This window comes from Diadema antillarum, unplaced genomic scaffold, assembly GCF_040938485.1.
Source record: "Diadema antillarum isolate AM-2024a unplaced genomic scaffold, OU_Dant_1.0 scf00000006, whole genome shotgun sequence".
NCBI classification, from domain to species: domain Eukaryota; kingdom Metazoa; phylum Echinodermata; class Echinoidea; order Diadematoida; family Diadematidae; genus Diadema; species Diadema antillarum.
In genome coordinates this window covers 2,142,890-2,214,978 of record NW_027270895.1, presented here as the reverse complement: position 1 = coordinate 2,214,978, position 72,089 = coordinate 2,142,890, and the positions used below count along the sequence as shown (strand labels likewise).

At 36.6% G+C, this 72,089-nt stretch overlaps 5 protein-coding genes and 1 pseudogene across 5 annotated transcripts in view; all 6 read left to right on the top strand.

The window, feature by feature from the left end:
- Positions 1-1,822: 1,822 nt before the first annotated feature.
- Positions 1,823-4,396, top strand: LOC139715790 (ileal sodium/bile acid cotransporter-like). The gene is made up of 4 exons (XM_071627333.1): positions 1,823-2,050; positions 2,507-2,700; positions 3,085-3,289; positions 3,866-4,396. Exons 1-4 carry the CDS (start codon positions 1,823-1,825, stop codon positions 4,394-4,396), a joined length of 1,158 nt encoding a protein of 385 aa, XP_071483434.1.
- Positions 4,397-10,760: 6,364 nt separating this feature from the next.
- LOC139715780 (ileal sodium/bile acid cotransporter-like) lies at positions 10,761-13,414 on the top strand. The gene is made up of 4 exons (XM_071627322.1): positions 10,761-10,985; positions 11,376-11,569; positions 11,914-12,118; positions 12,896-13,414. Exons 1-4 carry the CDS (start codon positions 10,761-10,763, stop codon positions 13,412-13,414), a joined length of 1,143 nt encoding a protein of 380 aa, XP_071483423.1.
- A 12,988-nt stretch (positions 13,415-26,402) lies between these two features.
- Positions 26,403-28,856, top strand: LOC139715769 (ileal sodium/bile acid cotransporter-like; annotated as a pseudogene).
- Positions 28,857-34,411: 5,555 nt separating this feature from the next.
- On the top strand, positions 34,412-37,031 carry LOC139715755 (ileal sodium/bile acid cotransporter-like). Its single transcript, XM_071627306.1, has 4 exons — positions 34,412-34,531; positions 34,931-35,124; positions 35,747-35,951; positions 36,657-37,031. The coding sequence occupies exons 1-4, from the start codon at positions 34,412-34,414 to the stop codon at positions 37,029-37,031; spliced, it is 894 nt and encodes a 297-aa protein (XP_071483407.1).
- Positions 37,032-43,354: 6,323 nt separating this feature from the next.
- LOC139715744 (ileal sodium/bile acid cotransporter-like) lies at positions 43,355-52,261 on the top strand. The gene is made up of 4 exons (XM_071627297.1): positions 43,355-43,543; positions 47,472-47,665; positions 48,276-48,480; positions 51,737-52,261. The coding sequence occupies exons 1-4, from the start codon at positions 43,355-43,357 to the stop codon at positions 52,259-52,261; spliced, it is 1,113 nt and encodes a 370-aa protein (XP_071483398.1).
- A 19,599-nt stretch (positions 52,262-71,860) lies between these two features.
- The window catches only part of LOC139715734 (ileal sodium/bile acid cotransporter-like), a 2,853-nt gene continuing 2,624 nt past the window's right edge, over positions 71,861-72,089 (top strand). The window contains exon 1 of the mRNA XM_071627286.1: positions 71,861-72,076. Within this exon, the coding sequence (XP_071483387.1) occupies positions 71,861-72,076 (216 nt within the window). The remainder of the gene's footprint in view (positions 72,077-72,089) is intronic.

The following is a 72,089-nucleotide window of genomic DNA, read 5'->3' as shown; positions in this document are numbered from 1 at the left end:
CAAGTATATAATCAATTATTGCTCTTCATAAAACAGGGGCCTGAATCATGCGGGTACCTGCTCTATCCACGAGCCGCATTGGAAAGCATTGTGTGGACAAGATAAACGAACTCGAAGTAAGCGTGACCTCTCCGTGATTGCCCAGTCCCTTTAGCTTTCGGGTCATCTTTCTGAATGTAAATACAGTGCCCCTCGTGCTGGTGGTCATCGTGAAAACATCACGTTCCGTGGTTTAATTATCAAGTTAGATTCTTGTTCGTAGTTTAGGGGGCAAGAACTTATCATTGAAGTTAGCTTAGAAGTTAAAAAAACATTCATTGTATGAACATAGACCTAACTTTTAACATGACTTGAATTATGTGTGTGCGCTCCAGAGGCAACTTATAATGTTAGCTGCCAGTTAATACGATAAAGGAGAAAGTTCTAATACCGTCAGGTCCCACGTTTTCTCAACAAAGATAAAGATGAGATTGATTTCGTACAGCTAGCTCTTGGGCACCATTTTATAAAGCTCTTCAAAGACAACTGCAAGTCACAACATCCAACCGAACGAATCAGATGCAAATTGCAAATTGCAATCATGGCAAACTACTTTTTGTAAAGGTCACCTGGTATAATCAGCTGCCGTTCGTCCTCTCCTAGCCCCCTTACAACGTTATGAAACAAAGGAGTATTAGGTAGCTGTTAATCTTTTGGGAGCCTACGGCAATCCAATGACACTATGAGAACTGGTGAAAGGTTCCGTTTATTTCATTCCCAAAATATACAATTACAACTTTTGATTACACTTTACAAATGATACAACAATGCGATAAAAAATGATACATTATACAATTTTATACAAATATCAAGACAAGTAGGCTACATGGAAATGGATGACACTGTTAAAAGCAGAGCTTGTATAGTTACGAAACTGGTAAAACGAGTCAAAGGAAATGAAACTTTATACATACATACAGTTTAGGTTAGCGTTAGGGAGGAAAGTGTTCACAAAAGATGGATGTTATGGAATGTGACATAGCGAGAAATGAAACCTCGTAGTTACAATTATTGCCAAAATATGGGGAACATGGGAATATTTGTATTATAGTCCTGTTGGTTGATGGGGTACTTTCAGGTGCCCTGATTCATGAAACGAACGGCATCCCTTTAAGAAGGCGATTTTTTTTTGTTACGACTAGATTGAAATACAGTCTCACGAATTATTACTTTTTTATTATTCTATCTTATCAGCTTATCTTGTTAGCATTGTCTGACATCTGACATTGAGCGGATACCTCATAAAAAAAATGCTCAGCGATGAATAGCTACTGAAACAAAAACACAAAATAACTCAATCCAGAGTGTGTAAGACAGGGGGAAAAATGCTAATAGCGTTGAAAATAAGGCAGGCAGCAGTCTCATCTGTTTTGTCACGATTCTTGAACTCCATCCAACAAAGCAGATGTGATGTGTCCAAAGTAACACCTTCATTATTTGTTTTGAAATTCCGTAAGTTTCCAATGTGTGTATGAAAGTCTTTTATGAGCCTTGCCTTTCCCGGTTATGAGAAAAAATAACATATATAATATTAAGTAAAGAAAATAATCTCAGCTAGTATGGTTTATTAGTGTGATGACTTTGAATGGTGACCTTTTTTATTTGTGCAGTTCATTGTAATCCTGCCCCTTTACGCTGATGGATTCTTGACAATTTCCATTTCGTTTGTTAGAAAATGATGAGGCTGCTATGATCCTGTGCGCTGTGTCTTTTAGATACTCTTCCTATTTAGGCAATCAGAGCTTGGGAAATTCTCACTGCTGCGTCTTTCCTCCTGCACAATATGGAATACGGGCAGTATGCTACGGACGTGACTGTTATCTGGATCACCGGGTCGACTGTGCCGTCTACGACAATGCCAAATATTACTGGAAATGACACCACTGCTAACCCTCCAAATGATGGTGGAGTGAATCTAACATTGGCGTCACAGATTTTGGCCACTTCAGCATTGGTGCTGATGATGCTGTCAATGGGCGTGACCATTGACTTTAAGCACCTTAAAGAAACGGTTTGTGGACATTATGTAACATTCGTTTGCCTTTTTTTTTAAATTGATATCTTCTATTCACTTCTAAATAATTCATGAAGGGAACAAAACCTACATGCAGGATGATGAACAAAAGACTGTGGAAGTTTTAAAGGGAGGCATACCATTATGAATTCAAAATATAATTTATCAGTTTAAGATGAAAAACACACAAAAAGCAAATCAATTCCATATTTTCAACTTTCGACATTAACAGAAATTTAGAAACTTTGAAAGTATGTGGAATAATGGGACGGCTGACATTTTAAAGATGATCATGACATCTATTTTCATGGTCGAAGGAAAGATATGTATCAGACAAGTCAAAGACAATTATGAAAAATTTAATTGCCCTATAAGGGCTGAACTGAAAGCCTGACATGAGGGCTGCGGTCTCGCTTTATTAACACCTTTTTCTCTTTTTCTTTTCGTGCACAGTTTCGTCATCCCGCCGGATTTTTCATCGGCATGGCGTCACAGTTTATACTGATGCCTCTCATCGGGTTCTGCCTCAGCCTGGCCTTGAAACTTGAAGTGGCCGGCGCCCTATCGGTCCTCATACTGGCATGCTGCCCAGGTGGTACCCTTTCTAATGTTTTTACGTACTGGACGAATGGGGACGTGTGTCTTAGGTAACATTTTTTTTTCCTTCCCCTTTCCTCTAATATGTTGCTGCACATGTTTTCTAAAATGTCTTTCTGAAGACACCTGTTGTAGTTAAATCCCTGTCTGATATAATATTTGTTTTCTTTCTCTATCGCTGTTTAATTTCCAGGCTGCAATTTTAAGTTCAACTTTCATTATCATTGATACCTTCTTCAGCACCCCTTTTGCAACAGATAAATCAATCATCACTGAAACAAACGTAAAGAAAAGAAAATGATCTTAACCACTTATTATGGACACAATTTTAACTCTTGCGGCATGCTCTCACGCGTAAAGTACGACACACTATTATCATTTAAAACTGAATGAACGAATAACAGTTGCATTTGTTCCTCTCCTTCTCATTTCAGTGTTTCCATGACAACGGTTTCCACAGCTGCCGCTATAGGGATGATGCCTCTTAATCTCTTTATCTACTCTCGTGTGTGGACCAGTGAGTCAGCGGTTGTTCCTTACCTTGATATTTTTACAACCCTCATCACTATCTTGATCCCAGTTTCCTTTGGAATGTTCCTGCACTGGTGGAAAGAGGCCTGGACGACTTGGATTTCACGAGTGAGTGAGAGTGTATAGGTCCAATTTTCTTTTTTAGTATTTGCTTAATAGAAAACTACATCCTATACAAAATTTAATTACAAAAACTCTCGGGCAAAATGATTTCCAGTCTTCATTTGTTTTATCTATCTTTACTTTAATCATAAGAAAATTATCACATTTTGTACATTTTTAAATCAGGCATCAAATATTGGACATTGTTAGAATTCAGTGGAAATATCCCATGTTAGGTTAACGACAGAAATGTCAGGGGTATATAAACATGCCAGAGGTGAAAATCCAAATATAAAAATGTCAGAAGCGCCAGGTCCTACAGCATAAATGCTTGGGATTGATTTATGACCGTGATGATCATGTGAACGTTCGATTGCGACTCGTTGATAATGGTAGGCCAAAATATCAAAGAAAATGGGAAAAATCAATTTGCAGTATCATCTTGACGAATGCATAATCATTAAATGGTTATTGATAATTCTGCTATCTAATTGGCAGCAACGATTGCCCGGGCTCGACTGGCTAAAAAAGATATCAATATCAATTGATCTGTTTGTTCATACGTTTTCTCACTTACATCAGATATCCTTGACTCTAGCGGTTATTGCAACTATCGGATCCGTTGCCGTCAGCATACTTCTGAATCCTTCTTTCCACAAAGCCGGGTGGGGACTGTGGTTGTGCTCCATCGTTCTTCCAGCCCTGGGCTTCGCCATAGGCTACGGGTTCGCCCTCTTGCTCCGACAGCCTCATGCCAAGTGCCGTGCTATCGCCTTCGAGACTGGCTCGCAGAACGTGGGACTTGCCTGGACCTTGACACTACTCTCCTTTGTCGATTCACCACTCTTCCTAGATATGCTCTTCTACCCAATTCTCTACACATTTTTTATCCATCTCGAACCCCTTGTACTGGTCGGGTTGTACAGATGCGTTGTATATATGCGGAGAGGCAAAGAAGAGGATACTGGAGACAACATTGAAATAGTTCGAGTCCAGTCCAAGGGCTTGGAGGCCAATGGCAGTGAAATAAAGGGCGACATTAGTGACTCAGCTTACAGTCAGGAGGTGGACACAGAAGTTGGAAACACGCCAAATAAATCAGTTGAAAAATAAGATACACTTCAAAAATAGGAATATGTTTGATCGTGATACTTAGTAATGAACACCCGACAATAATTCTTTGGATGAAATATTCCTGTCAGTATACAAGAATAATTATATCTTATACATATACAACATTATACCTGTCTTGGTTTGTTTGATTTGAAAATCAATCTTCAATGATCGTTCTAACATAATATTATTTCGATTGAGATCATTCCTCTTCTACTCGAAGTTAAAAAAATTGAATTTACACCATATGGTTATTTTAGCCCATGCCCTGATAGATTTTATATGACGCTTAGTCAGATATAAGAATAATTTTGATCACCATCAACCTTATTGATCTTTATCACTGTTTCAAAGCAAACATATTTTTTCATATGCGTGTATATTGTCAGCTTTCACGCCTTCATGCAGAGTCAACATGTTTCACATTCTTGTGAGTTTGAGTTTCATTGAAGTCAAATCTTGGAAATGATTATGACAAGACGAAGGGTCGCTAGTAAGACTATTGCTACACTATTGAAGAAAGAATAATTCAAACGTACTTTGGAGGATTGATTGTATTCGTAATGGGCAGATTTATGAAGTGTACATAGAGTTAACTTTGTGCAGTTGGTAATTCTATTACAAATTAAAATGTACTTTTTGTTGCTGGTAACTTCTGTCTTTTAAAATATCATTCTGGCATGTCGGTGTGCCATGCAGTGTAATGTTGACTTGTTTTCCCCACTTTTGTATTGGTAGACCATATTGCTGTATTTACCAGTGATATTTGTTATTCCGAAGGTTCATTAACGCGAAAATGGACTGAGGTGCTTTATTCCGTAGATTCTTAGCAGCTGTGACCTCTTTTCCCTGTTTCGTTATTGGCAACATAGATTTGGGTTGAAATTTCATCATTCTACGATTATAAAGAACTTCTAAATGTATGTGACCGTGCACCTCAAAACGAACATAAAGTCGCACACACTGATTTTGCGTGAGGACTGAAAATAAGTGAAATGGGTCAACCTAACCGAACTTGACTTTTTCATATTTTCTGAAAGAGCGGGTCTTCTTTTACATTATGCAAAAATTTGGTATCATAAAACGGGCAGGAAAGTGTGTTTTTTACCAGTTTATCTCGAACATTTTTGGTAGAATAGTGTGATTAGGTGTGTCTTTAGAATCCCTTTTTCATTTCTGAAAAACCTGGTCCACACTCTTCACTTTCAACTCTAATAACTTTTGAAAGGATAGTGCTACTGCTTCGAAAATTGGCATTAATTATGGACAGAATGTGTTAATGAGGCATGCTTAATTTCAGTTTAATCTAATAATCCCTTCATTGTTGTTACTCTGGTGGTTTACTTCCTGTTCTTTGTCCCATTCATCGCACAGCCAGCACGGTTTGGTAAAGATTAAGCGCTTGAATAGACACTGTACTTCAGAGCCTCTTTTCTCAGTTCACACTTTTCCTGAGTTTGTGCTTTCTTTCCAATATTCAAATAGATTAGGAGAGTCCATTTGATTTGAGTTATACATCATTTTAAAGCTTAAAGTCTGTTCTTTCAGAATATGGTCTTCACTAAAAATTCATGTCTGGCGACTTTTTGTTTGTTTTGAGGTGCAGGGTCACATATATGCGTATTCATTTTCTTGTGTTGAACTTGTGTAGACACTTCTACAGACAGGTGTATTTTGCGACTGGCATGCAACAACATCTAGTGAATGATTACAAATTTTGAGTAAAATGAATCTGTTTTACATGCCATGTAACATGTTACGGATATTAATTTTGAATACGGCTGTGCATTTAATTTGCTAGGTGTGATTTTATGACACTTGAAAGGATAATAACTTATTATCTTTGTCGTTATCAATGTCAGGCAGAAGTTTGTTTGGTATGCAAACAACCACAATGGAAGGCATACACGAAAAAAAAAAGAGAGGAAACATTACGATTTCTCGTCCTGCATCGTAACAAACATCAAACAAATCAAATGGCGGTTACAGATTTTTTTTTAATGACAATATGGTCAATATCGGCAAGAGAAATACTTAAACCTTCGTTTGCTTTGAGTTGGAATTGGCACAGACAAAACTTTTGGCGGTGTACAGACTGTCCAAAGTCCATGGCACAGAAAGATTTAAAGAAGAATATAATCCAATACGTATATAAACTGAATGCAGTAATATTTGGAGAGTACGACAGTTAAATTTCAAAAGATATGGACTTTTATCACTTCGGTATGCAGCCATCGCTTGGTGTTAAAAGGATTACAACAGTCCATTGTGATATCTCACAATAGACAACAATATTGAGAAGATGTATAGAGGAATTCACCATAGATAACTATCCAGCAACGAAAGAGCACTTGGCTTCTGTAAGAAGTGAGATGAATGCCATGTTTTGTAGAACATTAGACCTTGTACACTCTAAAAAATTCCGGGGCAGAACTGACCCGGAACTGGTTCCGTTGGGGTCACACACCGTTCCGGGTAAAAAATGACTTGGAATTTGGTCATGAAGACCCGGAATGGGGTCACCCTGACCCAACTCATGACTCTGGATGGGGTCTTATCTGACCCCATTCCTTGTCATTTCTGACCCGGAACGGTGTGTGACCCCAACGGACCCAGTTCCGGGTCAGTTCTAACCCAGATCTTTTTTTTTTTTTTTTTTTTTTTTTTTAGAGTATAGAATTTCCTTTGTAAATTGTCTTGTCCTGCTGTGATGCAACAAATTATAGTCTTCTCGATCGGTATTGAAACTTGTGATTCTCCTCGACCTTCCATGATGTTTATATTCCTGCATTGAATCAGTCCACACAGAATTCCCTTCTTAATAAATTCCAAGTGTAACTCTTACCATAGTCAGTGTCACAGACATTATTTGTACCCATCCTTGCATATTCTGAAAGCAGTGATAGAACGGAAACTCTGAGGAATACAATTAAGGTTAGAAATGTATATCATTTTGTTTGATGTTTGACCATCCACGACACTTCTGACTAAGATTTATAAGTGAATGCATGCCGATAGGCTTGTAGAAATCATATTAGGAGGGCCCTCTGAGATTTGCCCAATAAAAAAAAAGAATAGAAATAAATAGAAGTTCATTAATTAGACACATTCATAAGTGAGATTTTAATCATTGTTATGAAGGCGTGTTGTCGAGTTTTCCTAACCGAACTGTAGCTGATTTTGACGATGGTGTTCTAAAAGGATGATGACACACTGAACCATCGAACAAACAAATTTCCCCATAAATACGTTGTCACTATCATGATTCGTATGGACAACCAGCATCACGCTATTAAGACGTTTACAATGTGTTTTTTCGACACAATGGAGAGATTTTCCATATTCCTCAAGGAATTGCAATAGGCAAGAGACGTTATTAAAAAGACAAAATTGGTCAAGCTACCACGGATCATGTAGCTAAAACGACTTCGTATGGGGAAGAAACAAGATGTTGGCTGGAAATTGTATTGTAATCTGTTTTTTTTTTTCAGATGAATAAACTGCCTAGAATTACCGGCTGCATGTCACGAGTTCGACACCCACGACCCATGCATAAAGCCCATATACAGCCCATGATTTATACAGACTATAAGTTATACAGCCCACGAGTAATACAGCCTATGGGCCCATGAGACTGACACACTAAGGGTGGTATTCTGAAAATCTTCCTAAGTTTCTTCTTAGAGTCACAAAGTTAGATAGTGCCTATATAGGAGAGACAGAATTGGTATTCTGAAATTTTTTTCCAAGGAACTTCTTAATGCAAATTAAGCCATCCTTATCACCGCCCACGTCCTTTCTCAAGCCAATAAGAAATGCCGTATCATAAGGAACCAACCAATGACAATTGCGTATTATTATGACGTAGTGTGTTATATACACGTGTGCGCGGCATGACCCCTTTCTCATGCCCATTTCGCGCATCAAAGTACATGGTGCGCGCAGTGAATGACAAGCCCCTATCACGATGTGATGCACCTTGCTATATCTTAACAACGTAATTAGGACAGGGGCGGGGCTTTCGTAAATACCTTCATGAAATTCTTTCCTAAATGCATTCTAGAATACCAATTTCTTCCTAAGTCAGAAATGTGTATATCTCATCCTCATTTGCATATCTTCCTAAGTTTCTTACTAAGTTTAGGAAAAAAAAAAGTTAGGAAGACACATAGAAAGAATTTAGGAAGAAGATTTTCAGAATAATACTTATATATGGGAAAAAGTCCTGACTTTGGATAGAAAGAAATTTCTTCCTGGGAAGGATTTCGGAATACCACCCTATAAGCCCCCATGTTGTAATGTCGACCTCATGGGTTGTTTTTACCTAGTGTCCAACTAATAGGTTGTACGACTCGTGGGCTGAATAACTCATGGACTTTTCTTCAATGCCGAACTTATGGGCTGTATGACTCGTGGTTGTCGGTCTCGTGGTAATGGCTCCGAATTAACATTTGTAACACTGTACGTCAAAAGTGGAAAGATTTTTTTTTTCATTGAAATGGCTGTATCAGACATCGAAGCTGTGGTTCTACAAAGTTGTATTCCCCTCGTTTTTACGTACCAGCAGGGAAAGAGGGGCGTCTTTTCTCATATCTCCTTCTTTGGCATACGCCTATAGGATTTGCGTGTTAAAAACGCGGGGAATATATATATATATATATATATATATATATATATATATATTATATCTAAGAAGTCCATAGGAAAGGTATGGTTATATTTGTTAATTTTGTCCCAAATATGTGGATTATTTTGGTACCAGTTAAAAATATTGCATGCATTAATAATGGTACACACCAATAAAACCGATGACAAAAAAGTGTGTGTATAAAATGTGTGTCAGTGTTTTGTCGTTTCTTGCAGAAATTATATATTTACTTACACTTTGAACTCTATACACTCCCACCCAATTCTGTGCTGAATAGATCCATATAATAGCCCGCAGTATGAAGATAAAACAATATAATTTTGCCCTGGGATTTCATACGATTAGCTGTATCCACCCAGTGGCCCGAACTGAAATACAGGGTGTGTACATCGCGTAAGAGGAAACCTGCTTCACTTGCTCTGATGAGGTAAGGTACTTACTACAAAATTTTGAATAAAATTCATTAAAGATTGATAAATGACCATCTCTTCTTCGAAATTAGCAAGCATGCCAAAATAACATGATTTTTGTGCGTGAAACAAGAGAGAAATGATGGGATGAATAATGATCTAAAAAAAAATCGAAAGGAGTCCTGGGGTGTTTGTCATGATAAAAATTCGTATAGACGACAGACAACGCTGTCATGCTTTACCTTTGGAAAACGTCGCTGAGCTGTAAAATGTGGCAATACAGATTCGGGTTACTATACACTTTAAATTAATCTTGCCAATCATGTCAGACGTTGTACGATGGCAGAGAAACAGTTTCCTTCCCTTTGTATTTATTTCTTTCAATATATTCAGTGACAATTTTGCCTTTAATCTTTTTTGTCTCATTTCAATCATTCGTATTTGCTTTGAAACATCGCAGATGCGTATTGCTGTGATATTTCAATACCCTGGAAGTTACACATCAAGTTACTTAAATGCCCGTCATAAAGGAAAAACAGAGAAAAATCGATGTTCCTATAATGTGTCTAATGAAAACAAAAATCATATTCCAAAATCATTAGGCACAATTGTGCATGGTTTGAGGGTAAATGGCTCGCTTAAAACACAGAGTACTTACCCTGAAATAACATGTGACGAATTGACTGCGTGCCTTCTATAAAGATGCTGAGTGGATTAAAAAAAACGCTTAAGAGACAACAGGCAAGTTTGATACATGCACTGTACCAAAAAAAAAAAAAAACCAACAAACTGATTATGATATACCTATGAGGTATTAAAGTAGACAATTAATATGCAAACTTGTCTTGCTATGTATAGAATTAAAGGATTAAAGTCTTTAGGGATATTTTCAGGGAGAAAATGAACAGTGACTGTGGTCGTACATTTTGTAAACTCTTGAAACAATTGCAAGTTTTGATAGTCGTTTCTACGACAGCTATCTTAGCGAATCAGATATGAGTACTCAGGTGATTAACATGATGAGTGCAATAACAACAACTTTCCATCATTGCGAACTCCTTTTTGAAATATGGTTTCCATACCTGACGTCACAATCGGATTAATTTATTTATTTAATTTTATTTATTTATGCAGTTAAAAAAAAATTGTACGTTGATGGCTTCTTGATAATTATCATTTACTTCATGAGGCTGATAATGGCACTAGTATGATATCAGTTACCATCATGTGTATGTGTGTCTATCCTTTCTATATAGGTTAACAGTGCTTGAGATATATCATTTTCTCGTCTTCTATGGTATGCAGTATGGATATCAGAGGACATGCCACGGCTGTGACAGAGATCTTGGTCACCGAGTCGACTCTGCCGTCTACAGCAACGCCAAATATTACTAGCAATGGTACCACTATGGGTCCTCCAAACGGTGGCGTGAGTCTAACTCTGGTGTCACAGATCTTGGCCACTTCCTCTGTGGTGTTGTCGATGCTGTCCATGGGCGTGACCATTGATGTTAAGGACATTAAGGAAACGGTTTGTCGACATATCATTCTGTCTTTTCTTTAGATTCGACATCGCATTTTCATTTTTCACTTCTATAGCTTACACTTTCTATAGAAAGAAAGATCAAAGCATTAAGATGCTTTAAAGACAGCCATGCCCATATAAACCTAAATGAATATTAAAACAAATCCGTATTTAACCTTAGGATGATCCAAGAACATTAATACTGCCGAAATTTCGGAGCACGTTTGCTTTTCTGACTTTTAGAAAGTGATAATAACATCTGCATTTTACAGTCGAAGCAACGATGATTGCCCTGGCGGTAAATCTGAAAGCCTGGCAAAAAGGCTGCTGTCACGTTTTTATCATCACAATCAAGACTTTTCCAGTCCTATCGGTCGACCTTCTTTTCCTGCCCAGTTTCGTCATCCCGCCGGATTTTTCATCGGCATGGCGTCACAGTTTATATTGATGCCTCTCATCGGGTTCTGCCTCGGCCTGGCCTTGAAACTTGAAGCGGCCGGCGCCATATCGGTCCTCATACTTGCATGCTGCCCTGGTGGAACTCTTTCTAATATCTTTACATATTGGACGAATGGGGACGTGTGTCTGAGGTAATATTTCTATCTAAGATGGGCTTTCCTCTCCTCTCTTATCTTGATGCACGTGTTCTCCTTGAATTCTTCTGTTCAGCACCACCTTGTCCTAATCTCTTAATCATCATTGAAGAAGCGTAAGAAATTATCCCAGTCACTGATCATGAAAGAATAAATCTCTTGCAGAAAGTTCTGATATATAGTATGAGAAGCTTACGATCATTTCATATTTTCTTGCATGTAAAAAAGAAAAACAAGAACCAGAAAAAAGGAGGAGTATAAAAGGGCACAGAATGAGGCCACTATACATGAAATAGTGACGCATACAGTTGAATTATTTTGTTTGTTCCCTTCCATTTCAGTGTTGCCATGACAACAGTTTCCACAGCCGCCGCCATAGGGATGATGCCTTTAAACCTGTTTATCTACACTCGGGTGTGGACCAGTGAGTCTACGGTGATTCCTTACCTTGATATTTTTACAACCCTCATCACTATTTTGATCCCGGTGTCCTTCGGAATGTTCCTGCACTGGTGGAAAGAGGCCTGGACGACTTGGATTTCACGTGTAAGTTAAGAGGGCATAGATTTAGGCTTCTTTTTACACACACTAGGCCGTGTACCGAGCAACGAAAAGACGCTTACTTTTTGTTTTTTGTTTTCGTAGCACTTTCACGTGATATTTTGTTTCCATACATTGAAAAATAGCGAAGAAATATATCAATTAAAATATCACTTGTTCCCACGCTCAAGTCTTGCACGTAAAGAAAATACGTATGTAATTAAAAGTTATTTCTCCGCGTATTCGAGTATTCATACGAGCCACATCGTAATCGTGCATCCACACACACACACACACACACACACACACACACACACACACACACACAAACACACACATAATACACGCAATATATGAATATCATCACGCTTTGTCAGGTTTTCTGTTATTTGAACATCAGAATATTTAGCGGAGTTAGAATTCTATAAAATTTTCCTAAAATTGTTAATGGTGAAAATGACAGGGGTATACACATAGGCCTACAATAAATGAAAACACCAATCATTAAAAAAATATCGGAAGTATGTCCAAAAACATTAATGTTGGAAATAAAGCTATGACCATTGTAATTTGAACATCTTTATTGTGACTCATATAATTGCAATAAAAAAAAATGAATCAGATGGGGAAACAGACGCAATCGCAGAGTCACTATTGGCGAATGCATAATCATCAAAATATAGTTAACAAATCCGCTTTCGAGATAGAGGTATACAAATAGAGTGTTGGAAGAAACGATCTGTTGATCTATGAGCTCATACGTTTCTCACTTTAATACAACAGATATCCTTGACTCTAGCTGTCATTTCAACCATCGGGTCCGTTGCCGTGAGCATAATCCTGAATTCCTCTTTCTACAAAGCCGGATGGGGACTGTGGCTGTGTTCCATCCTTCTTCCTGCCCTGGGCTTCGCTATAGGCTACGGGTTCGCCCTCTTGCTCCGACAGCCTCACGCCAAATGCCGTGCTATCGCCTTCGAGACCGGCTCCCAGAACGTGGGACTTGCCTGGACCGTGACACTTCTCTCCTTCGCCGATTCGCCTCTCTTCCTAGATATGCTCTTCTACCCAGTTCTCTACCTATTTTTCGTCACTTTCGAGCCAATTTTGCTGGTCGGGTTATACAGGTGGGTTATACATAAGCCGGGAGCCAAAGGAGAGGATGCCGGAGACAACATCGAAATAGTTCGAGTCGAGTCCAATTGTGTGGAGGCCAGTGACACTGAAATAAAGAGCAACATTGATGACTCAGTTTACAGTCAAGAAGTGGATACAGAAGTTGGAACCACGCCGAATGACTGAAGTGAAAATAACATGCACTTAACATCAACAATGTTTACGGTTGACATTCAATAAAAAAGACACAGCAACAATCAATAGAATAAAATATCTCTTTTTAATAGCATCCAAAAATATATTGCGTAGATATACAATATGTATTGGGTCTTGGCTGGCTCTGATTTGAAAAAATGGTCGTCATTTAAAATTGTTACATATATTTTGGAATAACATTCATCCATCAGTTTTTCGAAGTCAAGAAAATGTTATTCACATCATTGTTGTCGTTTGGCCATTGCCCTGATATAGCTTTTACCTGTAATGCTTTTATAGTTAGATACATGAAGAATTGGGTTAATGTTAACCATACAAATATATATATATTATCTTAATTATTGTTTCCAGAGACACATGTTTGTAGTTAGCGTCTTATATCGTATCTTGTCTAGAGAGTTACCTCTTTTGTAAATATTGGTCAATTTTCACGTTTTGAGTTTGACTGTATAGTTCAACGCTTGACTGCTTGAAAAAAAAAAATGTTTATTTTAACAAGACTGATGGCCCTGGGAAGACTGTTATTGCATTTCTCAGAAAAACAAATCATTGATATGTATTGTTTATCCTCTTAATTGGCAGATATTAGGAAGGTACATAAAGTTATTTTTGTTTAGTTGATAATCTTGTTATCCTTGAAATTGCATTTTCTATTGCAAATAACTTCTTCTGTCTGTAATAGTTCAATGGTTTGCATGTCATTTCATGATGTAGTGTTTACTGATTTCTCACATTTGTAGTGTTTGACCAGATAACTTTTTTATTGGTGCTGTTTGTAATGCCTGTAAAGGTTGGTTAACCAGAAAAAAAGGGGGTGCGTCATCAGGAAAAGACTCGTTCAATCCGAGACACACAAATTTCATGTACGTTAGATATTCGTTAATCCCAAAATGAAAACAGGTTCGTTTAGCCGAAGGTTATTGGCGTTATTCCGAAGGGCGGTATTCAGAAAGTTCGTTATTCAGAAGGTCGTAACCCGAAGGTTCGACGCAACGCATCTTCTTTTCATTTTTCTGATTAAGGAATCCATTCAAGTTTCGAACTTACGAAGCTTAGGAATAACGAACGTGTTTTTATTTTCGGATTATATACGAATGTTGGTAGTAACGAACCCTCGTAATTATGACCTTGTTTTCAATTTTGGATTAACAAATATTCAAACAAAAGACCCTTATTAGAACCGTTATATTTTTTTTTTACCATATTTGGAAACGGTTTATACGCACATTTTTTTCCCTTCAAAGTAGAAATTTCTTATGTAATCCTAGAACATTTCTGTGTGCTCCTTGATTAATCTTTGAATGAAAAAAAAATCTAATGTTTCTTTACCATCGGGTGCAGTTTTGGTTTAAGTTTCATCATTCTACGATCATAAAGAGTTTCGAAGTATTCGCATCAACTTTCATGTGGTGAACTATTGTCGATGCTTTTTACAGTCACATGTGACTTTCGACTCGAATGCAGTAACATGATACATCTGGTGAGTGATTAGACAGTTCTGAGTAGAATGAATCGGTTTTACACCTTAGCCATGTATATGACACTCCATAACGTATTTCACTGGTATGCATTGACTGTGGTAGGCGCATTTTTATAGCATATGAAAACCGAAGAATTTACATCAAGTGAATCAAATGGCGGTTATGAATTTTAATGACATAACGTTCAATGCCGGGAAGAGAGTTTGATATACTTCAGGCATAATTCACCATTTGGAGATGAAATAAAAAGCCAGCATTAGTGCTTTAGAATAGTTCTAAAATGTGAGTTAGGAATAGAAACAACCACTGTAAAAAATTGAAGCCGTATGATCGAGGTTAAGCAGTGTTAGATACACAAAATGTAAACAATAGTTATAATAAAAATGTTTCCGGACTAAACCGTCTACAATTATGGCTATACAGATATCTCCTTATGTTTTAGGCTTTACTGCGAAAATTCCATATGGTGGGATGTTTTGTGATAAAACAGTCCTACACATATGCATCAAATGTGATATCTTAAAGATTTCAAGTCACTGCTTCAGAGGGTAAACTGGACCTTTAACCCTTCGCAGTGGTGTCGACGAAACAAAAAGTTGGCAAAACCTGGAAGATAGAGAGTGGGGGATAGTGGCGGAGGGGGTATTGTGGGAGGGGGTACTGTGGGAGGGGTAAGCCCCTCCCAAGCAAAGGAGATTTCGCATTTTTTCGATTGAAATTCAACGATTTGGTTTACGTACACTTCGGGTGAAATATAGGGAAATTTTTCTATCAAAAAGCAAAGAAATTTTGCACACCTCTTGAATTATCGGGGAGGGGGCAAAATTACATGTTTCTTCCCTGCATCTGACCCATCCCCCCCCCCCACATTGAGAGCCCTGTATGACCCTTTGCTTTTGACACAGAGAGAATATATATATATATATATATATATATATATATATATATATATATATAGTTGTACAGACTATCTAAAGTCCCTGGCACAGAAAGAGTTAAAAAGGAATACATTCTAAATATCGAATTGAGTGAATACAGGAGCTTTGGAAGTGAAGTTTGATGAATAACAGAAAATAAATTAAAAAGTTATGGACTTTTCAAGTTTCAGTGCAGTTATCACTGGACATTGAAAAGACTACAACAATTCGTGATTGCAAACGTGGAAAAGAACTCAACATAAAGTACTTTCTAGCTAAATGAAAGAGCACTTGGCTTCGCTACACATCTTGGATACGGCAGAGAAATGACCCTCAACATAATCATGTCGGCAACACGTGGAAGGACCGTGTACTTTTCACAGAATAGTAGATTTTGTGGAAATCTCTTTAAACTTTTATATCGTTATTTTATCAACTTGTTTATTTGCATTCACTCAGTCTACAAATATACGTATGGGTAGTGTTGCCCTATTACTAAATTCCAGATGTAAGTGATGCATGCCACACAGTGGGTGTCACATTATACATGCATATTCTGACAGCAATAAACCGATATACTCTATGAAAAACAGCGGCGATAAGATTAATATTTTGTTTGATGTTTGACCCGCCACTTCCCTGGTGACCAAAGGTTTATAAGTCGATGCATGCCGATGACGTTGTATAATAATGATTCTGGCTAGGCTGAGATTTGCTCTAGTCTCCAAAACATATCAAACCCAAATAATCAAGATGTATGCTGGACAAGTGTGGACAAGTTGAACCTCTCCTTTAAAGGACAAGTTCACCTTCATAAACATAAGGATTGAGAGAATGCAGCAATATTAGTAGAACACATCAGTGAAAGTTTGAGGAAAATTGAACAATCGATGCAAAAGTTATGAATTTTTAAAATTTTTGTGTTGGAGCCGCTGGGTGAGGAGACTACTACAGCTTGTAATGTCATATGCGTACAACCGTATAAAGAAAATGTAAAGAAAATTCAACATATTTTCACTTTTTTCGCATAATAAAAGAGCACTTGACTTGCCGCTTTCTAAAGGCAGGGGGAATAATATTACCCATAACATATGTCGGTAACGAGTCAAGGGAATGTGTACTTTTTTCAAAAGATGATATTTTGTGAAATTCTCTTTATATTGTCCTTATATTGTTGTACGCATGTCACAGTACACACTGCAGTAGCCTTCTCATCCAGCGGTTACTGCACAAAAACTTCAAAAATTCATAACTTTTGAACGGATTGTCCGATTTTCCTCAAACTTTCAATGATGTGTTCTACTAATATTGCTACATTCTCTCAATCCTTGTGTTTATGAAGGTGAACTTGTCCTTTAAGCACAGCAATGATGGTTTTGGTAAGATAGCAAAGTAGCCTAGGATCCACTTCAGAAAGATGGTTCCAAGTCTTAAGCATTGCAAGAATTTGAAGTTCCCATGGTAACAATCGTCCATACGCACAGCTGATTGGTCGTTAAATGGTAGGGACATCTAATAAAGTTATCGTGGGTATCAGTATATGTTATCAGGTCTTTTAAAGCTCCTATTCATTGACTTTTTACCAGGCTACTTTTGTTGTAAATCAAGAGAAGAAGTTTTAATGAATACAATTTTTTTTTTTTTTTTTTTTAGTCTAGCATTTTGAAAAAAAAAAAAGGAAATTGTTCTAGAAAGGCTGCAAAATGTGTCGATTTTCCCTCACTCACGGTTTCGGAATTCGTCTAGAATTCAGCCACTCACTTGATGACGTCACTATGGGTACGATGCATTTCACTGGCGTAAATCGACAAAAAAAAAGAGTGCTTGCGTGTGTGTGTGTGTGTGTGTGTGCGCGCGCGCGGGCGTGTGCGTGTATTGTTTGAACTCTTTAAACTCTACTTCTACTCAGTTTAGTAATAAAAAAAAAAATACATGTCATAACCCGAATATAAAAATGGTATACAATCTGATTACGAGCTGCAATAGATCAGGAACCTGCTGTACCATCTCAACGACCAGTGCTATCACATGATAGTGTACTTACAACTACATCAAGTAATTAGCTGAGAAATTAAATCCTCTCTTTTGTTCGACTTTTTTAATGGTATTTCATTTCATTTCATTTATTTTCACTTAATAAAACATGCATGCATAAAAATGTGACAATAGTATGACAAGTATAACATGAAAAAGTGACAAAACAAACAAACAAACAAGAAAACAAACAACCAGAATTATCAAGTGAAGGGCTTAATGAGAAGGCGCTGGGCCTTATTTAAAAACTAACCCCGGGAAAGTAAATACAGTGTATTGTCTCTTCTTTCAACAAACTATAACCAGTAACTGACAAAAAAAGTCGGCACACGCGCGCACATTCGCATACATACACATACACAAACAAAACATACACAAGCACATTAACAATACACAAGATGCCATTTACACAAACACACCCCTGTCATGCTACTCTACTATTAATTCAGAATGATATTGAGTAATTCCAGAATAATTTTCAAGTAAAAAACGCCTAAAAGCTTTCTGAAAACTTTTTACTGTCTTCTTACATTTCACATCAGAGTGTATAGAATTCCAGATTTGCGGGCCTTGAAAAAATATTGACTTTTTGTAAGAGGATGTACGAATCAGAGGCAAGTAAAAATTTGTACAATTTCTTGTGCCATAATTATGATTACCTTTGTTTAATTTAAAATACCCAAGTAGTGATACAGGTAAAATATCATTATAGCATAAGAACATATACATTGCACTCTGTAATAAATACATATCATACCCTAAGATTTGGACCGGGGATTTGGGAGGCGGAAAAAAAAATGCGTGTTTACTGTATGCATGCACATGAAGCGGGTCTCCTTTGCAACCTTTCATCAGATAAGATATTTTTTTGAATATTTCACTCAAAGTGTGCACCAGATCGTTGAATTTCAATTCAAAATATGCAAAATCTCTCGTGCTTGGGAGGGGGTACCCCCCTCCCAAACCCTCCCCCTCTGTGCCTCTTTCCCTAGCTTAGTACACTTTTTAGATTTACAAACAAAATATGAATAAATCTGAGTGCACAAGACTTATCACTTAAATTCCGAAAACTCAAGGTTCCCTCATGTATAAGGGGAATTCCCCTTTTAATCGACCCTTTCCTCCCTCAGTCCCCCCCCCCATCAGTTTTTGTTGTTGTTGTTGTTGTTGTGATTTCCCAAATGTTGATTCCATCAAATATGCGTATACGAGATATCTCAATTTCAACCTGAAAAAGGCAAAAGCTCCATCGGAAGGGAAGGGTGGAGATAACACTCGCCCACGCCTTCTCCCTGGTCGCCCACCCCTCCCCCCCCCCTTCCACCATGCATAGAAGTAGACTGTGGCTACACCCAGATCGCTTTATTTCAATTTTAAAAACACAAAAGCTCCGCGAGCGGGAGGGGGAATCCCCCTTCCCCTAAGCTCTACCTCACTAGACTTTACACATACACACAGATGGTGCTCATTCGGAATAAGAGCTAAATTCCGTGATTTTAACACTTCGATGAAAAAGTATTGCAGCAAAAATTGCACCAGATCGCTGAATTTCAGGTCTGAAAACGCAAAATCACCTTCGTGTGGGATGGGATATGCCCCTATCTACACCCTCGTGTGCATGCTTTTTCTGTTTGATTGCTGAACTGCAGACAGCGTTCATGATATTCAGTGTAAGAATTAGCACAAGAAGATTAAATGATACCATTTTATAGGCAAATTGTTCAATAATGATCTACACTAAAATATACTGCAACCTTAAACAAGTGGGACTGTTTCAACTCGTTAAAACGCGCAAAAACATGCATCAAATTGCACCATTTGCAACATCAAAATGCAAAAAGTTCTCACCGTGGGAGGGGGGACAACCCCCTCCCACACCCTCCCCTCCCCTCGCTCGCTCCGCTCGCTCGGGTTCAGTCGCGTTCATGATAATCAGTGAAAAGAATTAACACAAGAAGTGTATTTAAATGATATCATTTTATAGGCAAATTGTTCAATAATAATCTACATCAAAATATATTGCTACCTTAAACAAGAGTGGGACTGTTTCACGTCGATAAAACGCGCAAAAACATGCATCAAATTGCACCATTTACAACATCAAAATGCAAAAAGTTCTCACCGTGGGAGGGGGGACAACCCCCTCCCACACCCTCCCCTCCCCCTCGCTCGCTCCGCTCGCTCGGGTTCAGTCGCGTTCATGATATTCAGTGAAAAGAATTAACACAAGAAGTGTATTTAAATGATACCATTTTATAGGCAAATTGTTCAATAATAATCTACATCAAAATATATTGCTACCTTAAACAAGTGGGACTGTTTCACGTCGATAAAACTCACAAAAACATGCATCAAATTGCACCATTTGCAACATCAAAATGCAAAAAGTTCTCACCGTGGGAGGGGGGACAACCCCCTCCCACACCCTCCCCTCCCCCTCGCTCGCTCCGCTCGCTCGGGTTCAGTCGCGTTCATGATATTCAGTGAAAAGAATTAACACAAGAAGTGTATTTAAATGATACCATTTTATAGGCAAATTGTTCAATAATAATCTACATCAAAATATATTGCTACCTTAAACAAGAGTGGGACTGTTTCACGTCGATAAAACGCGCAAAAACATGCATCAAATTGCACCATTTACAACATCAAAATGCAAAAAGTTCTTACCGTGGGAGGGGGACACCCCCCTCCCACACCCTCCCCTCCCCCTCGCTCGCTCCGCTCGCTCGGGTTCAGTCGCGTTCATGATATTCAGTGAAAAGAATTAACACAAGAAGTGTATTTAAATGATACCATTTTATAGGCAAATTGTTCAATAATATACTACATCAAAATATATTGCTACCTTAAACAAGAGTGGGACTGTTTCACGTCGATAAAACGCGCAAAAACATGCATCAAATTGCACCATTTACAACATCAAAATGCAAAAAGTTCTTACCGTGGGAGGGGGGACACGCCCCTCCCACACCCTCCCCTCCCCCTCGCTCGCTCCGCTCGCTCGGGTTCAGTCGCGTTCATGATATTCAGTGAAAAGAATTAACACAAGAAGTGTATTTAAATGATACCATTTTATAGGCAAATTGTTGAATAATAATCTAGACTAAAATATACTGCTACCTTAAACAAGTGGGACTGTTTCACGTCGATTAAACGCGCAAAAACATGCATCAAATTGCACCATTTACAACATCAAAATGCAAAAAGTTCTCACCGTGGGAGGGAAGACACCCCCTCCCACACCCTCCCCCCCCCCCCTCGCTCGCTCCGCTCGCTCGGGCTCGGTCGCTTCGCTCCCTCGCAGACTAACCGCCCCCCCCCCCCCTAAAAGATCAAATCCTGGCTACGCCGTTGATATCATACACAGTTAAAATAGACAAGGAAGAAAAAATTGGCAAAGAGGGCGCCCTATACGATGAATGCGAGACTATTCTAATAGCTCGCTTTTGTAATTTAAACAGTCTCTGCATATTATGCTCACTAGATTTCCCCCATGCTAAAATACAATAATTCAAATGTGGCGAAATAAGGGTGTTATACAATAATAACAGCAAAGATCTGGAGTAGGACCGTAGTCGGTTTAAGATCCCGATACTTTGTGATATTTTTTTGCAAATGACACCAGTGTGTTCCTTCCATGATAAACAGTCATCAATTTCAACCCCAAGAAATTTTACATGAGAGGCACGTGATATTCTATTTCATTAATATGAATCACAATATCATCTTTATTTATAAGCTTATTTGAATACACCATATAATTAGTTTTATTTATATTCAATGCCAACTTATTTACTTGCAACCATTCTATAAGTTCCCTTATCTCAAAATTAGATGTATATTGTAAAACATCAGAATTACAGTTCGACAGGAACACACTTGTGTCATCAGCAAACTGAATAAATTCAAGCTTGTCTGAAATATTGCACATATCATTTACATATAATATAAATAATAATGGGCCAAGGATAGAACCCTGGGGCACTCCACACATTACGGTTTTCTGCTGAGATTGTGTATCATTTAATTGCACACATTGCTCTCTGTTTGTTAGGTAACTTGTAAACCACTGTAATAAAACACCACGAATTCCATAGTTAGATAATTTTTGCATCAATATGGTATGGTCCATTGTGTCAAAGGCCTTACTTAAATCAATAAATAGGCCAACCATTATTTCTTTTCTATCAAAAACATCAACAGATTTAAGTATGAATTCCAATAAAGCATGGGACGTGGAATGCCCACTTCTAAAACCATGCTGATGTGGTGATATTGTATTGCATTCATTTAAACATTTATACAATCTGTTGTAGACACATTTCTCCAAAACCTTGGAGAAAACAGGCAATATTGAAATGGGTCGATAATTGGAAATATCATCTTTCTTCCCTTTCTTATAAACAGGCACTAACCTAGCAACTTTTAATTTGTCTGGAACAACACCAGTAGATATAGACAAGTTGAATATTTCACTCAATGGATAACAGATTACATGTATTACTTTTTTAATCATATCAGCTTGTATTTCATCAAACCCAGAACTTTTACCATTTTTCAAACTCAATGATTTCTTTTGGAGCAATGGGAGGAAAGAAAGCAGTGCGATCATTCATTAACAGATATTTTTTTTAAATCATTCGATTGCTCAAACTGTGACGAAAGAGTAAAACCGGAATCGCTGAAATAATCATTAAAAACATTGCAAATATCATCAGTTGATTGCACTGGATGATCATTCCACATTATCTTGGTAGGATAGGTACAATGACAATCCTTTTTGTGTAATAATTCGTTTATAACGTTCCACATTTTTTTCATATTTCCATTTGCAGAGGTATATTTATTCATATGATAATTCCTCTTAACAATCTTTACCTTATTATTAACAATGTTACGGTATGTTTTACATACACTCAGTCTGTACTGAGTTCTGTTTTGTAAATATTTCCTATACAATATATGTTTCATTTTGCACATTCTCTTTAATTCCTTTGTAAACCATCGTTTATTCTTATTGACACTATTACATTCCATTTTCTTTTTAGGGAAACATGAAGTATAAATACCGAGAAACTTTCTTAAAAATAATTCATAAGCAATATTTGCATCCTGATTTGTCATTGTCCAATCTGCAACACTAACATCATTTGCAAATTTCAACACATTTCTTTCATTATACTCCCGCACACTGAAACATAACTTCCCTTTATTTTTCTTTACAACATAATATTTGGTACGAAAAATATTGGGGGATGATCACGAATATCCGTTAATAATATTCCAGAATAAATATCATTAATATCATTTGTGAAAACATTATCTATAAGAGTTTGTGTCGTTTCTGTAATGCGAGTGGGACCGTAAATCAAAGGAGACAATGAGTATGTCACTAATACATCCAAAAGATCATTGACATGATGGCAAGACTGAGCATTCAATGAATTTATGTTATAATCACCAACCAGATATAAAATCTTATTTTCTCCATTTACAGCATCTAAAATTGGCACAAATACATCAAAAAATGATTGCACAGAATAAGCAGGAGGGCGATATATAACTCCTAATATAATATTTTTTGATGAATGTACGATCTCAATAAAAATAGATTCTATAACATTTGTACTGATATCAAATTCACATCTTCTTTGAAAATCAACACCATCTTTTATGTACATGCCTACTCCACCACCTCTCCTACCTTCAGCTCTTCCATTTACAATGAAATTATAACCATCTATATCGTACATTTGATTGTGTGTGGATAACCATGTCTCAGTTACACCAATAACAGTGAATTTTCTTTCAATACCATCCAAAAACATATTAATATTATCAAAATTGCTATTTATACTTCTGCAATTTATATGTACACAAGAAAATTCCTGAGCAGAAGAACTGTTGACCTTACATTGACTATCAAACTTATTGTATTCATCTGGAGTAAAGTAAAAATGAACAGGCCCATTATCACACTCTGCATTTCTCTATGAGAAGGTAACAAATATTCAGAGAGACTATGACAATCAGTACTGCTTAATATTTCTATATTGGTAGCACGACTAGGCATCATACAATTGTATAACACACAAACGACAAACCCACACAGCAGACAAACACACACACACACACACACACACACCTGTCAAGGAGGGAACAGAAATACAATAAAAATAACTTGAGGAAAAAAGAATGTTCACAAAAGAAAACCTTCGTAAATCGGTCAGGGAACCATGATAACAAAATATAAAAAAATGACGGAGTTACTTTTTACATCATGCAGCTCATATGTGGGGAAAAAAGTATGTACAATTATGTTAGATTTTGGAGGTCGTTAAGGCAAGAAATTAGCTTTTTCCTTTCCTTGTTCCTGGAGTCCCTTACTGACACAAAGATCCTACCATCCACAGACCAAGCGTTTACTGTTTTGGGGTGTTTGTGTGCCGTGTTGAGCAGTGCAGCGTTTGTTGATGTCAGATCCTCGATGATGACCTTTCCTGTGCCCTTCAGTTTCCGTCTTTCCTTTATCAAGGCTTTTTTCGGCTTGTATGAAGTGAACTTGACAATAATGGGTCGGTGAGGGGGTTGGGCATGAGGAGGCTGCGACCTTGAAGCACCTGAGCGTAGGGCGTCAGCATACCGGTTTTGTAGAGCAGGTGGTTTCCCAACTCTGTGAGAGCGATCGATATCGTGTGCTGACAGCTGTAGACCCAACTCCTGGGCGAGTCCGCACATGATCTGATCAGTATCCTCGCCATCCTTCTCTGTGATCCCAAGGACACGGATGTTGTTGCGCCTTGAACATTGTTCCAGGTTGTTGAGGCTGGCTTCCATCCCGTTGATTTTCTCCTCATGAGCATCTATTGTTGACTGCAAATGTTGTAGCTCAGCAAACTTGGTGTCAATGGTTACCTGGATGTCATGGAGAGTTGACACATTGCGCTCAATAAGCTCACTGAGCTTCCTCTGGCTCCTCTCCAAGGCAACTTCCAGCTGGTAATGGTAAGTTTTATCTTGCATCATCTTTCAATCCAATATTGATTAAAGATCGATAACTTATGATCGAAAACATATCAGAATAGCCCCGTGCTTGTTACCAGAAGTGAAATGACAGGATAAATAATGATCTACGTGAGTTCTCTGAAGGTGCCCCGGGGATGTATGTAAAGGATAAAAAAAAATCCACGACAAGAGAGACGCCAGTTAACACAGCCTTCATTCTTTACCTTGGTAAAACGTCTCTGAACTCTAAAGTGAATAGCAGCAATGCAAATTCGTATTACATCACTTGAAATCAATCTTGTCAGTCTTGTGAAACATTGTGCGATGATGGGCAAACAGCTTACTTTTCCTTTGTCTGTACTTATTTCTTGACATAAATATTATATTCATCTGTATTTTTTTCTTTTATCTTCTTGTCACAGTTCAGTACCTGATAAATAATTTGAACTCGCGTTTACTGGTAAAACTACATTTTAATACACTGAAATTTAAACACGCAAGTGAACTTAAGGACCGTTTTAAGAAAAAAAAAGAAAATTCTATTTAAGCCTTCCTATTATGCGTCTATCAAGATATAATCATAAATCCTGAAACTATGAGAAGCAATACTGTGCACGGTTTGATGCCGAGTGGCTTAGATTAAAAAAAGATACCACTAATGCTAGAGTGACGAGAGCCGATTTATACAGTAGTTATACATCGCCTCTATAAAGTTGTTGAGCAAATGAGACTAAACAGCAAAAAAAAAAAAGAAATCATTCACGGTAATAAGGCGAACATATACTTCCCTTAACATAGGCTTAAGTCCCAGACAAGTCGACGGAATGTATCATCTTCATCACAAATCAAATGTAGTTATATTCTCTTTATATTAATTGTCCACAAGTTTTCTTTTTCATAAACGACGTCAGAAGTGTTGCAGTCTTCTCATCTAGCAATTGCTGCGTCAAAATCTTTCAAACTTTATAAACTTTTGAAAGAACTGTAAGATTTTTTTTTCTTCAAAATTCACTGCTGTGTTTTGCTATAAATGTTGCTGCACTCACTCAATTCACACATACATTTTGGTTTTATATCCCTTTGGTGGAATCTTACTTTATCTTATTTTGGTTTAGTTTAGTTTAGTCTACTCTATTTCTGTTAAGTTTAGTTTAGTTTAGTTTTCTTCACTTTGCTTTAGTTTAGTTTAAGCATTTCACAAAACGCGCCCCCTGACGTTGATAGGATCACATTGATAATAATCATCATATTCTTCAATTGATAATAACGGCGTTGATAAAGACTTCAAGCTCTGTTATGTGTATGTCCTTCCTAGTTAGGCTTCTCTGGTATGCAGTGATGTGGATTTCGGAGGACATGCTACGGGTGTGACAGTGATCTTAGTCACCGAGTCGACTCTGCCGTCTACAACAACGCCAAACATTACCGGTAATGGTACCGCTATTGGTTCTCCGAATGGTGGCGTAAATCTCAGCCTGGTGTCACAGATTTTGGCCACTTCCGCATTTGTGATCAGTGATGGCGATGCTGTCCATGGGCGTGACCATTGATTTTAAAGACATTAAAGAAACGGATTGTTGACGTAATATATCATTTATATAATATGTTGATTGGAGTCAAAATCGCATTCTCATTTCTGGCTTCTCCATGTCTAGCAGCTTTGCTGTGTACATCACACAATTTTTGAGGAAAGATCAAGCCTGAAGAAGTGGTAACGTCTGGCGTACCATCACTAAGTGTAAAAGTACCGGTAGAATAATAACCGTATTTTCAACAAAGGATGGTATAGAAGAACGTATTTAAATTTTCGAAAGTGAGGAGAATTTTATCTTTTCTGACTTTTAAGATAATGAAATCTGCATTTCATGATGAAGTAACTTCTTTTCCAGTCTCATTGGTCCACTTTCTTTTCGTCCAGTTTCGTCATCCTGCCGGATTTTTCATCGGCATGGCGTCACAGTTTATACTCTTGCCTCTCATCGGCTTTTGCCTCGGCCTGGCCTCGAAACTTGAAGTAGCCGGCGCCATATCGGTCCTCGTACTTGCATGCTGTCCTGGTGGAGCCCTTTCTAATATCTATATATACTGGACGAACGGTGACGTGTGTCTGAGGTAATAATTCTGTCTTTGAGGTGCTTTCATTTTCTCTCTTATTTTGATATACATAATTTCATTCATCAGCATTTTTTTTTTTGTGTTCAGCACCACTTTTTTCTACTCTGTTTATTTTCACTGAAAGAAACGAAACGAAAAAAAATAGTCAATTGCTCATCAAGAAAATAATATTTCTCTTGAGGAAGGCTCTTATACCTAAAGTATTCTTTAAAAAAAAAAACCAAGCAGAGAGGAGAAGTGAAAAAGGGCACACGATAAGCCCACAAATGTATGAAATAGTGTGCCTGAATTTCTACCCATATAGAGGTGAATTTGTGTCTCTCCCTCTCATTCCAGTGTTTCCATGACAACAGTTTCCACAGTCGCCGCCCTAGGGATGATGCCTCTAAATCTTTTTATCTACTCTCAGGTGTGGACCAGTGAGTCAGCGGTGATTCCTTGCCTTGATATTTTTACAACCCTCATCACTATTTTGATCCCCGTTTCCTTCGGAATATTCTTGCACTGGTGGAAGAAGGCCTGGACGACACGGATTTCACGCCTAAGTTAGATGGGATATGTCTAGACTTCTTTAAAAAAAATTGTGATTCTATAGCACAGTATTCACTGTCAAGAATAATTTGGATCCTATGCAAAATTGAATTGTACGTACTCTCACCTAAGTTCATGTCCATTGATAAACTACATAAACTACATAATTTACTACATTAAAGGTCGCATCAAATATATCACATACGGGACACCTTTATAACCTTGAAAGGGCAATACTCGTCTTCCTTCACCTATGAAAAAACATCAGAGAGAGAGATGGACAGAGAGAGTGAGAGAGAAAAAGCAAAGTTTCATTAGAAACTGTGCGATAAAATGAACTATTGCTTTATATTGACAAGGCATGGCAGTGTTATTGTTTTCTAAGACTTTGAATCAGTAAGCTTTTAAGGAATTAAGAACCTTTGAAAAGTTGTCTTATGTGTAGGTGTATTTTCAAATTTAAAGTAAATCAATTATATGTTAGTCCTTTATTAATCAAGGCATGAAAAATATTGGATGTAATAAAATGTTTGATAAATGATATATAACCGAGGTAATTTTTCATGGTAGAAATTTCAGGAGGTATAATAAGCCTACCAGACATAAGAATGTAGGAAACACAACAAAAGTGTTGAGGAAGAAGATGTGACCATTAGAACATTAGGTTCTAACTCACCTATGATGGTAGAGAGTAGAATAGTAAACAAACAGTAACAAAAATAAGATGTAGTCCAGAGTCCTTTTGACGAAAACATAATCATCAAAAGCCTACTAAAGATCCTGCTATAGAAATAGACGAATTGATTAATATTAATGGAAGAAACGATCTGAGCTTTACGCTGATACGTTTCCTCATTTGCATCAGATATCCTTGAGTTTAATGGCCCTTACAAGCATCTCGTCCGTTTCCGTCGCCATAGTTCTGAATCCCTCTTTCTACAAAGCCGGGTGGGCACTGTGGCTGTGCTCCATCATGATTCTTCCAGCCCTGGGCTTCGCCATAGGCTACGGGTTCGCCCTCTTGCTCCGACAGTCTCATGCCAAGTGTCGTGCTATTGCCTTCGAGACGGCTCTCAGAACGTGAGACTTGGTTGGACCTTAACCCTTCTCTCCTTCGCCGATTCGCCACTCATCCTTGATATACTTTTCTATCCGATTCTCTACTCATTTTTCATCTATATCGAACCCTTTATACTGGTCGGGTTGTACAGATGCCTTGTACAGGTTGTATATATGCGGGGAGGCAAAGAGGAGGATACTGGAGACAACATCGAAATAATGTTTAGTTCGAGTCGAGTCCAACGGCTTGGAGACCTGTGGCATTGAAGTGAAGAGCGACATTGGTGACTCAGTTTACAGTCAGAAGGTGGAACAGAAGTTAGAACCATTTCAAAATGAATTAGGGGAAGAACAACACACACGTTTACTTTAAGAAGATGTTTGTGTATGACACTAAAAAAGCTCCCCCCCAAAAAAAAAGAAAAAAAAAGAAAAAAAGAAACACCACCACCAAAAGAAAAAAAAAACAGCAATAATTTTTTCGATTAGATATTTCTGCGCGTCAGCATTTGAGAATATATTGTGTACATAGACAATAATATCTTTGGTCTTGGTTTGTTTGATTTGAAAATTAATATTCATTAAAAATTATTTACATATATCTTGGAATGAAATTTATCCCTTATTTTTTCGAAATCAACAAAAAGATATTCACATCATGTGATCGTTTGGTCATTGCCGTGTTAGCTTTTATATAGTCCTTTGATAGCTAGATACATGAAGAATTGGATTACGGCTAACCATTATGGATTTCATATTCTTTCCGGTGAAACAATTTTAAAGGTCTAACGTCTTTTTAAATATTCATCTTGTCTAGCGCTTGAGTTACCGCTTTTGTGTGATATTGGTCAGTTGTCAAGGTTTGACTTTGATTGACTTCTGTACGCTTGAAAGTGTTTATTTCTACAAGACTAAAGGGTTACTGGAAAGACTGTTAGTACACTATTGAGAAAAGCAAATTATCGAAATGTACTTTTGAGTATTGTTTATTTTCTCAATTGGCAGATTTATGGAAGGAATATAAAGTTTACTTCGTTTAGTTGGTAATTTCGTTATCGTTTGATTTGTATATCTCTGTTGCTAATAAGTCCTTCTGTCTGTTGAAATGTGTCGCAAGTCATTTTGTAATGTAGTATTTATTGATTTCTCACATTCGTAGTGTTTGACCAGATAACAAAGGTTGAATAATCTGACAGTCGATAAGAGGTGCGTTATTCCAAAGATTCGTTATTCCGAAACACACACATTTTGAATACGTAAATGCTCGTTAATCCGACAATGAAAACGGATTCGTTTATCCGAACCTTAGAGCACAGCAACGATGCCTTTGGTAAGTAGACTAGGAACCATTTAAGAAAGATGGTTCCAAGTCTTAAACATGCCAAAAATTTGGAGTTCCCATACTAACAATAATCTTAGTTGTCCATACTCATAGCTGATTGCTCATGACATGGTAGATTTTCGTGGGTATTACCTGTTCTCTCATGACATGTAATTTTTATTTATATGTTATATATGATATGTTACGGTCGTTCCATAAGTTATGATTTACAATGTGTATTTTATGTATGTTGTATTGTGTTTCATCTTACTATTTACGCCATGACTGAATTTTTCCTTTCTAACTTTTTCCGAGACGCTTAGCGCTTAGAAACGTTGTAATGAGCGATTTATAAATGATATTTATTGTCATCATGATTATAATAGTAATGATAATTACCATTGTCATAGTTATAATAACAATGATAATAATGATGACAATAATAATAATTATTATTATTATTATCACTATCATTATTATCATTATTATCTGTTAGGGGTTAAACATTGAAATGCCACTCTGAAGTAAAGCAATTCATTACAATTCCGTTAATTATTTCAATCGAACTGAACTGAAACAGGCGTGTGTCCTTGTCGAGCTCTAAATCGTTTTGGTTTTTTTAATTGTTTTTGTTGTTGGTTTTTTTTTTTGGGGGGGGGGGGAGGCAGAGTTTATGGTGACCAATTAACCATTTCCGCGCTCCTCAAATTTTCGCGCTGCAGTCGAAGCGCGCTCAAGGGAAAGGTATTATTTTGTGGGGACTCGGAAAGAAGCCACACCTCCTCTCTTCGCTCTGAAATTTTTAACAGCAGAATCCGCGAAGCATGGCTTGGTCGTATGCACAGACGATAACTGTAATCGAAATTGTAATCGTAGTTATTGTCATTCAGTATTGCAATTTCGTTTCCTCACCTGTGTGAAAATGGCCCATCTATGTGTGTATGTGTGTGTGTTTGTGGGTGTATGCCTTCGTGTTTTGTTTGTTTTTTAAGTAGAATGTGTGTGTGCGCTCGCGGTGTGTGCGGAGAGGGGAGGTTGACAGGCGCAAGGGAGAAAAAGGAGAAGGTGAAGGGATTGGACAAAATATAAGAGTATACAGGGCTAACATGGCTAAGAAGGGGCAGTTGCGGAGAGCTGGCCGGAAGGTTTAGTGAGCTTGTTTTGGTTTTTATAATAATTATTATGATAATGATACCTACTGTTTTTGTGTCTGTTTTCATCTTCACTCTAATTGTTTTTTCCATTTGACGGATAAATGTGACCGTGCATCACAAAACGAGCAAAGAGTCGCATGCACTGATTTTGTGTGAGAGCTGAAAATAGGTGAAATAGGTCAACCTACGGAATCTTGACTTTTTCATATTTTCTGAAAGACCAAGTCCTCTTCTACATTATACTAAAGTCACAAAGTTTGGGATTATAAAACGAAAAGGAAATAAGGGTTTTCATCAGTTTTTCTGGAACACCTTTTGGTACACTGTAAAAACATCGGTGTTAGATTTAACACCACGCGTGTTAAATCTAACACCGATCAAACTTCAATAAAGGACCACACCCACAGGTGTTAAAAATGCACTGTGATGGTGTTGAATAGTGTTCACTTGACACTTCGTGGTGTTAATTTGACACTGTACCTGGTGTTATTTTGACACTGTACTGGTGTTGATTCAAAAATGACACCACATGGTGTTGATTTGATATTTGTTGGTGTTAATATCAATGGTTTAACACCCGTCCAGCTTCAATAAGAGACCACACCAGCTGGTGTTACTTTGGTGTAAATTTATTTTCACATTTTTTCAAAAATCTAGTATTTTAATGTAAAATTCTTGATCGTCTTGTTTGAATTAAAAATCAACAAGAAGTGCAGTTACTAAGAAACTCTTCAAAAAAACAGTTTAAAATTTGGAAATGACACCCGGAGGTGTTAATTTAACACCATAAATGAGCACCGAAAATTTAACACCAGCTCGGTGTTCACTATTTAACACCGGACTTTTTGCAGTGTAGAATAGTGTGGTTAGGTGTTTCTGAAAGAGTCCTCTTTTCATTTCTTAAAAACCCTGTTCATGCTTATCACTTTCAACTCCACTCACTTTGAAAAGAATGATGCTACTGCTTTGCAGTTGGCGTTGATCATCTACACAGTGTGTTCATAAAGCATGCACAATTTCAGCTTAATCTGATAATCCCTCATTGTTGTTGCTCCGGTGGTTGGCATCCTGTTTTTTTTTTTCTTCTTCTTTTTTTTCCCATTCATCGCACAGCTGGCATGCTTGGTAAAGATTAAGCGCTTGAATGGACCCTGTTCTTCAGAGCCTCTTTTTCTCAGTTCACACTTATCCAGAGTGTGTATTTTCTTTCCAACATTCAGATACGTTAGGAGAGTCCATTTGGATTGAATTATGTATCATTTTAAAACTTAGAGTCTGGTCTTTCAGAATCTTACCTTGACTAAAAATCAATATCTGGCGAAATTTTGTGGTGCAGGGTCACAAATATTAGGTGTTTCAATTATCACAAATAAGAAGGGTATAGTTACTGTTGTTAATTGTGTCCCAAATTTTAATCTGTAATTATTTAATTGCCATTTACAGAGGTACCAGGTTAAAATGTTGCATTTGTATTATAAGAATGGTAATGAATAAAGACCAATTGCAAAGAAAGTGTGCGTGTCTGTGTTTTGTTGTTGTTGTTGTTTCTAGAAATTATATCAACATACACTTTGAACTCTATTTCCACCCAATTTAGTGATAAAAAAAAAGTTATATAATAGCCCCAATATAAAAGTGGAACAATCTGATTTCGCCATGTAGTAGATCAGGATCCTACTGTCAACTGGCTGTACCAGCTCAACGACCACAGGTGAAACAGAGTGTGCTACATCAAGCAATCCGGGAAATTCCCTCCTCTCTTTTGTTCTTCTTTTAAAGGCGAGATCCGTCTTGCATACTCTTTCAATCCAATTGATTAAAGATCGATGACTTATTAAAACACTCTTCTCTCAAATCAGCAGAAATGTCGGGAAAGCGTGCTTTTTACCAGGAGAGAAATGACCTGATAGATGATCATACACGGGCTGGATTCGAACCAACGATTTCCTACTCTTCTGAATTGAATTGATCAGCGGTGACCAAGAGATCGTTGGTTCGAATCCAGCCCGATTATGTCTATGCCTAATAATATTCTTTTTCTTTCTTTTTTTTTATGACGGGTACTACATAAACACATTGATTTGTGCTTTTTAAGTAGATATGCACGTAATAATAATCAGTTGCAATAAAAAAAAAAGTTTGAACATGTCGACCAACGAATAAATCAGTTTGAATCAAGGATGTGAGACAAGGATCTCATCCCCCTGTTTGAATACGTATAAATTACTCGCTGCATGCATAAGGATTGGAACAGTGCAATCCAGTGTGTGGCAACGGTTTGAGACACTGAAGAAAAATACTATTCAGAATAACTCACGCAGCAGATTAAATGCCTTGTCAATGCTTGCACAAATCTTAAAATCTATCCAGCAACTCGGGGTAAAGGCATCTCTTTTCCAAAGTACAGTAATACGTATATCATTTGCTTGAAAATTTTAGTGTGTATTAGCAAGCTTCGTTGAATCTACATCTTGAAATCAGATCGTTGTAAATGGAGAAAGGTTTACACGTTTATCAAAAGTCTTGCTGAATACACAACACTCATAATGATATTTTGAAGAGAATCAAGGCAACCAGCAAGAATTAGAATCTATTTCTAAACATGAAGAAATAAAAAATAAATCAATTTAAGTGACAATGATAGAGTGAACAAAGGGATTTTCATGCTCGGTGCATTTTCATTTTCACTTTTCCAGCAGAATGACAGACCACTGGATAATTGCCTCTTTTAAAAAGCAGGGTGACTAATACTTCCCTTAACATATATAGGCTTATGTCCCAAACAATTCGACGGAATGTTTCATCTTCATAACGAATGAAATCTAGTGTTATTCTCTTTATACCAATTCTCCACATTTTTTTTTTCATACATGACGTCAGAAGTGTTGTAGTCTTCTCAATTGCTGAGTCAAAACTTTACAACTTTATAAACTTTTGAAGAACTGTAAGATTTTCCTCAAACTTCACTGCTGTGTTTTGCCACACATGTTGCTGCACTCACTAAATTTCCATATTTACTTTGGTTTTATATCCCTTTAAGGGGATTTTTTGTTTTTTTAAGCAGTTCATAAAAATCACGCTCCCCTTACGTTGATAGGAGCTTGGTATTTGCCATAATATATTCTTTGAATCAATCGAAAATACTTACGTTTGTGTGGCCTTCAGCTCTGTCACGCGTCTGTCCTTCCTTATAAGGTTCAGTGCTTGGGATATACGAACCCCGTTGCGTCTTCTCCCGTATGGGTGTGCAATATGGATTTTGAAGGGCATGCTACGGGTGTGACTGAGATCTTGGTCACCGAGTCTACTCTACAACAACGCCAAACATTACCACTAATGGTACCACTATGGGTCCAAATGGGGGCGGGAATCTCACCCTGGTGTCACAGATATTGGCCACTTCTTCACTGGTGATGGCGATGCTGTCCATGGGCGTGACCATTGATTTTAAAGACATTAAAGAAACGGTTTGTTGACATTATCATTAATTTATTTTGTTGATTGGAGTCGACATTGCATTCTCATTTCTGGCTTCCTTATGATTGGCAGAGTATGCTGTGTATATCGCACTATTTTTGAGAAAAGATCAAGCTTGAATATATTTTAAAGGCTGAAGTTTTACCATTAAAGCACATGTAAATCAATGTACCGTATTTTCAGCTAGAGATGCTACTGGAACGTTTTAAATTCTCTGATGTACCATAGGGCGTTCTTCTCTGACTTTTAAAAGATGATAATGACATCTGCGTTTCAACTCGAAGCAACGATTTGAATCAGACAAGAGAAAATGATTATGGAGGATCTAATCGCCCACATGAAGGCTGTCTCCATTATCACAAACATGCGCCATTTCTTTTCGTGCACAGTTTCGTCATCCTGCTGGATTTTTCATCGGCATGGCGTCACAGTTTATACTGATGCCTCTCATCGGGTTCTGCCTCGGCCTGGTCTTAAAACTTGAAGCGGCCGGTGCCTTATCGGTCCTCGTACTTTCATGCTGCCCAGGCGGAGCTCTTTCTAATGTCTTTACATACTTTACGAACGGAGACGTATGTCTGAGGTAATATTTGTCTCTGAAAGGGGCTTTCCTTTCCTCTCTTTATCTTTTTATACACTTGATTTTATTGATACTTTCTTGTTAAGCGCCTTGAGCATTTAGGCAGAATGGAAAATCGCGCTAAAGAAATTGTATTTGTAAGATTTGTAAAATTTTATTGTCTCTATTGACCACCTTTCGGGGTATGAGAGTACAAACATAAATACAAAAAAGGAAGGGTTAATGTACATGTACGTGTGAAATAAAAGATATAAATAAATGTGTTTACAAATCAAGGCGTAAAGGACGTTTAACTACTCTTATACCTCTACGTGTACACACATTCACATCTTCTTTACTTTCTACAAAAATATACTGTCTTTCTTCTTTGGTTTTGAAGAAAACTGAAACATAATTGATTATAGAACCAATATTTACACTTAATGCTCTTACTATCATAGGCAAAGTAAATCGTATGTCGTGTACTTTCGTTAAAAAAATAAAAACAAACAAACAAACAACGGGCAGGGTGTTGAAGTTCCAAAGGACTCATTAACCCGATAAGACCACAAATGCATGGATAGTGTGCCTGGGTTTCTACGCTTTATAGAGGTGCATTATCATGTTTCTCTCAATTGCATTCCAGTGTTTCCATGACAACGGTTTCCACAGCCGCCGCCCTAGGGATGATGCCTCTAAATCTTTTTATCTACTCTCGTGTGTGGACCAGTGAGTCAGCGGTGATTCCCTACCTTGATATTTTTACAACCCTCGTCACTATTTTGATCCCCGTTTCCTTCGGAGTATTCTTGAACTGGTGGAAGAAGGCCTGGACGACTTGGATTTCACGTGCAAGTAAAGAGTGGATAGGTCTAAGCTCTTTTTAAAGATACGTGATTATATTGCCACGTATTCCTCAGAAAGTAGAATTGAGATCCTATGCGAAATTGAATTGCCAGTACTCTCACGTAACTTAACGACCATCCATACATCGAATCGCCCAATTGAAAGGGCGATACTCGTTCTTCTCCTTGAAAGAGTATCAGATATGGAGAGAGAGAGGGAAAAAATCATTAGAAACTTTCAGATAAAGAGAAACAATTTTGATAAAGTTATCTCAGTGGCATTTTTTAAAGAGTTGAAATCGGTAGGCATTTCAGAAATAAATAATCTTTAAGGTGTTGTCTTATCTATGTTCTATTTATTATAAAACGATTATCCGTTTGTCTCTTTTAATTCAGACATAAGAAAATTGGACATATTAAAAAGTAAGTAAATATATCCTACATAAAATTGCTGAGGAAAGAAATTTCAGGGAATACCAGACATGAAAATGTAGGAAACAGAATACAAAATGCCGCGGATGAAGGTGTAATCTCATGTGGAGAATAGTAAATGAAAAACACAACAATGGTACAATTCCAGAGTCCTTTTGCGATACACTCAGAATCATCAACATATTATCAAAGATCCAGCTGTCGAGCTAGACGCATTGATTGGTGGAAAAAAAATGATATATTGAGCTTTAGGCTGATACATTTCCTCATTTACATCAGATACCCTTGGTTTTAATGGTCCTCACAACCATCCCATCCATGACTGTCGCCATAGTTCTAAGTCCGACCTTCTACAAAGCTGGGTGGGGACTGTGGCTGTGCTCCGTTATTCTTCCTGCCCAGGGCTTCGCCATAGGCTACGGGTTCGCCCTCTTGCTCCGACAGCCTCACGCCAAGTGCCGTGCTATCGCCTTCGAGACCGGCTTGCAGAACTCGGGACTTGCCTGGACCGTGACACTGCTCTCCTTCGCCGATTCGCCTCTCTTCCTGGATATGCTCTTCTTGCCCATTCTGTACCTATTTTTCATCACTTTCGAGTCCCTTATACTGATCGGGTTGTACAGATGTGTTGTATACACGCGGGAAGACAAATGAGAGGAAACTGAAGACAACAATGAAATAGCTCCAATCGAGGCCAAGGGCTTGGAGGCCAAAGGCACTGAAATGAAGAGCGACATTGGTGACTCAGTTTACAGTCAGGTGGTAGACACAGAAGTTGGAACCACACCAAAATAAATCAGATAGAAAATGACATATTCACCTCAACATAACTATGCGTTATACTGGTAAAATCTAGAATACCAATAATAATAATTGTACAAAGGAATTTTTGTGAGTGGTGTATATATGTTTGATAAAACGTGAAAATTGACAAATACAAACAAGAGAGGATTATCACTATTAATGATAATATTATAATTATTATTAATCTCATATACATATATATATAATATGTATATATGATTCATTAAGAAAATGTTTCATCGTTAATTGTAATTTGTAATTCTGAAAAAGAAATAACGTTTGTCGACGTTTAAACCCCTGTTCTAATATATATATTTTTTTAATTTACGAATATTCATAATACTGAACCTCCGAAATAAATTCATAAACGTTTGAAAGAACAGACTTGCTTTCAATTTCGGATTAATGGACATTACGGATAATGAATTTTACTTCGTTTTTCCTATCACCAAACCTTCGGTATAAAAGATCATGTGTTTTATTCATTTTTTTTTTGAATTACAAACATTTGGAATAATGCCAGAAATGTTTGGATTAATGTTTGGACTTCTAAAGCAGTCCTGGATAATTTTTTTCTTATCTCTCAACAATTTTTTTCTGAACCAAGTATCAATTTTATTTTTCATTGAATTTTCATAATTTTAAGATCAAAGCGTTTCGAAGTAAGGGCAATTTAAAATCTTTGCCGTAGACATGAGGCTTCTAAGAATTTCACGGGTGTGCATCTTATATTATAAGATAGGGCCTCATCTACGTCAAGTTCTCCTTTATGATAACGGTCCCCGTATTGATTTCTCCTTTGTTCATCTATAAATACGGTATGTCTTAATATACTGCTTTGATTCATGTGATTATAGATTGCTGTTGTTATCAAATTGACTTTTCTTATATATATTGATTTGTATGTTATACTCTCCTTTTTTTACATACCCTTTATTACTTTGTTTTCATTTGTTATTGTATTTCAAAATGCAGAAATAAACAAATCTTACCAACCAACCAACCATTGAGTTTGATAGGAGCGACTTTATGACAAAAATAAAAAAGTTAATGAAAACATAAGAATTCTGTTCATTTTTGTTGTTATCAATGTCACTCAGAAGTTTGTCTGATAAAGCAAACAACCACTATTGCAGGGTGTCTTATAAAAATATCGACTGCTACAGATCGGGAAGATGGTAGAACAATTTGCACCGAGGTGATTTTTCAACAGTGCTATGCCCCGAGAGTCGGAGACGAAGTTGAGGGGCATGGCACTGTTGAGAAATCACCGAGGGCAAATAGTTTTATCATGACCGAAAGAAAGCAGTCGATATTTGTTTTATATCCCTCTCAAGCATTTTACTACAGTGATGATCAGTTTCCCTTTTGGAAATGTGCATGCTTAACGTTAAATCTAACGTTAGGCCGTGGCAGTTCACCTCAGTGCATGCAGCGCGTATAGCGAACGACACCGCTCCGCCGTTTAATGAAGGCCTACAGGCCGCCGTTTAATGTATAGGCCACGTAGTACGTGTACTAAACCGTTGATTTCTACGAGCTACACAGGGTAGAACTCCGAAAGAAGGAGGTCCAGTACTAGAAGTAGGCCTAAAGCGGCTTCGTTATCCAGATCATCTTCAAAATCGGTTTTACTTTATGAAAATAATTCCTAAACAGTAGGCCCTACCTGATATGTTGTACTTTTGCTGCAATTTACTAAATTCCTCCGTCACTTGAAGCAGTCACTTTGTCAATTGAGCTGAACTGCACTGATCACACACACACACACACACGCCATCGCACCACAGATTTCTGTAGTATGCCATCGGCACCGCGCTAGCCTAGCCACTGTCGCTGGCTAGTATGGTTGGACCTACGTGTACTACTCATCGACCGCCTAATGTTTATTTGCTTGATAAGAATATTTGACACTGAAAATTACGTAAAAAACTTGACCTACGTGATTGAGAAAATCCAGCTCTATCAAATGCCGTTGTACCTTTTCGATTCGAAGTTTCAGTGCAAAAATATCGCCGTCGAACTTGTGTGGCCTCGTTTCAGCTCCCAGCGGCAACTCTCCTTATTGAGATCAACCGCTGTTTTTGCATTGACAATGCACGCAAACCGAGCTGTATTGAACACCGTGTTGTAAGAAGCTTTTTAGAAACTTCCATTTAGACATTACATTACGATTCGGTGAAAAATTCATTCGAAATTTTGTCCTTGATTAAAATCATCAATGAACAGTGAATTTTCGCGTTTTCCCACACCATCCTCATCAACAGTCAAAGCCAATCCATTTTCATGTGCTTTGCGCGCAGTGAAGTACGTACTAAGCGTTCAGTGCGCCAATTAATACGCGGTCGGTCGATATGTAGTAGGGCTCAGTTTGTAGTATCGCTACTACGCGCACTGCGTACATTCTAATGTGAGAAATTTAGATATCGATCACACAATCACGACTGCGTGCAGATCGTGGATTCCCAAATGTGCTATATATATCACGCGATAGTAAGCCTTTACACCGCATCCAGCTGCTCGTAGATAGCTAGTAAAATTGCACTATTTTCATATTTCAAGAAACTTTACATGAGGCGATATACTAAGAAATATCTAGTGGAAAAAAAAAATATTTCTCTTCATGTAATGCATCGTATGTCAAACAAATCAATTGGAAGTTATGATTTTTTTTTTAGTGACATAATACCGCCAATGATAGCAAGGGCAATACTTAAACTTTCCTATGCATTGAGTGCGAATTGGCACCGAAAACCTTTTTATTACTGTACAGACTGTCCAAAGTCCCTGGTACAGAAAGAAGCAAAGAGGAGTAAAACTCAAATATATAGGTGGATAAATGTATACACAGAAATATTGAGAGAACACGTACGGCACTAAGGTTTTATTGATGTCGGACAATCCGATCAAAAGATATGGACTTTTGCTATTTTGGTTCAGCCATAGCTGAATATTAGAGAAGGCTACAATAATTTTATGATATTATAATGGAAAACAACATGTAAAACGTATAGAGAATTCAACATGAATTATTCTATTCCAAAGCAAAAGCGCACCTGCTTTTGGAATACCTCTTTGAGAAGGCACAATAATAATATTACCCTCAACATATTCCAGTAACAAGTGGAAGGAATGTGTCCTTTTCATCCACCATTAGATTAAAATCTGTGGAATTCTCCTTGTTTCTTTTTATAATGTTGTCTTGTGATATCACGAGATAAAATCTTCTCGATGGCGCCACTGCAAACTCGAAAAGGGAGAGAAATGCAAAAAGCGTTGGCCAAAACTCTGTACAAATGAATGAATGAATGAATGAATGAATGAATGAATATAATGTGACCCTGCATCACAAAACCAACAAAAAGTCGCCAGACATGGAGTTTTAGCTAAGGGCATCTTCTGAAAGAGCAGACTCTAAAAACTTTAAATAATTAACAACTCAATTCAAACGAATTCTCATCTACCTAAAGTTCAGAAAGAACGCACACTCTGGAAAAGTGTGAGATGAGAAAAGATGCTGTGAAATATATAGGGTCTTCTGATTTCAAGCTATTAATCTTTTCCAAACCTCGCAAGCTGTGCGATGAAAGGGACAAAAACAGTAACCCAATGGATCAACAAAGATGAAAGGATTATCAGATTAAGCTGAAATGTAGCATTCTCTATTAAAGGAGTATTCCAGACGATTTTCTTAATTCCACATCATGTAGCACATAAATCGACAGCTCAATGTATAGATTTGTGGAAGTTATTGCGGTCTTTGAGCAGAGGAACAATAGGCCTACTCTGACAAATCTTAAACAAATTACACTGAACAGTGTTGCTCTAACAGTAGCCTCACATATTTCATATATGTAGCAGTGTAATTCCATTGCAATGCAAAGTTCACCTTTGTAGAATGTACACATTCTATCTGCTATTGTTCTGTTTCCTTGAGCCTCAACTCATGAATTCTTATGCCGGTGAGGCTGCCATGTCATCATGCTTGTTCATTTCAATTGTTGTAAATTTTGAAAACATTTTTATTCCTCATCCAAACCATTATAAATTCTGGAACTCTGTACCTAGTATAACTAATTTGTAGTTGTTCAAATTTAGAAGTCCTTTGATGCATGCTGTCCATGATTAATGCTAATTTCCTAATTTCACCTGATCCAAAAAAAAAAAAAAGAGTAAAGTTGGGATAATAGAAAAAGTGCTGAAAACACACTTTTCCATTCATTAGGATCTATGATCCTAAGAGCAGCTCTTTCAGAAAATACGAAAAACTGACTAGGTAAGACGAGGTTGACCAGTTTTTCCTTTTGTGAGTCCTTACGTAAATCAAGGGGTGCGACTTTTTTGTTGGTTTTGCGATACACATATAAACTATAAACTATAAAGATCGTTAATCATATTTATGTATATACCCATCAAATTCGAGTAGATCCATATAATACCCCAAATATAATTTAGACCTTTGGTTGATCACGATCCCTCCATTGTGCTAACCCAAGCGGCCAGAGGGGAAACCAGAGTGTGCTACAATTAGCGAGAGGAGACCTATATCTCGTCTTTTTTCCTGTTATTACAGGTAAGATACATCTTTACATTATCTTTCAATCTTATTTAATGAAGGCTGATAACTAACTAAATAAAGTAATGCATCAAAATTACCAAATGTGTCAAGATAACACGCTTTTATTGCAAATAACAATGAGTGAAATAACTTGGTAAATAATGATATATACATAACTTTTCTAAAGGTTCCTAGGGTGAATGTAAGAGTAAATACCCATGATCATATAGAAACGACAGATAAGGCAGTCGTTATGAATGTTTTACATTCGTGAAGCGTATCTGTGAAATATAGCAATACTGATTCGCATTAGACCATTTAAAGTCTATTCTGTCTATGTTGTCAGACATTGTGGGATGGCAAACAAACTGTTTCTTTCCCTTTTGTCCGTACTAATCTCTTCCAAAATATTCAATAAAAGTTGTAATAGTTTTGTTAGAGTCCCTCACTTGTAAATATTTGTAGCAATTGCGAAGATGAGTATCGCTATATTCAATAGGCCTATATTGAATTTAAACACACAAGCTACTCTAATGAACGTATTAGTTAGAAAATGCTTAGAAAAAAATCGATGAAATACGTCGTACATGTGTCTAATGATATATATATATATATATATATATATATATATATATTCAAAACTATGAGAGGTAATTGTGCATATTTGGTGTCGAGTGGCTAGTAAAAAAAAAACCTCGCGTAATCATTACATAAGAAGAATTTCTCTTCACGAAAAAAAAAATGTTTTACTGTGTTTTTTGGCAAGATTCCAGAAAACTCGTCTTTCAGTCACTTGGCATCGTTGTAAAAGGAGAAAGTTGTACAAGTCTTAAACATGATTTAAAAAAATCATGGGAATTAACAGTCTGGAGTGAAAGCAGAGAATTTAATGAACAGGTGGGGGAAAATAGACGAAGTACAGGACTGTGTCCTCTTGTGGCCAAGGATAAACAATGAGCCCACCAGCAACAGGGTGAGAGTATGGTATTAAAACGGGCTCAGTCAAAAAAAAAAAATGAAAACCATTCGGAGTAGCAAATACGTCAGCCCACAACTAGAATTTTACAGGCCATTGCAATTCCTATCGCAACATATGAAATGTCAGATTTCGCGAAACCGGCTGATTATAAGAATATAGATGCATTTTGAAGTTTTTGAAGTTTGAAATTCCTAATAATGACATTGGACGATTATAAGACAAATGATGAGGCATAGGCCTAAAGTACTAGTGAAGCCCAATGCTTATTGCTCAATTCTAGTCATATGTAAGGGATAGCCAAAAGTGCCGATTTTTTGGCACATCACGAGAAGAAATCATATATGAAAACGGTTCTCACTGAGAGGAAGTCAAGGGAAGAGGTTGGGGAGTTAACATTCAGTCCACGATTATATTTTTGTGTTTCATTCCCCCTTAATGGGATTTTTTTACGTACTTTGCACAAATCCCGGCCCTGTTTATGTTGTTGAGTTGTTGATTACCACCTTTTTTTTCACTAGGAAATGATAAGGCTGCTTCGATGTTTAGTGTTGTGTCTCTCTGTGTTAAAACTCCTCGTATTTTACAGGTGAACAGTGCTTGGGATATAACATTGCTGCGTCTTCCCTCGTATGCAATATGGATTTCACCGAGCCGACTGTGTCGTCTACATCAACGCCTGATATTACTAGTAATGGCACCAGCATTGGTCCTCCCAGCGGTGGCGTGAATCTAACCTTGGCGTCACAGATCTTAAGCACCATTTCGCTGGTGTTGCTGATGCTGTCTATGGGTGTGACCATCAACTTCAAGGACATTAAAGAAACAGTTTGTAGATATTCAATTCAATTGAATTCAATACAGTTAGATTCAGTTCAATATAGGCGCTTCCATATATACACTCAGGGAAGAAAGTGAACACTTTTTCAAGTTTATATTTCTCATAGAATTTTTGGCTGAATGTTAATGTATTATATGTGACCCTGCACCTCAAAACAAACAAAAAGTCGCCAGACATGAATTTTTAGTTAAGACCATGTTCTGAAAGAGCAGACTTTAAGCTTTAAAATGATGTATAACTCAAATCAAATGGACTCTCCTAACCTATCTAAATATTGGAAAGAAAGCACAACTCAGGAAAAGTGTGAACTGAGAAAAGAGGCTCTGAAGTACAATGTCTATTCAAGCGCTTAATCTTTACCAAACCGTGCTGGCTGTGTGATGAATGGGACAAAAAACAGGAAGTAAACCACCAGAGTAAACAACAATGAAGGGATTATCAGATTAAACTGAAATTAAGCATGCCTCATTAACACATTCTGTCCATAATCAATGCCAACTGTCAAAGCGGTAGCACTATCCATTCAAAACTTATTAGAGTTGAAAGTGAAGAGTGTGGACAAGGTTTTTCAGAAATGAAAAAGGGATTCTAAAGACACACCTAATCACACTATTCTACCAGAAATGTTCGAGATAAACTGCTAAAAAAACACACTTTCCTGCCCGTTTTATAATACCAAATTTTAGCGTAATGTAAAAGAAGACCCGCTCTTTCAGAAAATATGAAAAAGTCAAGTTCGGCTAGGTTGACCCATTTCACTTATTTTCAGTCCTCACGCAAAATCAGTGTGTGCGACTTTATGTTCGTTTTGAGGTGCACAGTCACATATACCATATGAAAGGTAATTTAATGGGCTCTCAACTGACTAAGTCGATAAAAAAAATGAAACTTTACGCATGAGTGAATACCTTTGTTTTTCTCTCCCAAGGTACAAAAGTAAAAATTGCAAGAATGAACAAGTTGTCATTCATGCAGAAATGTTTTTCCCTGTAACAATAAGAACAAAAGACAAATTTATGACAATAAAAAATAATGTATTCAGTTGCAAACATTTTTTATTATACCCATGATCTCTGTTATATCTTTTGAGCCCAAAAAATCAATAAAGGCTAAAAATAAGGAAAATAAAGACCTTTCTGTCAAATCCAAATTCAAATGAAATGAAAAAACAAGCAATATCGACACAAATTGTAGGATTTTGAATTGATTTCTCAAATTAGGAAAGTTGTAAATTATATTTAGTTCTTCCATTTATCACATGAGTTCTTAAATTACAAAATTGAATGAATGAAATAAAGATATTTGTTCATTTAATCATCTTTTTGCTCTTACACTCTATGTCATTTGAAGTTTGAGTCGACAGAAAATTCTTATTTTCCCCCTCAAGTTTCACACTTTGATATTGTTTGAGGCTACAAAGGGATAAAGAGAAGAAAAAAACTATTTTTGCTATTTCATTCATGTCTTTCATTATGTTAAATTGGTCTTTTGTTATCACTGTTATCTTAAAAGGCATTTGCAAATTAAGGACAATGTGTCGATTTTTGCAATTTTTGTTTTTGTGACTTGGAGGACAAAAACAAACTTGTTCACTCACGAGTAAGGTTTCTCTTTATATTGACCCACCAAGGTGATAGCCAATTAAATCACCTTTAATATGGTATGTGATACATTCATTTGAGTATATGAATATAAGAACGACCATGGAAGTCCATGGAAGACCATTTCGAGTAAACTACAAAAAAAAAACTTCATATCTTTTTTATTTGTCCAATAATATTCTATTTAATTGTGATGGGAAGGCAACATTGTATTTACAAATTAGAACATATATTATTATAACAATTAACATTTAAATTAATTGTGGAGAGCCCATTTTGTGTGGTGGACTTGGGTCGTTCTTTGATTCATATACATGATATTCTGCTATAGAGATGAGAGAAGGATGAGAGAGGGCGCTATAATATGAATGTAAGAATGACCCAAGTCCTTCATTCTTACATTGATATAAGATTTAACTCATTCATTTCAGGCCCTTCCGGGGGCAATTAGGATTTATCATTTATACACAAGATGAGTCCATGCATAAGCTACAATTTCCCATGTCAAACTGAATTTGGCCAAAAATTGGATTTGGGTCGTTCTTATATTCAGGTCCTCATTTTCATAAAAATCTTCTATGAAAATTATGAACTTGAAAAAGTGTTTACTTTCTTTTTTGCTGAGTGTATAAATATGTATATTTTTTTTTCATTTTTTATTTTTTATATTTTCTTGACGGAGGGGGCTCCATTGGATGATATTTTTTTTTCTCAATACGTCAAGAACGACAGAAACGGAGATAGTAACATTCGGAAAGTTTTTGAAGGAGTCCTATTACCAGCAAAACTGATGTCATTAATGGATATGAATGTAGTCCTCTACATAATTATATCGTGTGGTTTCCACAAGGGTTTACTCGATCGATCGGCCCACTTGCTTTCATGCTTCCCATCAATGATTTCTCCAGCTCGTCAAATCTAAATCCTCTTAGAGACCATGAGTAATTAATCTAAATAGCGCGTCTGCCTCACGATCACGCGGCCCGGGTTCGAACCCGAGTCTGGACTGAGCAATGTTGTGTGTAAACATACCGTCCTCTCTAGCAAGAGGCAAAACACTCTGTCCCTCGGATAGGACATAAAATGGAGGTCCCGTGTATGAGAGAGTCACAGCTCATGCACGTAAAAGATCCCGCTTCATTCATTCATCGCAAAGAGCAGGGTGTCTAACCCGGTGAAGTGGTCCCACCCCACATCCAACTGGACCCCATGGAAGACCAACTTTGTGTAGCTGAATATGGGCTATCCAGCCATCTTCACAGACGGAAAATGAACAACAACAACAACAACAATTGATCAAAAATTAATATGCAAATTAGATAATATTTCAGCAAAAAAAAAAAAAAATGATAGGTTATGCACAGCAATGAAATAAATCCCTTCCGGGGCACATCAAAATTAATCATGAAAGCTGACTGGAAATTGGTTTTACTTTTTTACGCTTATATATTGAAAATGGCTTCTTATAGAAATACCACTTACACTTCTTTACAAACTGAAAGATATTTTTCCAAGTGATATTTTCCAAACATCGTACGGTACTTTACGCAAATAAGAAAAGTGTTTCTTAATACTTTGGGGTTCAGGCAGATTGAGCTTCAGTTTCAGAGGCCGTGGAAATTCGGGGACCAGTTAAGGGTGGGGATGGATTCGAAGCCAGCACTTCTTTTTTTTTTAACTCTTTCAAAAATCGAGAAAACATGGCAAAGGAATTAACAAAACCCATGACCAATAACATCGATAATTTAAACATTATCTTTTTGTGTTTGGAATCTATGACATTCTTTTTCTCCAGACCTAGGATGTAGAAGTATTGATATAAATGAAGTGAACATGGTTCATTTGCCTTGCCTTTTTCCGTCCGTAATTCTTCTTCTTGTTATTGATATCAGGTAAATTTATTAGATATCCTTGTTCTCATTGATTTTGTTTCACGTTATATATTCTATGAAATGAATTGAACTGTAGGAGCCGACTAGTACTTACAAGAATTGCTTTTTTTACCTAACCATTATTTCCGTAACCGAGAGATACCCAAGTTCTCTGTTTCTCTCATATTATCGCATTTAGTTTGTAGCTACACGTTATTATATTTCGAATTGTTATCTCATGATTTTTCTATTGCTTTCCAAGTGATATGTATGGTATTTGGTTTATCAATAAAGAAAATAGGCAGGTGAAAAGCGATTACGATGACCCTGACCTTTGACCAGTGTGAACCTGACATGAAGGAAAGTATAAAGTAATATATATATATTGTCACATACGGTATATTTATACGTAGATCATTGGTCGATGTTCTCTTCTTGCGTAGTTTCGTCATCCTGCCGCATTTTTCATCGGCATGGCGTCACAGTTTGTACTGCTGCCTCTCATCGGGTTCTGCCTCGGCCTGGCCTTGGAACTTGAAGCGGCCAGTGCCATATCGGTCCTCATACTGGCATGCTGCCCTGGTGGAACCAATTCTAATCTCTTTACATATTGGACAAAAGGAGACTTGTGCTTGAGGTAACATTTTCTCGTTGAAAGGGGCTTTTATGTGCACACGATCGTTCAAAAGTATTTCTGAGGCCAACTTATCTTTTGATGGCGGTTTTTTAATTAGATGTATTATTCGTTTAATCATTCATTCAATTGAAAAAGTAAACAGGGAACTCACATTCATATCGCACGGGCCTACTTCTCATTCGTGATTCCTATTTCAAATATCAAATGAGCTGTTCAGCAATACGCCGCAAAATCATATCGTATAGACAAGACCAAACAAACACCTTAATAACGAAACATTAATGAATACGTAAAAACATTACAGATGAGACATTGCAAAAGCTAATTCTTATAGCTGTCGTGATTTTTATCAATCAAAATCTAAATTCTATACTTCTTCCTTTTTTTCTTATCACTACCTTTTCAGTATGACTGAAAGAAAGTAACAAGTAAATGATCCCAACGACTTATCCTTGAAGTAATATACTTTCAAAGTAAAAACTCGTCCAGGCAGGAATGATATTGTATCAAAGAGTATACGAAGAAAAAGAAATAGGTAAGCCGAAATTTTCACACACGCAAGCTTTAGGCCGACATGGTCTTTCCATCTCTTCTTCTTTCCATATACCAGTGTATCCATGACAACAGTTTCCACGGCCGCCGCCATAGGGATGATGCCTCTAAATCTCTTTATCTATGCTCGGGTGTGGACGAATGATTCAACTGTGATTCCTTTTCTGAACATTTTTACGACCCTTCTCACTATTCTGATCCCCGTTTCCTTCGGAATATTCGTGAACTGGTGGAAGAAGGAGTGGACAACTTGGATTACACGTGTGAGTCAGAGTGGATAGGTCCACCAACGTTTTGAGATACGTGGGAGTAAAATAGGACGTACTTAGTACACAACATTGCGTTACCAGTACAGTTAGTTCCTTTACGAAATTGACTTACGAAGCTACGAAACAATTTCTTGGTTAATGGTAGTATTTCTTACAAGTATATAGTCAGAAATGTCTGAAGGACGAATGCTGTGAATATAACTGTCAAAGGTAATGTTATTTCAGAGTTAACATTGTCACCAATGTTTTGAATTCAATTCAATCTATATTTCCAATTCCCTATAATGAATATAGAAATACATGTGAATATGAGGAAATTATGTTAAAAATATGATATGAAATGATGAAATCATTGCCTCCCCCCCCAAAAAAAAAAAAAAAAATTGAGAATATGAAAAAGAAAAAAAAAACGATTTGGAAAACAAATAGCATAGGTAAATTAGGACACATATCCTTCTTCTTAGTGTGTAGTTCATAGAAAAACGGTATGTGCGTATAAAGCCAAAATAGGTTTGTTATGTTGCACCCTGAAATATAATGATTATTAACGATTCAAAAACGTATGAATACCAATTTCATTCTATTAAGAAAAACGTAATTTGAATACCATATCAAATTGAAAAGGAGACTCGTACATCGATATCTAAAAAAAAAATCAACACTTACTATCAACATGTTTTTTTTTCTGTGTTATGAAAGCATTACCAAATTGCATTTCAAATTTACTCAAACCGAAGATATCAAAAACAGGACCATAATGATTTAAGGAGTATTTGAATTTGTCAGTTGAAAAAAGCCTGCAAAGAAAATGATTGGACGACATTGAATTACAATTCTGCATATCAGAATTCAGAGAAAACTTATCTTGTAAATAAGATTTTAAAAAATATTATGATAACGTTCCATAACAGAACATATTTGTATTTTATTCAAATCTTTCAATTTAAGGGAATTACTGATTCGATGGTGATGCTCTTTAATTTCATTTGGTACAAATTTGAATACATTTTACCTATCAAAGTAACAAATGTTTTTTAATTTGGCAAGAATGCGCATTTCCCTGTATATAGAAAAACACGAGCATTATGAAGAGCTAACAAAATTTAACTGGGCAAGTAATATTTCATGATTCATGATCATTCCAGCTCAACTAGTTGATACAATGCCTAAAAGGTTTACACATGCAAAAAATTTCAAACGTATTTCACCAATTTTCTAAAGAATATCATCAGTAATAATATATTGCGCAAATTGCGTTGCACTTATATTCAAATTGAGTTTCTTGCACGTATAAAACTAATTATATTTTGGGCCACAATCGTTGTTTGAAAATTCATTTAAAATATCATTATAAGAGGCATTGGAGCGAGGTATCATGTGCATATGAAATTGTAAATTTATATATATTTTTTTTTTTGGGGGGGGGGAGTCACGGCAAGGTAGATAACGGACAGTAATTTGTAAATATTCTAGGATCTTCTTCCTTAAAAGGGCAGGCTAGTAACTGATCAGTGGTAATCAGTGGAAATGCTGGGAGATGATTGTTCCAATCCTTATGGGATTCATTCAAGAGTTCATTGTATATCTGTTGTTGTGTGAAAATGATTTGCTTCAGAATGGTCTCATATTCAAGTAATGTGCAGTTTAATGCTCCGTCACTGACCAGGGACGCTAACCTGGAAGCATTAATCTGCACATTACTTGAATATGAGACCATTCTGAAGCAAATCATTTTCACACAACAATAGATATACAATGAACTCTTGAATGAATCCCATAAGGATTGGAACAATCAACTCCCAGCATTTCCACTGATTCCCACTGATCAGTTACTAGCCTTCCCCTTTAAAAGCTGGTGAAAATTTTTTACTTACATTTTACCCGGTAAAATGCTAGAACTTAAGGAAAAGTTACATACCAATACAAAAAAAAAGAAAGTTCAGCAATATAACGTAGACATGTTTAACCACTTAGATCGATAACATAAAACCAACGCTTGTTCCATTTTCAATACCTTTCAAATGAAAAAAAAAAAAGGCTGTGGCTGGTTTAAGAAATATAGTTTTGGTTGTAGCTTTGGTTATTCATTAAAAAAAAGAATATTTTATTGTTCGTACAAACCAAATGATAAGTGGATATATTTGAGGCAGTACAGACGAAATATTTATTAAAATTTGTAACAATTTCACCGAGATAACAAATGATCGGTACCATTATATGAAAAAGCTTATTTTTTTATTTGGACAATCTTTTCTTTCCCCCAAAGCAGCATTTATAAATTTCCATTTGAGTCAAACTTCTTCAAATAAAAGCCCTTATTTGCTTCTACATGCACAAAAAGTAACTTTATCACGTATCATTTCGTAGTTCGATTCATGGGGAGAGATATTTATGTCTTGAAATATTTTTTTTTTCGATAAGTACTAGAGGTTCACTTCTAACCCATGATTTTCTGATATATTGGTTCATGGTATTCTTGATTTTTCTCTTGGCTAATGGGTAAATGCATAGATCATAAAGATCAGTGAGTATTTCGCAAAACACGCTGTACGCTCTTTCAGGGTCATGGTCTTGATACTCATGATACTTTCGACCAATCCGCGTGTGCTACATTAGCGCTATAAGTATAGGGAAATTTTCTTTGGTAACTTTCCTGAATATATTTGGCTTCTTACTGTTATGTTTTTCTTCAGAAAAATAATAATGTGAGAAATATCGATAAGTGATCAGAAATGTCATCACGATGCCTGACAGAGTGGTCATGGTGTTATCATTTTGTGAATACATTGTCAATAATTGTTGCTGACATAGCGATGACGCGAGTTGATCTGTCTATTATTAAAGAGGTATAATTCAAGAAGAAACCGTTACATTACCAAACCCCAATGTCTGTAAACTTACGACTTTTTTTTTAGTCAAGTCAAAGTCAAAGTCTCCCATGAAATATACTCAATTTTGTTTCATGTTGATGCACTTTTCAGTTTTTGTAAAGAAAGAAGTGAATGTGGAAATTGAATATTTAGGTTGGCGTATGATATATTTACTGTATTTTTTTTTCATTTATGCTGTACTCTCTTCTTTTCTGATGTATGATACTGAAAAACCAATAAGAAATTTAAAAAGTACACGTAGATACAGCAGTGGCAAAGGGTTAATAATTCCGCTATGGTTGAGACGGATGGGCCGTTTGGTGGGGGAAAAACATCTAGTGATCTATAGTTTTCTACGTTCTCTCACTAACACACACCAGATATCATTGAGTCTAGTGGTCATCACGCTCCTTGGAACGATTACCGTCGGTATACTTCTGAATCCCTATTTCTACAAAGCCGGGTGGGGATTGTGGCTGTGCTCCATTATTCATCCAGCACTGGGCATCGCCATAGGCTACGGGTTCGCCCTCTTGCTCCGACAGCCTCACGCCAAATGCCGTGCTATCGCCTTCGAGACCGGCTCGCAGAACGTGGGACTTGCCTGGACGCTGACCTTTCTCTCCTTCGCCGAATCGCCGCTCTTTCTGGATATGCTACTCTACCCAGCGCTCTACCCAGTTTTCAGCCTCCTCGAGTTCATCATAGTGGTCGGGTTGTACAGGTGTCTGGTAAATATGCGGGAAGGCAAAAGAGGGGAGGCTGATGACAACATCGAAATCGTTCGAGTCGAGGTCAAGGAATCGGATGGCGATGGCACCGAAACGAAGAACAAAATTGGTGACTCAGTGTACAATCAAGAGGTAGACACAAAAATTGAAACCATACCAGCTGAACTCAGTTAGAAATAAGAATACATTCAATATCATTTTGTCATTCTCAATACTGAAAACGTATTCCTGTGGGTACCTACAAACTCTGCGAGATGTGTATCTTATAGATCATAAATAAAAATACATGGTCCTGGTTTGCTTTAAGATTAACATTCAATTGTAAGACAATGTTGGAATAAAATGTTATCCCTCAATTTCTCAAAGTTCACAAAAAAAGCCATTTAAGTCATGTGGTTGTTTGGAGCTGCCTTGGTAGGTTTCAACTTACGCTCAGTATTACGAAAGCAATTGTTGACCTTGAATTATTTTCACATTGTTTCGGTAGAAACTTGTTCATAGAGGGTTCTTTATCTTGAAGAGAGTCACCTTCCTTGTACACATTGGTCAGTTTTAAAGCACAGCGAAAGGTTAATGCCATCCTGAGATTAAAGCTGGCTGACTAGATTGACTAGATCATTGACTAGATTCCGGAGAGACTGAAGGTCAGCGGAAATAATATCATAACAATTTTGAGAAAACCAAATAAATGCAATGTACACTCAGCAAAAAAAAAAAGAAAGTAAACACTTTTTCCAGTTCATATTTTCATGGAAGATCTTCATAAAAATCATTGTGTCACATACCATATAAACGGTTATTTAATTGGCTATCAACCTGGTAGGTTTATACAAAAGGAAAATTTACGCATGAGTGAACACATTCATTTTTGTCCTCCAAGGCACAAAAGTAAAAATTGCAGAAATTCCCATAATGAAATTAATATACAAATGCCCTTCAAGATAACAATGATAGTAAAAGACCAATGTAGCGCAATGAGAGACATGAATGAAATAGCAGAAATATATTTTCGTCTCTTGTTTCTCTTTATACTCTCAAACATAGTAACATAGTGGGGAAAGTGAAGGGGGAACATGGGCATTTTCTGTCAACTCAAAGTTTAAATGACACAGGGAGTAAGCCGCAAAGGTGATAAAATGGGCAGAATTTCTTTATTTCCTTTAAGAAATTAAAGCATTCATTAGACAAATTCAAGAACCAAATATTATTTTCAAATTTTCTTAAATTGGAATAGCATTTCAAATTTCTACCATCATTGTTACCATTGCTTCTTCTCTTATGTCTTTTGAATATTGAATTGACGGAAGATTCTTCATTGTCCTCCGTTATTTTTTGCATTTCTTTATCTTTGGAGGGTTTAGGAGACATAATGGGGATCATAGTTTGACTTTTATAAATCAATTTGCAATTTTTACTGTGTCGAATCTGTGTTTTGTTTCATTGTTATATGGAAGAGCACATGCGCTTGAATAACAACTTGTCCGTTTTTGCAATTTTTACTTTTGTGCCTTGGAAGAGAAAAATGAACGTGTTCACTCGTGCGTAACGTTTCCCTCTTTATTGACCTCATAGGTTGATAGCCAATTAAACTACCTTTAACATATTATATAAAACAATAATATTAGCCAAATAATCTATTAGAAAGATGAAGTTAAAAAAAGTGTTTACTTTCTTGTTTTGCTGAGTGTACTTTACTCTTGTGTTGCTCACAACTTCTATTACCCTTTGATATTTCTTTTATGTCCTTCTAAAACCTAGTGCTTAATGAATTACAGTTGTTTTCAATTATCTATATAATACGTATTGTTTTATGCCTATATCTCAATAAAAGGAAATAAAATAGAAAAACTTTTCAGGACCACTATTACTTCACATTTTGCTTCTTTATCAAATTTCAGCCTAGAAATGCCCATCTCATACACTGTGATATTGTTAATTGAAACTGGAACAGAAAAAAAATGCAAAATCGGACTGACATGTTTGTCAGTTTATGGTTGTCATGGCAACCAGCAATAGCAGATATAGCTAAATTATAATATTTCAAAATGTTTGCAAGATTTTAGGAAAAGTTACAGTTTTATAGCAAAATCCCTGTTACTCTTTTTAATCTCCTCACACTTTGAAACATTTGACCATATTACTCTATTTACGACTGCGACCAGTTATTATTCAGGGAACGCAACTTTAGTATGTAATCCGTGATTAATGATTAAAACCCACATAAGCAGGCCTTAATGAATTTCCTTATTTTCCTAATAATGTAATTTAAAATGCTACGCTTAAAAATGGTACGCTAAAAAATGGTATGCTTAAAATGGTACGCTCTAAATACCGTATAGCTTGTAAAATGTGAACATCTTACCCCTTCCAAAACTAATTAAAGTCAGAGAGAATTAAAGGGTGCATTTTCATGAAAGAGGAAGAAAAAAGGACTCTGAGGGCGTACTAGTCACAGGGTTGTGCAGAAATATCGATGAAAAGTCAAAATGAAAGCAGTGCTTTTCATATGTATCCATATATATGACTGCTGCAGAGGGAGATGGTAAAACTATTTGCACCGAGGTGATTTCTCAACAGTGCTATGTCCCGAGACGAAGTCGAGGGACATGGCACTGTTGAGAAATCACCGAGGTCAAATAGTTTTACCATGGCCCGAAAGAAAGCAGTCGATATTTGTTTTATATCCCTCTCGAGCATTTTACTAGAGTGATGATGGTTCCCTTTGGAAAAATTTGCAGGTTTCCTGACGTTAAATCTAACGTTAATAGGCCGTAGCAGTGCAGCAGCAGTGCGTGCAGCGCGTAGCGAACGACACCGTTGGTTCCTACACACGAGCTACACTACAGCGTGCAAAACTCCGAAAGATCGAGGAGGTCCAGAACTACGTTAGAAGTAGGCCTATTAACAAAGCGGCTTGGTTACCCACATCAGCTTCAAAATCGCTTTTAGTTTATTCCTAATTTGTACCTGATCTGATATGGTGTCCTTCTGCTGCAATCATTCCTCCGTTACTTGAAGCGCAGTCACTTTGTCAATAATGAGCTGAACTGCATTGATCACACTAACGAATACACATACACACACGCCATCGCATCACAGATTTCTGTAATGCCGTCGCGCAATTCCAAAGCGCTGCTAGCGCTAGCTACAAGCCACGCGTACGCACAGGACTGTCGCTCAAAAGTATCGCTACTACGCGCACTGCGTACATTCTTAAGTGAGAAACGTAGATATCGATCACACGATCACGATTGGGTGCAGATCGTGGATTCCCAAAAGTACTATATCCCGCTGGCTAGTAACCAATTGCACCGCATCCAGCTGCTCGTAGCTAGCTAGTAAAACTACACCATGTTCGTGCTCTGTACAATCCTATGGCAAGAAGCTTTACATGAGGGATATAAATATAAATATATATATATATATATATATATATATATTGTATGCATGCATATAATGGTTAAAAACGCTACTATCGTTATCATCATTTCTGTTTTGCTTTAATCCATCGAATTTTGATAGTACGTAGAGAAATAAATGGTTATTTTCTCCAGGTGAAACTTAAAAAATTGAGTCGATCATGCAAAAGATATATTACGATATATATATATATATATATATATATATATATATATATTATAGATACATTTTTGGTCAGTAATTAGGATCTTACATCGGGGAATTTTGAATGGGCTGGTCATATCAATCGGGTTTTTATCACCTCTGAACGAATGACTTTTTCTTTTAATAACGAGATGTTGTATTTACATGTTTCATCATTCCACAATCACAAATAGTTTCGAAGCACATGCATCAATTTTCTAGGCGTGAACTTTTGTCGATACTTAAACACTGTTAGCACATCAGTTGCGCTTGTGTATGCAACCAAAACGGCTTATAATCAAGGATCTGCCTTTACATCTCGGCCTTTGTTTTGTAACTGTATTCGTGGATGTGCATGGACTTATAGGGGCATTTTATGACGAATTCTGTTCATTTTTCGTCTTTGCCAATATCACACAATAGATTGCTTGATACGCAAACAACCACAACGACAGGTGATGGTAGCAAGAAAACCTAGACGGACTCTTTGCAGAATTCTTTTCATTATTTTTTTTTTCCAGCTGGGCATCACGAGATTTTGTATCCTAATATCCAGGAATTGCAAAACTGAAAAAAAAATGCTTAACGATTGAATGGCTTGTTCGCCGAAAACTTCACTTCATCTCTTGTATTGTTGCTTTCATTCAATCTACAGTATAATTGATTGATAACAAATGTTCTTTTTAATGAATTCCAAGTATAGCTGCTCATACATGCAAACACATAGTGTACGTTAGAGACATATTTCATACCGACGTTTGCATGTTCTGGCGGCAGAAAAATTGTAGCCTATGCTGATCCTGAAACTCTCGGGGAAAAACATAGGTTTGAACGTTAACATAAGTTTTTGTTTGATGTATGACCCTCCATGTCTTGTAAGTGCCTATTGACAACAGGTTTATGGGTGCATGCCGTTTGTTTTTATATAAACATTAGCGAGGCTCTCATAGATTAGTTCTCGATTGAAAAAAACAAACAAACAGAGTGGCATTTTCGAGAAACCTCGTGTGTGATATTTCAGGCATTTGTTTGGTGGCTATTTTGCTAAAATGTGATCCCGAGCTTTGCTGACCGAGCCGCAAACAATATTAACAAAGATATTTAAAAGGATGATCAAACACTCAAGTATCGAACATACGAAAATTATGTACGTCACAAATAGATTCACTATCAAGACTATGAAGATAGGTATGAACAAGCATCACTATGGCAATAAGCCATTTACAATATTTTTTTTTCGTTGCAATGAAAAGTTGGTTATATTGCTCAAGGAATAGCAATACAGGGAAGAGGTTGAAAGGCCATTGAACCAGATGACACAAGTCAGTATGGGTTTTCCTCTACACCGCTACACAAATTTCGCAAACAAACAACACACCACTTGCTCTCTCTGTGTAGGCCCCTGACATCTTCTCATGTTATAGTTTAATCATAGTCTCAATTTTAGCAGTTCTTTCCTCATTTCCCACTTTCTCTTTCAAAAGTATTTTTGGTTGGTTCCCTTGCTTAATCATCGTACATGATCATTCACCAAACACTTTATGGTACTTGTCCTGACTATGCTAGCATCCGTTGAGTATATTATTACAAGTACAATGTATTCAGAAAAGGGCCTTTCCGCAGTATATTTTGCTTTGATGAATTATATATACTATGCATTTTGCAAACTGAAAATATGTCTTACAAATTATATACATACACTTTATTTAGTTTGTTTCTAGTCCTGAAATCCCTAGTATCAAAACTCACCGGGTATTATCTTGCATTCAAAGTCTGTATCAGCATATTATGTAACCGTGCATCACATTACAAACAAAAGTCGCGCTCCTTGATTTTACGTGAGGACTCAAAACAGGTAAAATGGGTCAACTAAGTCAATCTTGAGTTTTCATATTTTCTGAAAGAGCTTTCTTTCTTCTACATTATTATTTACTTTGGGATCATAACACGAATGGGAAAGTGTGTTTTCAGCAATTTTTGTACAACCCCTTTTTTGGGGAGAGTAGAATGATCAGGTTTGTAATAGAGGCCCCCTTTCATTTCTTGAAATCCTTTGTACACTCTTCACTTTCAAGTCTAATAACTTTAGAAAGGATAATGATACTGCTTTGAAAGTTGGCATTAATCATGGAGAGAATGTGTTAATAGAACATGCACATTTTTCAGCTTAATCTGACAATCGCTTTATTGTTGTTGCTCCTGTCGTTAACATCCTGTGTTTTGTCCCTTTCATCGCACAACTAGCGCAGCTTGGTGACAGATTAAGCGCTTGAATAGACCCTGTACTTCAGAGCCTCTTTTCTCAGTTCACACTTTTCCAGAGTGAGTGCTTTCTTTCCAGTATTTAGGTAGGTTAGGGGAGTCCATTTGAGTTGAGTTATACATCATGGATTTTAAAGACTAGAGTCTGCTCTTTCAGAATTTGTCCTTAACTAAAAATCCATGTCTGGCGACTTTTTGTTGGTTTTGTGGTGCAGCAACGGTGGACGGTCACATATATTGTATACGGTGTGAATGTGTGTGTCTGTGTGTCTTTGTGTGTCGTTTCTGTGTTTGAAGAATTTATATCCACTGACATTAAACGAACTCTATACCCAATGAATTTGATAACATGAAGAGTTTGTTTGCAAAAACCGATAAGTCCATATTTGCCAAAGGTCAAGAAAAATGAAGAAAATAATACGAAAATCATTGCTTCTTTTTACCATAACTTCAAAAATGTACCTTTATATGCAGTGACCAATACATCATTTAAAAGGTATTATTTTGTACTTTGTGACAAAGACCGTACTTCAAAATCTTCAAAAATGGACTTATCGGTTTTTGCGAACAAACTCTTCAAATATATCCATACAATAACCCCCATACGAAAATGGAATAATCTTTGTGTTGATGAGGATAATAATGGTCCCCCTGTACACTTACTTATAGGTCAGAGCTGAAATGGACTGTGCTCCATTACACAACAGGAATCCTATCTCTTGTCGTTTGCTCTGCTTTTCGGGTGAGTTGCATTTCATATCCATTAAATACATTTATTTCGAAACATACGTGAGACATATGTTTATGATAATAAACCCTTACTTTATTCTTTTTCTTCTAAAACTAAGCTTTCTAGCAATACAAGAATATTTTTCATTGCTCGAACAATCCGACCACTCTTAAGTTTTTCATGAATACATTTCAGACTATAAATGGCAAAGTGAAAGTGGCTCACCAATGCATGCCTATGCACGCAACGCTCCCAGCGGCTCATCCGCATTATGAAATCTTAGAGGTAATGGCCAATCGTAAGATGATGAACGAGTTGTATTTTTTTTTTTACTTTACCATGAACACTTTCAACGTTTTTGGATCGTAAATAATGGGTTATAGTTAGAAGCAGCTATCAAAGTGTATTGTTTTACCAAAGGCTGTAGTCTGGACTCTTCCACAATAGCGTAATATTGACAGTGAGAGAAATGTGCTAAAATGCCAACAGGAAAGAGAGTTTACTATTAAAAAAAAATCATCAAACAGAGCCCATGAGTCACAAAGTGATTGCTCGAAGAATAATACATACAGCTGTATTGGCTTATAAGCGCTTGTGACATCCCATGTAGGAACCTATCTTCGTTCATGAGAACCGAAAATTTACGATGATTCTGAACTCTCGCTCACGTCATATACATGTATATAAATAAATGTTTCTGAAAGGATTTTGCATCACAATGTGACTTCGATTATTTTGATTTAATAATGGCGTAATGCAAAATTTAATTGATCAGACGTGAAAATCTATACATTCCGAAGCACTCAGTCGCCCGGCCAGTATGAAGTAAAATGAATGGTTTTCCTAAAGTATGATCAGTAATCAATTTTGGCACCCCCTCCCCGCTCCCCCTCCAAAAAAAAAATAAATAAAATAAATGAATAGATAAAATTGTTCCGATGCGCTTGGTGTGGGCCCCTCGTAGAAAGATAGATTGATGAAATAAAAGATTGAAACAGCAACAACAGCAACAAAATGTTTGGCAGCCCACTATCAAAGAGACAGACGGACTAACATGTACATAAAAGCAACAACAAACACACACACACACACACACACGAACAAACATGAAACGAGACTGGGAAAGCAATAAGGCTATTTTGAAGGGACTGACTTGACAACACAATAGGAAACAAGACTAGCATAACGGGATAACAAAATAGACAGGAATATACAACAGAGACAACAAGGTTTGACGAAGAAGAAAGAAAAAAGTTCAACTTTTTCTTATATCCAAAACGGATCGTATTATACTCGAAAACAAACACCTCAACTGCGAACTATAAGGCAATAGTAACGATAAGATTAAAAGGCGTTAATGCAGACTTTATAAAGTCCGTAAACTTATCCAATTCTGGGGGAGTAGTCACTCTAAATAAATAATATATATATATATATATATATATATATATATATATATAATATCCAAAAACTTAAATCTCTTTTTAAAAGAATATATGTGACCCTGCACCTCAAAACAAACAAAAAGTCGCCAGACATGAATTTTTAGTTAAGACAATATTCTGAAAGAGAAGACTAAGCTTTAAAATGATGTATAACTCAAATCAAATGGATTCTCCTAACCTATCTAAATATTGGAAAGAAAGCACAAACTCAGGAAAAGTGTGAACTGAGAAAAGAGGCTTTGAAGTACAGTGTCTATTCAAGCGCTTAATCTTTACCAAACCGTGTTGGCTGTGCGATGAATGGGACAAAAAACAGGAAGTAAACCACCAGAGTAACAGCAATGAAGGGATTATTAGATTAAATTGAAATTAAGCATGCCACATTAACACATTCTGTCCATAATTAATGCCAACTTTCAAAGCAGTAGCACTATCCTTTCAAAAGTTATTAGAGTTGAAAGTGAAGAGTATGGACAAGGTTTTTCAGAAATGGAAAAGGGATTCTGAAGACACACCTAATCACACTATTCTACCAAAAATGTTCGAGATAAACTGCTAAAAAAAAAACACTTTCCTGCCCGTTTTATGATGCCAAATTTTAGCATAATATAAAAGAAGACCCGCTCTTTCAGAAAATATGAAAAAGTCAAGTTCGGCTAGGTTGACCCATTTCACTTATTTTCAGTCCTCACGCAAAATCAGTGTGTGCGACTTTATGTTCGTTTTGAGGTGCACGGTCGCATATAGAAAGAGTAGATTTTGTAATAATTCAAGGAACTCCAGTACTTTAGCAGTAATAGCACTCTATTCAGTCAGTATCGTTTGATGAGTCTTGTCCCAAGCTGAAATTCCGTAATTAAGGAAAGGTTATATCAATGAGGAATATGACATCTCAGTTTGTTCTTGACACCTATATTACGGATAATGATTTTACCAATATGATTAATTTCATTTTCAAACGAGAGTTTATTATTTGCACTCACAGTAAGACCAAGAAATTTGAAATATGATATACTTTCTGAATTAAAATCATCCAGAACTATAGCTGAACTAGAAACAAAAATTACTGAAAAGTATGTATCTACACTCACAGTAAGACCAATAAATTTGAAATATGATACACTTTCTGAATCAAAATCATCCAGAACTATTTCTGAACTAAATTTAGAAACAAAAATTACTGAAAAGTATGTATGGGACCGTGCATCACAAAACCAACAAAAATCACACCCCTTGATTTTATATGAGGTCGTAGGTTTGAATCCTCCTCGAGTATAATTCTTATGTATGCCTCTGAATTCTTTTTGTCATTATAATTGCTACTAACACTGACCAATTTTGCGGTAATCAACGTCAATGTAGAACATTCTTTTTCCAATCAGTTCTAATAAAAGAACCTGTTGGAAGAATTCTATGAATGTTTAGCTGATTTTTATAAGGCCCAAATAATTTTACGACGACAATATTAATACATTGAGAATAGTCGTAACTATGACTTATCATCATTATCATATGTTATCTTCATATATTGATCCCATAACTCACCCAGCAAATAGCCGCTGAGAAAACAAAAACCCATAAATTGTCATATACAGAAAATGTAATTCAGAATATAGCCATTTTAACTACTTTGCCACCATTTGTCGTGAACTCTATCCAGCAACGCATACATGACGATAACTCAAATTTAACGAGTATGTTATCTGTATTTTAAAGTTGTAGTAAATACGTTTTCGCCTTTCCCGGTTATATAAGAAAAAATGAATATCTGAATTTTTTGTCAGAAAATCGATAAATCAGACAATCAAAGATGTTATATCATATTTATCAAATCTGCTCAGAAACCTGCATGTATACTTGACTGCACTTTGACCTAGGAGTACAAGACCCGTCCGGGTTGGCTACCTTTCCAGGCTGGATTTTTCCAGACGACCTACACATTCTTTTTAATCATTATTGTGCAATGTTTCATTTCTATGCATTCTTTGGAGAGAAGGATTAAAAAGAAAAAGAATGATTCCAGATTATAATTCACTTAAAGTATGGTGAACGAGAAAAAAAAAGGACGATATTCATAAACAAGGTCATTAATATATATTTCTGGAAAGCTTAAGTCTCCAGGAAAATGAATAATTAACTTTCAAAAGGTGAAAACGTCTCTAGAACGATGGAGAGATGGTGTTTTAAGAACCTTTTTAGACCACCTGAACCCGATCTGACGGCGAAATTTTGGTGACCAAATTATGACCTCACGAAATGAACGAATCAGCCCTGCGCTTATGATACGCTGTGCTACGCGGCGCCCTGGTTCAAAACGTGACTTCCGCATGATGACCCGAGTGCAGCGAGGTGTCTTGTTCACACAAGCACAAGTAAGTAAAAATTTCACTTATTGAATCCATTTTCCTCAGAATTACAATTAAGTATACAGATGACAAACTTTTTAGACTTCTACTTGCGCTTTCGCGTCTTAGTCTCGACTCTCAAACGGCTCGCAGTAAGACTAGGCACTCTAACTTTAGAACCAGAACTCTGAACTAGGTTCTACGTAGTAGGCGACGATGTACTCGTAATCAAGGCCTAAGTTAGATGATCTGTTAGATCAAACGTCAACCGTTCGCTTTTATAGACGTGCAAGGTCAATATTTTAGGAAGGTTTGGCTTTATTTCCTGCTATACGAACTAGTCAAGTACTCAGTACATGAATTCTTACATCTAGATTTGTGTACGTGTGCATGCCACTGACGGTAGCTATTTAGCTGGAGTGAAATCAAGCAGGGCGGCAACCGCCGCCGGTAAAGAAATTATTGTCGGTTGCCGGCTGTGCGTTAGAAACTGTCGGGTACTAGTACTACTACTAGTACAGAAGTAGTCCCTACTACTATGTACTAATACTCGGGAGCCCTAGCAATAGCTTGAGCTCCACATTGAATACAATATGTTAGGCGTCGGCGTTTAGCTTAGGAACATGGTGGGTTAGCAGCAGTACGGTTGGCATAAACACTACCAGCAGTAGGCCCTTCTACTAGTAGGCCTATACTGGCATAGTACGGTAAATGCTAGATACAATGAATTGTAGGCGCCTAGGCCCTATCCGCTATAGAAACGAAGTAACTTGCGTGTTAGAAGGAAGGACAATGCCGCAAAAAAAGTTGTAGGCCTGCTTGAAAAGTGTGGTTAGCAATTTCGAGTAATTAAATCAAGCATACAAAACTGTACTCAGTTCCCTCGTAGGTTGTGTTAGCCGGTAAAGTGATTGCATGCTAAATCGTCTTTTTTGGTTTTGTTTTGTTTTCGTTTGTAGTTAGAACATCGTCGTTGTGTGACTGCTGCTGGCAAATCTCCTCATACAGAAATATTGAACACAACTTGATCTCTGGCGCATTCTAGCCTTCTAGGGGTAGCTAGCTACTGGTAGCAGTGTTTAACCGTTAGACATTTTTTTAGAAGCGTGAGATCCTAGTAGAACCTCTGACGTTACTAGTACATTACTAGTCAAGTACGTAGTAGGAATGACTAACGCGTCGCGACGTGTGTAATGCCGCTACCTATGCGCTTGCTAGGCCCATATCAAGAAAGTCAAACTTAGCATCAGTCGGACAATACAAGCGCAGCCCTATATGCCGAACACGGTCTGGTTTATTGCTATGGTGAGCCAAAGTAGATAATGTTCGGTACTATAAAAGCAATATGAAAATCAGGAATTCAGTACAAAATCAATGCAAAATGTTACTACTTTTACGTAAAAATCATGGGCATCAACATCATTAGGGGCCTACATGAAGCCTCCACTTTTTTAAACAAAATTATTAGCGGGGAAGTGATATTGTAACAGAACCAGACACGGATCCTTTTGGCGCACCATAACAAAACACAACAACCTGGACGCACACTCCGTCCACACAGTGGGCTCCGTTGCCTCTCCCTCGCTTCTTCTACCACCACGACTTTGCCACTGTCACTATCAGTGTCACTGTCATCACTTAATTCACTCTCAATGTCAAACTCATAGTCTTTCGGTACAGTATAAGGTAAAAATTGGACGTTTTAATGTCTCAGCCGAGAAAGCAGATGCGACAAAAGACAGGCCAGATATTGCATCCGCTCACCAAGAAGTACGTGCTTTATGAATGGCGGCCTCGACGTCCCGCGCGCGCGCTGCACTCGTAAAGGGTTTTGTTCATTTCGTGACGTCACATTTTAGGGCTCGAAAAAGACGGCTGTTCCGGAGCGAATATCGGTAGAGCAAATCAGTCAGTTTTAACTCGCGATTTCTCAGTGGAGCGAATATTTTTTACTAAGTCGCATTAAAAATCTGTTCTAGGAGACATTTCCCTCTGCTTTGACACCTTCTTTTATGTGATTTTCTTGATTTTAATGTCTCGGTCACCATACTTTAACAAAAATCACGCAATGTCGTAGAAACTCGACACTAGATCAGTATTTACGCGTTGTATGTCACCGTGATCAAAAACTTGCGTTCCAGAAGTTCGTTATCGACAATATAAGAAAGATTAATAATTCATGTGCAGATTGTGTAGAATTCCTGTGTAAATCTGTGCAGAGACGACCAGTGCAGGAGGTACAATTTCTTTATCCCACTTTGGGTTACTTTTATGAGACGTAAACACATGAAAAACTCATAAGATGTTAAATACACTCGGCAAAAAAAAAAAAAAAAATGATAGTAAACACTATTTCAAGTTCATTATATTTCTCATAGAATATTTGGCTAAAAATTAATGTATTTGTATACCAAATAATGGGTGGTGTAATAAGCTGTCAGGCTGGTAGATATAAGATAAAAAGGGAAACGCATGATTGAACATAAAAGTGAAAATGGTAAACGACGAACTAGTTGTCATTGATGCGTATAAGTGATCTTTCAAAAATCAGGACAAAAGACAAATTCATTAGAATAGGAAGCATTAATCAATTTGCGAAAATAAACATATGATTTCTATAATGTCTTCGTATCCTCCAAGATAAGCACAGGCTAAAAATAATCGAGGAAAATGAGACGATTCGTACGGTCAAATCCAAATTCAGTTGACATTAGAAAAACCAATATAGCAATTATGGTAGAATTTGTCTTTTTTTTTTTCAAATTTGGAATTTTGAAAGTAATATCAGTTTCTTGAATTTGTGTTATGAATTCGTAAATGACTAAATCAAAAAAAAAGGAAAAAAAAAGAAATCCTGTCCATTCAGTGGCTGTCCTCCCTGTCTCATTTGAAGTTGGAGTTGAAAGACATTTCTCAATCTCCCACTGTAGGTTCCCACTTTGTTTATGTTTCAGGTTAAAAGGGATACAAGGGAACGAACAAGTAGTTGTGCTATTTCATCCATGTCTCTCATTGTGTTTAATTGATCTTTACCAACATAATTATCTTAATGGGCATTTGCATGTGAATGACAAGAGGTCAATTTTGCAATGTTTTCTTTTGTGCCTTGGAGGACAAAAACGAATGTGTTCACTCATGCGTCATACTTCCCTATATATAAATTGATATACCTTGTTGAAAACCAATTTCTTTGTTTTTTATCAAAATCTTCTATGAAAAACATTAACATGTAAAAGTGTTTACTCTTGTTTTGCCGAGTGTAGAATCCAGGTTTTTCTCCTACCTTAAGATTTAGATTTATTACCTTCGGGAAAGGAATATGGATTTAGTTCTTCGTTTTGAAAGAAAAACAAAAACGTATCACATCCGGTAGCAAGAAGAAAATAATGACGACTTTTAATCTTTTTTTTTCGCAGTTCATAATCATAGGCCTACGTGGTATTTGAGGCCTTTAACATACCTGCCAATTTCATATGATTATCAAGGTTAAAGATCATTCAGTGTTATACGTTATTCTTTTCATTTTCATTCTATAATATAATATATATATATATATATATATATATATATATATTATATATACATTTACTTTCTCACATGCCTCTTAGTCACAACACGTGGTATTTGAACACTGTCAAAATACCTTCAATTTTTATGTAATTATGGTGTGCTGCACACCATTATTTTAACGGTTTATGCTTCTCTCTGTTTTTTATTAAAAGAAAAAAGTTAATGTCGAGCATTGAGATATGCACATACATATGCTCTTAATTAGTTTGATTTGAAGAAAAAATGTTCATTCATTAGTTCATGTCTTTGAATTTATTCATCATTTCATTGATGTCAACATCAAATGATAATCACTCTACCGATCCTTTTATTTTTTACCACATGCTTATAGCCAGGTTTGTGAGGAGTAATTGCTGGATCAATGTAAATTGGTATAGTCTGGTTTTCAGACCCTTTGCCAACTGGATTCCTTGGCGACGAAGTCGCCGTTCGGGCAAAGGCCTTTGCCGAAGGGAAAATCCTTTGCAGGACAAAACCCACCATGACATAAGAAATAATGGGCATACATACTTGAGCAGGATTCGAATCTACGACCTCCTGGTCTCCGGACAGGCATCTTATCAACTAGACGACCGAACTTTGTCGATGTATAGGGCGATTCGCCAATCAAGTGCAATACCGACAACAACGCGACGGTAGAATTTCATGAAATTCAATAATTACGCAGAGCCAGCTGCAGGCTAGGAATTAGAACCAGCACTGGCTGTCGGGCGGAAGTTTGGTGGTCCAAGTTCAAATTAATTTCCGTTTTTTCCACAGTAACATAATAGGCTGTACATCTCACTTCATTTAGTGACACAAGTAATGCATGTGAATTGAACATAGTAATCAACAATGATTGAAACATTACCGTAACGATACATTGTAATGGGTGCTGAAGTAATCAAAGTTAGTGAAATATCAATATACACACCGTGTGAAAAACTGAGGGACCCACTGAACAAACAATGCTCGTATAGAGTGTGAGCCCCTCTGGAGGAAAAAAATAGATTGATTAAAAAAAAAATCGATTCAAACTGTAACAACAGCAACAAAAATGTTTCGCAGCCCACTATTAAAGAGACAGACGGACTAACATATTATAAAATTTCCCACTCATTTTCAAACTTTTTACATTCAATATCACAAATTTTTACTTTAATTTCGTCACTGGATGTCGCGAATGGGCTAATCTTACTTTCAAATTCGTCTTTCGTCGTTCATTTTCAAATAAAGTCCATTCAATTTAGTCATTTGGCATACATTTTCGTCATTTGCAGTTTAAATTCGTCAGTCTCACTCGCAGCACTTTAAACAGCAGAATCGATTTCGTCTTTTGTCAATCATTTTCGTTAAATTTTCATTCATATTCGTCTCATATCTCTATCCGGTGTGATTTTCCAGTCATTCATGTATTTTTTGTGTAACCGTTCACATTTTACATTCATGAGTTAACATACACACAAGTGTCCCCCCCCCCCACACACACACACCCACAGATACAGACACACACAAGCAATCCGAGTACACACTGATACGAACAGACGTACCGTCTCGCAAACGATTTCTAGGCAAACATGATTAAAGACAAAATTGAAGTGTAGAATTGTAACCTGTTTAATGTCAAAGAATGGATAACATAATTATGTTTGCTGCTTTCCAGGGTACAAAATTTAAAGGTTGTTTCATACATTATGATGCGAAAACATGAACATTACGAGTTAAAGTTCAAAAGGTGACACTGACATACTGTCCTGGGTTAAGACTTTTGACTGTCGTTTATCCTTCAATCAATTTTGGTTGGCAGTCATGTTTTTCGTGTGTATTGTCTAAGCAAATGGTTAGAAAATAATGTGTAACGATACAATTTATTGCCATTTAGAAAGTAAAAATATGTCGGCTTAAATTTGGTTCATCATCAAGATAAAGAATCGACAACATCTGACTAATTTGAATGAAAAATTCATGAAATTGTGTGAACAAAAACGAATTTGATCTTCACATTCTGCGATCCGTTAGCGGGAGTGATGAATTTGAATGACAATTCACGATTCTGAATGCTATGTCTTCGAAAATGTTTGACGAAAAACGAATTACAATGACAACTGACGAAAATGAAGTTAGGATTTGCGTTCCAAGTGCTTCTCGGGAAGAAATTGAATAATAAATCTTTGAATTGAATGACAAAAGTGCGAAAATGATGGGGAAATCTATATTGTGTACACATTGAATGCAAACGGAAAACATTAAACGAGACCGACACAGCAGCAAGACTTCTTACATGGAAAGACTGACTTGACGGCACGATAAGAAACAAGACTAGCATAACAACGAGATAACAAAATAAACAGGAATACGCAACAGAGGCAACGATTCTCGGAGGCTTGACGAAGAAAAATGAATAGCTTCCCTTTATATTCAAAACAGATCGTACACTCCTCGTAAACAAGCCTTTCAACTGCTATACATCTTCAAGAAGCTCTCATAATATTTTTAGCTGTAATCAGGTGACATTAACGATGATATTGAAAGGCGGCAATGTATAGATTTTCAGGCGGGTATCAAAATAAGCCTATAAACTTATCCGATTCTGGAGAGTCGTCACTAAAAAAAAAAAAAAAAAAAAAGGAATTCCAGTAATTTGGACCAATATGAGTAAGTGTGTTCATAGCTACAATCGTTCGACGAAGTGGTAAGTGAAACTCAATGGAGCGTCGAGTGGGATAATCATGGAATGATTGACTTTTGAGGAACAAACAACCAAAAATAAACGAGAGTAAACTGTTATCACACATGTATGTAAATTGACCGAAGTTATAAATAAGAACAATTTATTGTTTCTTCGCATCTTATTAGAGTCAAACAATACATTGTATGTGAACGTACGGGAGAATAGCTAATGATACGGAGGGATTTCTTTTGCAGTAATCACGGTAATAGCACTCTATACAGTAGGGTCTGATGAGCCTTAATTGTCACAAGCTAGAATTCCTTAATAGGGTAAGGCAAAATCAAAGAGGAATAAAAATGACGTAGCCTTTTGAGGAATATGAATTTTCAGTCTGTTCATGACACCTTTATTACGGAAAATGATGTTTACAAATATGATCAATAAATATTTTCCAGGAGGGTTTATTATTTACAATTATACCAAGATTTTTCAATTAAAATCATCCAGTTATTTCTGAACTTAAATGAGCAGGAATACTGAAAAGCATATACTTCGTTTTTGATCAGTCACTTTTTCAATTCTACATTGACCTTTTAAACAAGTACATCGATATCACTATGGTCAAGAAATACATAGGCATCATCGGTAAAATATATGAAAGAAACTACTTCAGATTCAAAGAAAAATCAGTGATATATATCATGGACAACAACGGTCTAAAAGATTCTCTGTGGAACGCCACACTTAGTATCTCTTGTAACTGAGTTATTACAGATGTTTATCTTTGAAACAAATTGTTTTCTGTTAGTTAAATAACTTTTGAATCATCCAAGGCCGTATTTCATATTCTAGTCGTCCAGAATATAAGACGCCTGTCCGAAGATCTGGAGGTCATAAGTTCGAATCCTGCTCGAGTATGCATGCCTAATATTTTTCTCATAGCTACTACTAGAACACTGAACAATTTAGTGCTCATTTAAGTCCATATAGGACAATTTGTGAATCAGTTGCAATAAAAACTTGGAGCTAGTTTTTATTAAGCCTAAATAATCTTATATCGACGACAAGAATACATTGAAACAGACTATTGAGTACAGTCGTTTACAAGTATGACTTATCATTATTATCATATTATGTTATCTTCATATTGATCCCATAACTCACTCAGCAAATGTAGCAGTTGAAAAAATACAAATAGTTCTGTACAGAAAATACAATTCAGAGTATATAGTTAAACAACACTTGTAACTACTTTGACATGATTTAGAGTGAACTTCATCCAGCAATGCAGGCAGGCATGATGATTTTTCAGAATTAAAGAGTGTGTTATCTATTTTAAAGTTGTAATGTGTTATAGAATAGGTTTCTAGAAGAGCATGGTACCTATATACGCCTGAAAATTACTACGCTGTGCCTTTCCCGGTTCAGAAAGAAAATGTGCAATCTTGAGGTTGTTGTCTTTTTTTAAAGAAATTGGAGAAATTAGGCAATTAAAAATAAACTCCAGAATGTGCTGAATCATATTATAACTGATCAGAAACCTGTGTGCGTGTTTGACTGCACTTTGACCACAGAGCAATAATCTGCGGCTTTTCAGATGACCCACACATTACAAAAGCATTACTTGATTATAATTGTTGTGCAACATTTTCATTTTGGTACATTTTTTGGAGAGATGGATAAAATCTAGAAGGGGAATGTTAACATATTAAAAAAGATAATTCTTTGGAAATCTGTGTAGACAGGACCAGTGCCGGAGGTACACTTTCTTTATCCCATTGTGGGGCACTTCTATGAGACAAAGCACATGAAAAAAAAAATGTTAAAAACACTCCGTAAAAAAAAGAAAGTAAACACTTTTTTCAAGTTCACATTTTTCATAGAATATTTGGCTAAAAATTAATTTATTATGTACCATAACTATTAAAGGTGATTTAATAAACTATTAGCTGGTAGGGAAATAAAAAGGTAGGTAAACAAAAACCTTACGCCTGGGTGAACACATTCGTTTTTCTCTTGCAAGAAACAAAAGTAAAAATTGCAAAAACAAGTTGTAGTTTCATAGTACAATGACAACAAAAGACAAATTCATTAGCATAAGAAAGTTTAATCAACTTGCGAAAATGAACCTATGATTTCTATAATGTCTTCGTAGCCCCCAAGATAAGTAAAAGCTAAAAATAATGGAGGAAAATGAAAAAGCTTCTGTCAATTCCAAATTCAAATGACATTAAGGAAGAACAAAATTTAAAGGGAATGGTAGAAATTCTAAATATTATTTCATATTGAAACCTAATATTTCAACTTTTAAAGTAAAATTGGCTTCTTGCATTTGTCTCATGAATCGTAAATTCCTAAATCAAAAGGATTAAACGAAAAAAAATCGTCCGTTTAATGGCATTTTTTTTTTGTGGCTTCACTCCCTTTTGTCATTTGAAGTAGGAATTGAAAAAAGAATTCTTATTTTTTCCTACTTTGTTTTTGTTTAAGACTGTAAAGAGATACAAGGGAACAGAAACTTACTTGTGCTATTCATTCATGTCTCTCATTGTATTAAATTGGTTTTTGTTATTATTGTTTTCTTGGATGGCATATGCATACAAATGACAACATGTCAATGTTTGCAATGTTTTCTTATGTGCCTTGGAGGACAAAAACGAATTGTTCAGTCAGGCGTAAAACCTTCGATGAAAATATGAACTTGAGAAAGCGTTTAGGCCTAGTTTTTTCCTGAGTGTCGAGCCCAGGCTTTCCTCCTTATCTTAAAGTGAAGAGTTTGTTCGCAAAAACCGATAAGTCCATTTTTGAAGATTTTGAAGTACGGTGTCTGTCATATAAAGTACAAAAAAAAATACATTTCAGATGATATATTGGTCATTACATATTAAGGTATATTTTTGAAGTTATGGTCAAACGAAGCATTTTTTTTTTATTATTCTCTTTAATTTTCTTGACTTTTAATCGCAAATATCTCCGTTTGGCAAATATGGACTTATTAGTTCTTGCGAACAAACTATTCAAGTGTAGATTTGGCACCTCTGGGAAAGGAGTATCAATTTGGTTCTTCATCTGAAAGAAAAAAAAAAGTATCATATCCGGTAGCAGGAGGAAAACAATGATGACCTTTAATATATATATATGTTTTTTGGCAGTTCATAATCATACGATATGGGGGATGTTACGGGTGTGACTGTCATCTGGATCACCGAGTCGACTGTGCTGTCTACGATAACGCCAAATATTACTAGTAATGGTACCACTGCGAGTCCTCCAAACGGTGGAGTCAATCTAACCTTGGCGTCACAGATCTTGTCCACTATGTCACTGGTGCTGCTGATGCTGTCAATGGGCGTGACCATTAATTTTAAGGACATTAAAGAGACGGTTTGTAGACAAT

Coding starts and splice junctions, on each gene's coding strand:
- LOC139715790 (XM_071627333.1), top strand. CDS start 1,823: ATGGAATACGGGCAGTATGCTACGGACGTGACTGTTATCTGGATCACC. Junction 2,051..2,506: donor TTAAGCACCTTAAAGAAACG/GTTTGTGGACAT, acceptor TTTCGTGCACAG/TTTCGTCATCCCGCCGGATT. Junction 2,701..3,084: donor AATGGGGACGTGTGTCTTAG/GTAACATTTTTT, acceptor TTCTCATTTCAG/TGTTTCCATGACAACGGTTT.
- LOC139715744 (XM_071627297.1), top strand. CDS start 43,355: ATGGATTTCACCGAGCCGACTGTGTCGTCTACATCAACGCCTGATATT. Junction 47,666..48,275: donor AAAGGAGACTTGTGCTTGAG/GTAACATTTTCT, acceptor TCCATATACCAG/TGTATCCATGACAACAGTTT. Junction 48,481..51,736: donor GGACAACTTGGATTACACGT/GTGAGTCAGAGT, acceptor AACACACACCAG/ATATCATTGAGTCTAGTGGT.
- LOC139715755 (XM_071627306.1), top strand. CDS start 34,412: ATGGGTCCAAATGGGGGCGGGAATCTCACCCTGGTGTCACAGATATTG. Junction 34,532..34,930: donor TTAAAGACATTAAAGAAACG/GTTTGTTGACAT, acceptor TTTCGTGCACAG/TTTCGTCATCCTGCTGGATT. Junction 35,952..36,656: donor GGACGACTTGGATTTCACGT/GCAAGTAAAGAG, acceptor CATTTACATCAG/ATACCCTTGGTTTTAATGGT.
- LOC139715780 (XM_071627322.1), top strand. CDS start 10,761: ATGGATATCAGAGGACATGCCACGGCTGTGACAGAGATCTTGGTCACC. Junction 11,570..11,913: donor AATGGGGACGTGTGTCTGAG/GTAATATTTCTA, acceptor CTTCCATTTCAG/TGTTGCCATGACAACAGTTT. Junction 12,119..12,895: donor GGACGACTTGGATTTCACGT/GTAAGTTAAGAG, acceptor TTAATACAACAG/ATATCCTTGACTCTAGCTGT.